This window comes from Diabrotica virgifera, chromosome 9 (genome assembly GCF_917563875.1).
Source record: "Diabrotica virgifera virgifera chromosome 9, PGI_DIABVI_V3a".
Taxonomy (NCBI): domain Eukaryota; kingdom Metazoa; phylum Arthropoda; class Insecta; order Coleoptera; family Chrysomelidae; genus Diabrotica; species Diabrotica virgifera.
The window spans coordinates 158,543,537-158,604,484 of NC_065451.1; the positions used below are offsets into that span (position 1 = coordinate 158,543,537).

Here is a 60,948-nt window from a genome sequence, read left to right on the forward strand (position 1 = left end):
CACTGTGACAGTGGTAGTTTCCAAACTCGTCTGATACGTCTGAAGGTGGTACACAATCAATACAATCTAAATGTATAAGTTAATATCGCTAAATTTCCCAGCTCGACTAGTTTCATGTCTTTTTATCTCACTACTTAATACATCTTTTGTGCTATTTTGCCGGTTATTAGAGCGCTCATCACTGTATTTCTGGTATATCCAGGGAATGTCTACAAAATATATTTTGAATGTCCAGAGAACATTCGTGGACATTCATGGAATGTTCCAATAAGACATTCAGGTAATGTTTAAAATGCTGACACAGGATTTTCCTGGGATGTTCTCAGGGAACATGTTTTCGGGGATATTCCAGGAATTTTTCAATGTCTGTGTACCTTCTATGGACCTATATGGAATATTTTGGTGTTATTACGGCCGCACTCCACTTGCGATTTGTAATCAGGAAGATTGAACACATTGTTTCAAATACAAGTCAATCCATTTGTGACTAAATAATCATGGATTGACTTCTATTTGAAAGAATGTGTTCAATCTTCACAACTACAAATCGCAAGTGGAGTCCGGCGCTTAGGGCTACTTCCTCTTCGGTATTATGTATTATACTACAGAAATCAGGAACTTTCCTTCTAAATATATGTATGCATCTTGGCCATCAAACATATTCTTCCAAACATTTTTTTAAGGGGTCTTGTGGGTAAAAAAAGTGACTTTTTAAAAAAATTATATCTCGAAAACTAAAATTTATTTTTATTTATAATTGGAACATGTAAAAGTATAGTACTTAAGGTAGTCTCAAAAAAAGTTTCAGCCAAAAATATTCATTTTTGTAGAGTTTAAGTTTTTTTGCGTTGGCAGCATAACTAAGTCCAGTCTCATCTGAAATCAAAAAGTTTCTTGTAGTTTATACCTCTGGCTAGAATATGAACGAAGGAATTAAAAAAAAATGAAATTTGAAGATTTTACATAAGTTTAAACACATTTTTGACCCCAATTTTTCTCATTTTTAAAGTAGTTTTTTTTATAAAACAAAAATGACCTCATCTAATAAAAAATCCTTTGTTGATTCACTAGCCAGAGGTATAAACTACAAGAAACTTTGATTTCAGATGAGACTGGACTTGTTATGCTGCTCACGGCAAAAAAGGGCTGTTGTCGAAAAATTGCAGTCAACTCTACAAAAATGAATATTTTTGGCTGAAATTTTTTTGAGAGTACTATACTTTTACATGTTTCAATTATAAATAAAAATAATTTTTAGTTTCCAAGATATAATTTTTTAAAAAGTCACTTTTTTTACCTGCAAGCATTGATTATAAATATTCCTCTGCAAGACAACAACTTAACAAATTGTTGATTTCAAATTGTAATAGTTGTTTTGCAAAGTATGCTGCCCTCTTGTATTTTCTGTGTTATCTTCATCATACAATTACTTCATCTAAAAACTTTCTGCGATATATTCGCAACAACAAAAACAAACAAAACAAAAAAAAATAAAACAAAAGTTTAACCACCTTCACACCACAGAATCAAGCAATCAAGTTACACAAATTTTCAAACACCTCACCTGACACAGCGTCTCAAGTACGATTGCGCGAATTGGTAAATATAACTCTGCACGACCACGCAACTCGAAACACAAGTACGCAAACACGGTTGCGTGAAGCGTGGCTCGCAATCGTGAAATTTACGAGACTTGCTCGACCTGTAGATTCTTGTTAACGAAAATGAAATATATGAAATGTGATGACCAATGACCACGCGACGCTACATAGATATTCGCGCGGCAAATTTGAAAATGAACGCAAATTGAACAGTAAATGGCCTCTCTTAAAATCTTGTAATGGAAAATTTTACCCCTCCAGGAAGACATTTATATCTTGTGGTAACTTTCCACCCATAATTTAATCAGATAGATGTTCACGGAATAGAACGGTAGTACCTACATTCCTGGAATGTTTTGTGTTGTTAGGATTAAACTTTTATTTTATTTATTCTTGAATATTTCCTATTGTTAAACATTGTAACCAATAATTTACAAATAAGATTTTCATTACATTACATAAAATCAAAAACATGTTTTGGATATTAAACTATAGTTTATAATTGTAATAATTGTATATACAATTTTGAATTAAGATTTAATCTTTTCGATTTAAACTACAGTAAAACCTGTGTTACCGGCCCCCTGCAAACACCGGCCACCTGTACTAACGGCCAGTTTAAAAATTCCCCAAACCAATTACAGTAAAACTTGTCAGTAACGGCCACTAAAAATGAAAAAGCTATTGGCCGATATAGAAAGGTGACCGGTATTGCCAGTTTTTGTAGTCTAGATATAATTGGTTTGGGGAATTTTTAAACTGGCCGTTAGTACAGGTGGCCAGTAACACAAGTTTTACTGTATATCTAGACTACAAAAACTGGCAATAACGGCCACCTTTCTATATCGGCCAATAGTTCTTTCATTTTAGTGGCCGTTACTGACAGGTTTGACTGTATTTCATTAACGTAAAGTTAACGCCCAAGTTAATATTTTATTGAATTATTTTGCTATTTGATCCCGTAATTGGTATAATGTGTCCAATATAATATATAAGCGTTCATAAAATGTCCGTATTTCGTCGAGTATGGACGTCCAAAGGACGTTCAACGTCGGACGTACAAAGGACGTCCATATTTATTCCGTCCGAAGGACGTCCAACGTCGGACGTCCAAAGGACGTCCATATTTATTCCTTCCGAAGGACGTCCAACATGGGACGTCCAAAGGACGTCCATATTTATTCCTTCCGAAGGACGTCCAACATGGGACGTCCAAAGGACGTCCGTTTATAGTCCATGGACGTAAGGACCAAAAATGGACCTATTTTGGACGTCCAAAGGACGTCGTGTGCTATTAGGGTAATGATTCCTTTTTTAACTCGCTTATCGTGTATTTCTCACCGATCTTAACGTGTATTCGTTTTCACGCATCGTAAACATCATTTCGATTTTTATGATTTAAAAGATTCGCATTCCATATTATAGGTACATTTTCATATACATACATCCAAAAATTGCAAAATACTTTCATTGGTCTACTCCACATTTACTATTTTCAGTATTTTTTACATTCTCTAGCAATAACTAAAGTACAGTGGAACCCCGATAAGTCGGCCCCCGATAACCCGGAAGTCCGGCTAACCCGGACCGATTTTCATCAGACAAAACAAAAAAATGTTCACTTCGACTGAGTTTTTACCAAGAAATAAACAATACTCTATACAACTGTACGTAATTTAGATGTACTGTGCATATGGATTTCATGTTTTGGCATTTATAATGGAGTTTATCTCTAAGTATACCGTATTTTATTAATTTTTACCATATTCTCCGGCTAACCCGGATCGGCCGCGGTACCGATTAATCAGACTTATCGAGGTTCCACTGTACTTTAATACACGATTAAATAAATTAAATTAGATATAAACTTTAACCCAACATTTAAAAATTTGCTTATGCTTGCACGAATATGTAAATGAGAATAAAAATATTCAAACGGCGAATATTTGTTTACTTTGAAGTTTTGAAAAGATCGACAACGTACGGGAACACGACAAATATTCGACAAGCACTAAAATTGGTCAATGCCAAGTGGCCAAATAGCAAGCAACCCCTCCACACTAATAGGCAAATAGCGAGCACTCGTTCAGTATTTGCCAAATATATGGCGCCGCCTTTACAAGTGTGAGATTTGATGGTGTGTGTGTGTGTGTGTTCACAAAGAGGGGATGGCATTAGATAAACTTTTTGCCACAGATATTTGAAAGTTGAAGATTGAAGATGTCATATTAAATTTTTATTTTAGAATCTTTAAGAAATTGTATGATAATATCATTAATAGTTTTGGTATTGAAGCTTAGTAGATGTGAAATATTCAGCGGTAAACTTACATTCCGCTCCTGAAGTCTAGCAATTAGTGCTTTCGTATGGTTTTTATTAAGTTCACAATTAAAGATTATATGATTTAAATCTGCAGTAGAGTAGTTATCACATGAACAGAGAGAGTTGATACGCATTCCTATTTTAGCTAAATGTGCAGGAAAATTTCCATGGTTTAATCTTAAGCGACTTAGGGATGTGGAATAAAACCGAGTAACGTGATAATTAAAGACTGGATTATATGCAAAATGCATATGCATATATATGCTGCATATTTCTCATGTTTTTCATAAATGCATATGCCTTGCATATTTGGAGATTTAAGAGCATATAAATGCATATTTTGATGGGAATTTACTCTACCCCATTTAAAAATAAGGTATATATTAGTAACATCAACATCCATTAAAATAAAATGTGAAAGTAAATATTTTGCTGTTAAGCTCCTTTGTTGTTGTACCCATAAACATAATGGGCGTTATTTATAGCTGCAGGTATCATTATCCGGATATTTAAGATTTATAGACTTCTCAGAATTTACAAATTACCTAAGTAAATACCGATTATATTTTGAATAACATTACAAATATTACCTGTATACTTTCTGCTGGTGTCGGCCAACTATGAATTATTCTGGGAAAACCAACCAAAACGAAATTTTAAGCATTTTAAGGGTAGGATAGATTATTTTATTTTATGAATGGTTAGTCTTAAATCAATCGCCGATTATTCAACTTTTGTGATTGCAAGTTATTGACTATACTGTGTAAAAAAATCATTTTATTATTATTGTGAAAATGCCTAAAGTAGCAAGGGAAAAATCAAGTCTTCTCAGAAGTTGGATTGGAAGTAACAATCATCTAAAAGTTATCGACAGTGAAAGTATGTTTTGCACCATTTGTGATAAAAAGGTAAGTTCTCCACTTCAATAGATTTTTAAACTTATCAAACTTCTTTGCACATCTATGTGTCTGTCTATTCTAAAATGACAAACCGTCCCATTTCTTCAAAAACTGTTTTTTAAAGTTCGCAACGGTTTGGCTTATACAGAGCGAGGTGTTGAGAGTGGCCCACCCTGTATACTACGGTACACTGACTGTACTTTATTGTTTGACGATTTCAATTTCACTTTGAGAAATAAAAAAAAATTGGGGGAGGTTTAAAAAGTTTGATCATTTTAATGTAGGTATCTATTTACGAAAACATCTAAAACATCATTATCATTATATTCCAGATTCCATGTCAAAAGAAATTCCAAGTAGTTCAACACATAAAAACTTCACTTCACCAAACTAAGCTATCAAAAAATGATAATAAACCTCGCCAGCAGATTCTACAGAACAGTTTGCAGATTCAGAATACGTCAGTTGGGCAAGAAACCTTTGCAAAGGATTTATGCCATTTTTTTTTGAACTGCAATATCCCTCTGCACAAGTTAGAACATAAATCGTGTCAAAACTTTTTAAAAACTTATTGCAAGATTAAAGATAAACCAGCTCAAATACCAAGTTCTTCAATACTCCAGGGAAATAAGGTTTTTGTCGGGACACTTGAGCAGCCAGGTTGCAAATGGATTTTTTGGCTACTATATACCTAATACATTATAAATACAAAAATGCCCATCACAGTTCGGACGAGAAATTTAGTTATTAACAAATAAGGGTAAAAAATTTCAGTTTTTTCATTTAAATCGCTACAGGTAAAAATAGGGTAATTATATATATTATTTAGAATAATCTTATTTTAGTAGATCAGCCAAGGTTTAAAATACCCCTTTTTGAAATTTAGTCTACTCATTTTTTGCGTCGGAAAATGACAATATAAAACTAAAATTTTAAAAATAAAAAATGTGCTATAACTTTTGCGAAAATTGCCTTAAGACTTTCATATTGCAATAAAAGTTGTGTCAAACATTCCATATAACGCACAAAAATTTTTAAGACGATTCGTCAATTAGTTTAAATTTTATTTAATTTGTTTATCGCAAAGAGCTTTTTTTTCGCAATGTTATTGTTCAGAAAATAATATTGATATAGCAATTCTGTGGAAATCACATGCAAGAAGAATAGTTATGTTTTCAAAGTGTTGAAAAAAATCATTAAAAAGTCGTTTTTATCACTCCGAAAAAAGTTTAGTAAAATAGAGTCATTTTTGGCTTATAAATAATATGAATAGCTTTGTTAATATTGACTATATAGTAAATATACTTTAGGATTTAAAAAGCTGGTATTTTTACACGAATTTTCAGAAAAAACTTTTTGCCTAGGTTAATTCGGGTCAAAGTTAGCAACTTTTATTATTTAATTCGCAGTTACTTTTATATACATCAAATTCTTCTGTAACAGTGTTAGTTGCCATACTACTCCGAAACGGCTTGGCCGATTTTTATGAAATTTTACACGTATATCCTATAGGAGGAGAGGAGGTTTTAATCTATTTTTATACCCATAAGTTATAAGGAGGGTTGCACCCCTGACATTTTTTTAAATTTTTTTTTTTGACAAAATTATCTACCTTAATTTTATATGATGTAGAAATAAAAAATACATACAACCCTTAATTTTCACTCTTTTATCACCAACCCCTATTTGTTAACAGCCATCTATATATTTACATCTATAAAATTCTCCTGTCATAGTGTTACTTTCCATACTCCTTCGAGACAGCTTGACCGATTTTTATGTAATTATATATGTATATTCGGTAGGTCTTAGAATCGGTTGTAATCTACTTTTCATATCCCTAAGTGATAAGGGGAGTTCCCCCTAACATTTTGTATTGTTAGGTGGGGATGTGTGTACATAACGTACTCTATAATACTACGAGTATATACAAATTAAAAAAATTATGATCAAAATCCATCAACAAGTTCCGGCGATTTAAATCGCAGCATATGTTTGCAGAATCAGTTTCATTTTTTCAGTGCACGGATTTTAATAATTCCTCTCCACCGACCACGAATTAATTCCGTTCGGACGCCATTTTTAAAACTTTATTAACCACTCTGTTGTGGTTCAAAGTTTACTCAAACTTTTACACATAAACTATATATCTTCACCTTCAAAATGGCTCTAGTTAGGTTGCTTAATTGTTATAAACAAAGTAGCCGTCATTTAAATAAAAAAAACTAGCTAACTTTGACCGTAATTAACCTAGGTGAAAAATTTTTATTTGAAAATTCGTATAAAAATACCAGTTTTTCAAATCCCAGTGTAGTTTTAGCCTGCAGTCAATATTAACAAAGTTATTCAAATTGTTTATAAGCCAAAAATGACTCTATTTTAGTAAAATGTTTTCCGATTGACAAAAATAAATTTTTAATGATTTTTTTAAATACTTTGAAAATACCACTATTTTACTTCCATGCTGTTTTCACAGAATTTCTGTATTATTATTATTTTCTGAACAATAACATTGCGAAAAAAAAGCTGTTTGCGATAAACAAATTGAATAAAATTTAAAATAATTGACCAATCGTCCTAAAATTTTTTGTGCGTTGTGTGAACTGTTTGACTTAACTTTTCGTGCAATACGAAAGTCTTAAATTCATTTTCGCAAAAGTTATAGCAAATTTTTTATTTTCGAAATTTTAGTTTTATTTTGCAATATTCGAAGCAACAAATGATCGGACCAAAATTCAAAAAGCGCTATTTTAAACCTTGGCTCATCTACTAAAAGAAAAATATTATAAATTAGATACTTAATAACCATATTTTTACCTGCAGCGATTTAAACGAAAAAACTTCAATTTTTGACACTTATTTGTTAATAATTAAATTTCTCGTCCAAACTGTGACGGGCATTTTTGTATTTATAATGTATTAGGTATATAGTACCCAAAAAACCCATTTGCAACCTGGCTGCTTAAGTGTCCCAAACATGATATATTTTTGCCTTATTTCCCTGGTGTACAACTCTTCGGAAAAAATATGTCAGTGCATGTTACAAAGATGTGATGACGAGTATTAAAAATCAGTTAAAAGCCGAATATCTTTGGATTTCCGTCGACGAAACAACGGATACAAAGGGTCGACAAATTGCGAATCTAATTGTTGGAGTTCTTAACGACTCTGGCGATTTTAAAAACTCATACTTAATTAGTGTAAAATGTTTGGAAAAAACAAACTATGCTACAATAGCTAGATTTGTTAACGAATCCCTAACAAATTTTTTTTTACCTGATCAAGTACCATTTGAAAAAATATTATTAATGCTTAGTGATGCCGCCTCATATATGATGAAAGCTGCATCCAATCTTAAAATCTTTTTCCCTAATTTAATTCACTGTACATGTTTGGCGCACGGCCTAAACAGAGTTGCAGAGAAAGTTAGAATTGAATTTCCCAATGTAAACACCTTAATAAATAATGTAAAAAAAGTATTTCTGAAAGCACCACTACGTGTACAGGTATATAGGGAGATGCTTCCCGATATTCCTTTACCACCAGAACCAGTATTAACCAGATGGGGAACTTGGCTTAAAAGTGCTATATTTTTATCTGAACACTACGACGACATCAAAAGCGTTATTTCAAGTTTTGATCCGACTTGTACCGCTATTGATAACTGTCAAAATATTTTTAAAGAAAAGTCTATTAAAAATCAATTGTTGTATATAAAATCGAATTTCGATATCATTGAAAGTTCAATTACAAAATTAGAGGCTCAAAATTTATGTCTTCACAATAGTATGTCTATTGTTGATTCGGTTAAACAGAAAATAACAAATCTGAATGGGGAAATTGGAGTAAAAATTAAAGATAAACTTGATGACGTTTTAAACAAAAATGAGGGTTTCACTTTATTGCGTTCAATAAATAATATAATCAATTTTGGAAACTTCGATGAAAATATTAATATGGATCCGTCTCTAATAGCAAAGTTTAAATATGCCCCAATTACATCTTGTGACGTTGAGAGATCTTTTTCTGCCTATAAACAAATATTAACAGATAGAAGACATAATATTAGTTTAGAAAATATGAATCAATATATGATTATTTATTGTAACAATAAAAATATGTAAATTTGTTTTATTGTACTCTTTTTATAATATTAGTTTAGAAAATATGAATCAATATTGTAACAATAAAAATATGTACATTTATTTTATTGTACTCTTATTTATCTTGTGGTCAAAATAAAATATTTTGCCGTTTTATTTGTCACAAAACCTGAAGTTAAAAAAATATATTAAGAAATAATAATACAATTTGGTTTAAATTCAAACCTATTTATTTATTTTTATTATTTTTTATTTATTTATGTATTTAACGTAAACCATAAAATTATTCATATAAAAATAAGTGCATATATAAATGCATATTTGCATGTTAATTGTGCATATTCAGCTTGTTTTAAAATGCATATTGCATGCATATTTTAGACATTTTTTAGTGCATATTTTCCAGTCTCTAGTGATAATCAAATATATGTGGGATATTTTGCGGAAGTTGTGGGTATATGTAAGTGTATGGATTCCTCGAAGTTTGTACAAACTTAAGCCAAATAGTTTCCCATTTCTTTCTTAATTTTTTATGCAATTCTGGAATGTAATCGCTGGAGATTGTTAAATCTACTATTTCATTTAAAGTTGCCGAATTCTTTGCCATTTCATCCACTATCTCATTTTCTTTGATTCCAGCATGTCCTTTTACCCAGATAAAGACCAAGTCACTACTATTATTTTTAAATCGAGCGATTGTCTTTCTAATATGGCATAACAACTCATTGTTGTGTTTTTTGGTTATTGGTTGTGATATTGCCTCAAGAGCAGATAAAGAATCTGATAGTATAACCGTGTCTCCAAAGTTCTGTTCAACCGCGTAAGTTAGGGCTCTTTCAATAGCATAAAGTTCGGCAGTGAAGATAGATGTACATTTAGGCAGTCTAAAAGAATTACCACTTTTTATATTAGAAACATAATAAGCGCTACCTACACTATTACATGTTTTTGAACCATCTGTATAGATGTATTTATAATTAGAAAATTCAGATAAGATTAATTTTATAATTTTATTGTTTTGGCATGGTAAGTTTCTATATGTAGGTTTTATGATCTTTGGAAAGATTGCGATTTCCTCAATAGAAAGGTTATATATGGGTAATATTTGTTTAGTGTTAATGCTAAAGTTGTTAGTTTCTAGATAAGCATCTGTAAGAGGGGGAGAAGTTTTAATTCTCCAATAAGAATTTGTTAAGTTATATTCAGTGAGACTGTTAATTTTACTTAATAATTTATGTGAATCTAAAGTCCTGGTCTTTAATAGAAACTTATTAGACAAGAATTCTCTTCTAAGGTTTAGAGGAGGTTCCTGCACTTCTGCTAGAATTGCAGCACATGGCGTTGACTTAAACGCACTAATACATATACGTATTGCCTTATACTGAATATGATCGATTTTTGATAAATTAGATTTTGACGATGAACCATATAAAAAGCATCCATAATCAATGATTGACCGAATATACGATTTATAGAACATTAATGCTATCTTTGGGTCGGCACCCCATCTAGCTTTACATATGCAACGAAGCATGTTTAAACCTTTCTCGCATTTGTTGATAATGTGATTCACATGGAGTGTCCAGGTTAGTTTTTTGTCCAAAACCACGCCCAGATACTTATGGTGAGAGGATACATTAATATCAACATTACTTAAATTTATACTGGCAGGGGAACTTAACCTATGTCTAGTGAAAAAGGTGATGCTAGATTTTTCAGGGGATAACGTGAAATTAAAAGCCATAGACCATCTTTTTACACATTGCATTATCAGTTCCAAATCGCATAAACACTCATTATATGATTTACGGCTGCTGTATATACAGAAATTGTCTGCATACTGAATAATTTTAATTGTATTATTTGTTTCATTTAACATGTCATGCAATTCTGCAGTATAGATATTAAAAAGTACTGGACTTAGGACTGAACCTTGCGGAATTCCGACTGATAATAATCGAGGGCCGTAAATGTGATTTTCTGAATCTCGAATGAAAACTTCTCTGTCCCTATACAAATCTGTGATTCTTTGTGCGAATTTATAATTTAGACCGTATTTTATGAGCTGAACAGTTAAAATATCAATATCCAGAGTATCATAAGCCCCTTTAATATCTAAAAACAAGCATGCCGTTATAAGATTAACGGAAAGTGCATTCTGAATGTCGGAAACTAATTGAGCTAATGCTTCAGAGGTGCCTTTGCCTCTGCGATATCCAAACTGATTAATAGGTAATAAACAATTACTTTCAAAATGCAATTCAATTCTTAATTTGATAATTCTCTCAAATGTTTTTGTAATGCATGATATTAATGAAATTGGTCTGTAAGAGTTAGGTAGACTTAAATTTTTGTTGGGTTTAGCAAGTAAGCAAATTACAGTTTTTTTTAAACTTTGGTCATATAATACTTGCAACCACCAACTATTAAAAATATTTAAAAGAATTCCTTTAGCAATTTCAGGCAAGTATTCAATCATTTTATATGTAATGCTATCAAATCCCGGTGCTGTACTTTTAGATTGTTTGATTGCTAATCGTAATTCCTCCAAACTGATAGGCATATAAAATGATTCATTGCATGCTACATTACTATTGAATTTACTGAAGTCGATTTTATTTGATGCAAATTTGGGAATAAAAAACTCAAAAAAATCGTCCACCATATCAGCTGATATACTGCCCGATCCCGTTGAGTCTTTGTTTGATATTTTTTTTATAAATTGCCAAATTTTAGTAGGGTGCGTGTTTTTATTAATATTGCTTATGAAAGATATCCAGCTATCTCGAGCTTTTTTAGAAAATAGTAATTTAGTTTGACTAGCTACATTTTGATATTGACAATAGTTTGTATAGTTTGAGACACGTTTATACTGGTTCAGGGCTTCTTTTCTGCGACGAAACATATCATAGCATTCGGTATCCCACCATATTGGACGTTGAGTTACTTGTTGTCTTGCTCTTTTTAGGGGAATAGTTGCGGATGCTGCATCTGAGACCTTTTCCATAAAAATAGAGAAGCTTAGTAGATTGGAGTTTAGATTTTGGTTTGTCCTAATTAACGAATTTTCCAGTATAGTGGAGTATGCAGACCAATCAGCTAATTTATCATTCCATTTAGATGCTGGATTTTTATTTATTATAACTCTATCCCTAATAATTTCAAATTTGATTAAGCAATGATCTGAACCTAACGCATCTGGTACGACATCCCATACACAACAATCACTAGCCAAACCAGCAGAGCAAAATGTAATGTCTACCGCCGAAGGTAGCTCTTCTGGACGAGAAATTCTAGTTGGTTTACCATTATTGAGAACAACATAGTTATTGTCATCTAAGGCTTCTACTAATTGATTACCACAAGCTTTATTAATATGAGATCCCCAAAGTGTATGATGGCTGTTAAAATCGCCACAGAAGATAACAGGAGAATTAAATTGCCGAAAGATATTTGACCAATCTGATTTAGAAACATTTAATTTAGGTGGTTTATACACCGATACTAGTATGATATTTAAGGACGGAAATTTAACTGCGCAAAGTTCTAAATCTTTTTTATATGCAAAAGTAATAGGAAAATTTATAAATTTAATGTCTTGGCGAACTGCAATGGCAACACCGCCAAAGCCATTTGCACGATCCTGTCGGATAATCTTATACCCTTTTAGTTTAAAAGAATGGTTTGGTTTTTTGAAGGTTTCTGATAAAGCTATAATATCTACAGGATTATCGTGTAAAAAATTTAATAAACTTGGATGGTTTTTAGAGAAAGAACGAATATTCCATTGGATAACTTTAATGTTTTTACTATTGGGTGTACTTATCTTATTAGTGGATTGAATCATCAGAACAAGATTCAATATCGATTTCTGGAATTAGATTTGAAGGACTTAATATAGAGGAGATCATATTTCTAATATTTTCTTCTAAATTGTAATTTGTTTCGGATGAATCTGAATTAACTACTTGTTTAACTACGGTTATTATCTGACTTGTTAGTTTTTCCTTATATTGGATAAAGTCATCTCTGTGAGGATTTGGTATGATGGGATTATGTGAAGATTTTGTTTTTTTTTGATTGAAAATGGGAAAAAGTAGGCAGAGACGGAGAAATAGGTGGAGACTCCGGAGCAGATGGCTTACGTTTTTTCACTTGTCTTTTGGGTGAAGTATTTCGAACAATGGGTTTACGTAGCAAAAAGCTAGAATTTGGAGTTTGGGACGTACTGGGGAGTGGCAGAGAGGGAAAATTAGTGGAATTATTAAGAACTGAAAATCTATTATTTGTAGAAATCTTGGCATAAGATGGATTATCATGCAATCTTTCAGCTTCTTTAAATGTAATATTTTCCCTGGCCATGAGTTGTTTGATATTTTTTTGTTTCTTATATACTGGACAATCTCTGGATGTAGAGCAGTGTTCATTATTTTGGCAATAAATGCAGAATTTTTCGCAAGAAGAGTCTGACGTATGATTTAGGCTAGAACAGTTTCGACAGTGAGAAGATTTGGTTTTACATTGCTTGGCAGAATGCCCATATCGCAAACAATTAAAACATTGAACAACGGGGAATATATATGGTTCTACAGAGAAATTGCATAAATTAATTGTTATATTTTGAGGAAGTTCATTTCCTACAAATTGAACAATAACCATTTGTCTGTTTACATATGAAATATTACCGTCTTTATCTGTTACCTTTCGTTTCGTGCGTTGGACTTGAACCACCTCTTTATGAGATATTATGGCATTTTTTAAATATTCCTCAGAAAAGTATGTATCAATATTCCTCAACACACCCTTCTTGTGTGTAAAAAATTTGGGTATATACGCTACTAAGTTATTATTAGACATAATTTTATTATTAACTAGATAATTAGCTTTTTCATAAGACTTAAAAATAACTTTAACGCGATTAAGACCAATCGATTTGATATCAAGAACATCGGATTTTATATAATTGTCAGTCAACAAAACGTGACCAATCCGGATTGGGAAAATTCTTCCCAAATGCTTATCAGTACTCTCAATATATACAAAATATGGACCTTTATCCTCAGTTCTATATCTATTATTTAAATCTATAAAATTATTTACATACCTATCCTCCTCTGCGTCCTTATTTTCGGGTGGCGAAGTGCCACCCGAGGTCTCATCCATTATATATTTTTTTAATCACTTACCTAACCTACCTATTATAAACAATAAAGAAAATTAACAAAATGAACACTAATTAACACAATAACACACAATACACCGAGAACTGCTCGTTTGTATCGTTAAAATCAAACTATTAAAATGCGGAGAATAAAAATTCGTGTCCACACTTTGACAATTATTTGACGTGAGATTTGATGGTGAGCTTAAAACATGTTATTATCTAATGTACGATATCTTCAACTTTTTTTGTTGGAATATCTTCTACAACTCAAAAGTAAACAATACGAGACAAAATTTAAATCCGCTAAGCATGATATCCGTGACGTTGACGTTCCGTAAAATGCGAATTGATCGCTCTAATTACGCGGCTAATAGTCCATTCTTTGACGGTTTTTGCGGTAAATTTTAAAGAACCGCTTGGATTAACTTGAAATTTGGCATACATATAGATAATATGTCAAAGAAAAAAGTGATATTGTGCCGATGTGTGCTTTTGCTCTGGGGGTGGGTACCACCCCTTCTCGGGGGGTGGAAATATGTAACCTCAAAATAACCTCGGAAATTAATAGATATTTCAATTCTGAGTAAAAAATCTTATATACGACTTTTTCGGTAAATTGATATTTAGCAAGTTATTCACGATCGAAATTGATGATTTCCTACATGAAAAATGAATGTTTTTGAGTGGATTTTCAAAAATATCTCTAAAATTATGCATTTTTACGAAAAAGTCATTATAACCAAAAAAACCTATTAAACGAGTGAATAGAGTGGTGTTTTTTAAATTATTATAGCAATAACGCAACCTAAGTTACAGCCTACTTAAAATCGTGGTTTATTCGAATTAACCTTGAATCAAACATTTTATCATTAAATAACGCAAGAAATAGACTTTTAGAAAGAAATTATGGAGACATCTTTTAAATATTTTACTGATGCCTTTAAAAGGTGCTATGATAAAAGTGATTTGGATAAAAAATGGCTGAGTTATTACAAAAACAAAACGATTATGTCGTTGAAAAATTAAAAGAGTAATTACTTAAATTGGTGAATTTTTCACAAAAATAAAAATTAACATTATTCCATACACAATTAGGTTTATTTATAGCCTGACTACGCGTTCTGAGATTTTAACCAGTTTAAAGTACTTAGGTTTGAAAAAAATTTCAATTTCGTATTAAATTATTTTTTGATATTTTATAAATGTTTTCAATTTTCCAAAATTACTTGAAAACTAAAAGAAATCTGAAAAATATATATCAATACTAAAATGTAGTATTTTTTATACTAAAACTTATTTAGTTTTTTCAATGTCTCTATGGTAAACACTGAGTGAGATATTTATATTTTAAATTTGCACGTAAGTGTAAGAAGCAGTTTTCTAAGCTCTTTGAATCGCATGCTTTAAAAATCAAAGACATCCAGAAAGTCCAGCTTCTGCATACTTTTAGCACTTACAATTCCCCACAAAATAAGCTTTGGAACAATGAAATATCTTGAAAATTACAGAAGTTATCGTTAAAAAACCACATTGAAACTTATGTCGAATACTTTTTAAGCGTTGATATAAGTATTTTATTTTTTTTCATGAAAAAGGCGCATCGTATGAAAAAAAGGGAAGATATATTTTCTGTCATAAATTAAATAAGTAACTCAAAAATGCTTTTTGATTTGAAATACCTCAGTGGCGTAGTATTTTTGTTTAAATCAGAGTAGTACCCGTATGCGCGCCAATGATGAATATAAAATTCTTAATAGTAAGCCTGTCAATATAAAACCCACCAAATTTCATTTGCATATCTCAACCGGTTTTAGAGCAATCAATAAATTTTCACTTTGTAAGAGAAATCTCAACGACCCGTATCTTATAACTTCATTAGCTACAACACTGGTTCTACTAAGTCTCCAAACTTCATACATACACAAATTTTTTCAGTTTTTCATAGTCTATATTTCTGCTCGGAATATTTTTTCGATAAAATACTTACTTTTTAAGTTATTTGCGAAAAACCGTCTAACAACGTGGTTCTTTTGTTGAAAAATGAACATATTCACTCGCAAATAACTCGAAAAGTATTGACTTCGTGAAAAAACTTTATAAAACAAAAGTTGCTTAGAATTAGTCAGTTTATCCATTTTCGGACTTATTTTGGACCTATATTTGTTCACCCCCGATAAGGGGTGAAACTCACCCCCAGGACAAAAGTACATATCGGTACTATATCACTTTTTTTCTTTAACTTATTAGCTATGTGAATGCCAAATTTCATGTCAACCCAAGCGGTTGTTTAAAATTCACAGGTTTTGCAATATTTTAACGTGAGTGAATGATCTAATAAATCTATTTGTAGGGGTAATTTATAAGGGTTGAAAATATTAAATATTTAATAAACTAAATTGCAAACATAAAATAAAGTTTAGATCACTACAAAATACATTATTACTTAATTTAAAGTTACAAAATATTTTTAAACAAATTCTTGTTTAGAGGGTAGTGTTTAAGGGTTTAAAAATAGTTATAAACAATAAAATACATTTCAATATGAGAAACAATCAAATTCCTATATTTAACATACTATTTTTTTATATACATAAAACATACTAGTTTTCACCCCTTAAAAATAAAAAGCACATATTGTAGTCATATCACTTTTGAAGAGAAGGATAAGATGAGCTTATTTGCAAAATTTCTTCTAAATTGTAGCGGTTCTTTAGAATTTAGAGGTCTTGCAATATTTTACCGTTAACGAATGGACTATAAAGGTTTCAAACGATAGCCAAAAAAATTTTCATTATGTATTTATTAACAAAACAATTGTAACAAATTTCATATGTTAATAATTTACGGTTTTTCTCCAACGTGTGTTAGATGTACTACTTTTAAATGAGATGTTATATTAAATTGCTTTATACCCGCTTTACATCAAAATAAATTGAACAAGAAATTGAAACTTCTTCAAGGTCAAATTTGACTTATACAAAACAGAATTCTACATCCAATTTTGCCGTGAATAAAAAGAAAATAAAGAAATTTGACAAAATAAAACATAGCCAATTGTTATCTTCTTCTTGATGTGCGTATCCGTGACGAATGTTGGCGATCATCATGGCAATCTTCACTTTATCTGCAGCAACACGGAAAAGCTGCACAGATGTTGTGTTGAACCAGCTTCTGAGGTTCTTTAACCAGGATGTTCTTCCAGTGGCGGCTCGTGACCTCAGTATGCGGGTAGGCTACACATATACTTCGGGTAGGCGACTAAAAATATACTACAATTTATAATACATTTTGAGCCGCCTTGCCATACTAAATGTAATCTATGAGCGCAACAATGTGTAAAAATTGCTTTTGGAGCATCTACTTTAATTTTTGATTGTAATCCGTTTAAAGAGCCAGCCATTACACTTGCACCATCGTAAAATTGAGCAATTTATTTATTTTTGTAATCATATGGCTCAAGCACGTTTGAAATTAAACTATATAGAGCGTCTGCAGATCTATTCTCGCTAACATCAAAAAACCCTAAAAATCTTTCTGTTACCTGACCAACTTTGTTGTTAACAAAACGGATTGTTAAAGTACACTGTGATTTTTCGGTTATATCAGTAGTATCGTCCGCTAGTATAGAAAAAAATTGCATTTCATTAATTTCTGTTGAAATTTCATTTTTTACGTAATCGGCAAGGCAATCTATTAAATCATTTTGTATTGTTTTTGACAAACCCGTGAACACCCCTTCTATTTTTTAACATGATCTTGGATTTCCTGGTCGCGTTTAACTACTAAATTAAAAATTTCTTTAAAATTACCCATGTTTGAAGAATTCTTGCTCTCATCACGACCGCGAAATGCAAGTTCTTGTTTTCATAACAGAATTGTAACATCAATTTCTTCAACTTCTTCATTATATATCTTATTAGATAGAGAAATTTGTCCAGCTAAAGCACTGTCAATAGTTTGTTTATTTTTTTCTAACCGTTTTAAACCTAAGCAATTATTGTTTAAATGTTCTTTCGAAGATTCATATTTTTTTAAAGTAGCTGATAAATTTTTCAAATCTGAATATCCCTGACTCACCCAAACATTTTGCTTCAAATTTGGGAGCAACAGACAAGGCCAACAGAAAAGTGAATTTTTAAAATAACTTCCGCTTAGCCATTTATGATTTTCATACCATATTGTTTTAAACGATCTCGAAAATGGTCGATTGTCTTTTGTCTTATCTGTGGATAAAATTGTTAAATTTGGTAAAGGCCGGCCCATTGAAATAATTTCTGATCTTTCTTGATTTTGGCGGCTTGAAAAAGGCGTCTCGATCACACTGTATATTACATCGTTTAAAATATTCATATTCGATGACTAAAGTTTTTCCACCAATAAAACTAACACACCTACGTTTCAACAACGTCAAATATTACTTATTTTATTTATGTATCAAATAATAATTTACTCTTCGAATAAATTGATAAGTTAACAATTAACCTCGCTTTAAATTTTTAATTATCTATATAATCTAATAGCACAATTCGTCAGTTTAACTTTAAATTATCCAAATTGTATTGAAACACAATAAAAATATAATGGACGACTGACAAAAAATAACTATTCACAGATTTATTTGTCGTTAGTGAATTATTACTAAATTAATATAAAATTAAAATGCCATTCAATAGACCGATCTCAAATTTACCTGTTTATTATTCAGTTTTCATAAACAAATTTAAATTATCCTACCTAGTTTTATTCAATACTTAACCTACTAATAACAGCCAAAATCAAAAAACAATTGTAAAACAGTTTCACAAGACACAAGAGAAGCAACTGATAAAATTTTGTAGGTCCGGCTATAAGACTCTGTGCCTATTCGCCCCCTTTCAAAATCGTAGAATACGGTCGTTACCAGCAGACCTGTAGCAGGCCTGCTCGCGTAAACAGAGAGATCGCACGTCAATTCGGTGTTGGCGTCGTTCTATTTCAGGCTACGTTTTCAAGTGCCTGACCAAGGAAGAATATAGAATCTTATACAGTACTACTGATACTACAAGGGGCGTACAATAATTATAACTACGGAGAAAATTTTTTGGATATTTTTAAAAATAATTTGGATAATTTTTGCTATTTTATTGTAGGTATTGTGTCAAAATTTATAAATTACAATTTTGAAATAAGTAATTTATATTAATAATTTATATTATTGTACTACATTTGAAGAGGGTAGGCGGCGCCTACCTTGCCTACCCCGACGGGCCGCCCCTGTGTTCTTCTTCTTCCTGGACCTCGCTTTCCAAATATTTTTCCTTGCATGATGGCTTGTAGGAGGGCATATCTGGATTCATTTCGCATAATATGTCCAAAATATTCCAACTTTCGAGATTTGATGGTGGTTAGAGTACTTCTCGGTTCTTCCCCATTTTTCTAAGAACCTCCTCATTTGTGATCCGATCAGTCCATGGGATTTTAAGAATTCTCCGATATAGCCATATCTCAAATGCTTCCAATTTTCGGCACATATCCTCGTTCAAGGTCCATGACTCAACACCATAAAAAAGGACAGAGAAGACGTAACATCTCAGCATTCTTACTTTTATACCAAGAGAAAGGTTGTGGCTCTTGAAGAACGCCCCCACACGGTTGAAGATTGATCTAGCTTTTCCGATTGTTATATTTCATCAAATTCCTTCATTTTCTTTTGATCCACATTAAAGTTACAGAACACTTTAGGTGATCTGTGGGTAAAATTGGATGTCAAATTGTGTTTTGTACCACAAACCATACATTTTGTACACGTCAAATTTGGCCTTGAATAACTTTGTCAATTTCTTGTTGATATAAAGCGGGTATTAAACAAATTTCACACTCTTAAAGTTTAACTCCAGTGTCAGTGTGGACCCTTAAATGAATTTTCAAACTACGTACTGTAGAAAACTGGTTTAAACAAATTTCACATTTAAGCGGTTTTTCTTCCGTGTGCACTTTCAAATGTGTTTTCAAAGAACTTGTTTGACTAAATTGCTCAAGACAAATTTCACACTTGTGAGGTTTTTCTCCAGTGTGCACTCTTAAGTGTACTTTCAAATTCCTCTTTGCAGTAAATTGCTTTAAACAAATAGCGCACTGGTGAGGTTTTTCCCCACTGTGCAATCTCAAATGTATTTTTAAATTATCTGCTGTACTTAAACATTTAAAACAAACCGCACACTTGTAAGGTTGCTCTCCAGTGTGTACTCTCCGATGTGTATTCAAAGCACCTGCTTGACCAAACTGTTTAAAACAAGTTTGACACTTGTAAGGTTTTTCTCTACTGTGCAATCTCAAATGTGTTTTCAAACTACTGGCTTCGCTAAACTGTTTAAAACAAATTTCACACTTGTGAGGTTTTTCTCCAGTGTGCGTTTTCAAATGTCTTTTCAAATCACTTGTTGTAATAAATTGCTTTGAACAAATTTCACATTTGTGCGGTTTTTCTCCAGTGTGTACTCTCAAATGTTTTCCGAGATTACCTGCTTCACTAAACCGTTTAAAACAAGTTTCACATCTGTAAGGTTTTTCGCTAGTGTGGACTCTCAAATGATTTTTCAAACTACCTGCTGTAGAAAACTGTTTAAAACAAATTTCACATTTGGGCGGTTTTTCTCCAGTGTGCACTCTCAAATGTCTTTTGAACGAACTTGTCGTAGTAAACTGCTTTAAACAAGTTTCACACTTGTACGGTTTTTCTCTACTGTGCAATCTCAAATGTGTTTTCAAACTACCGGCTTCGCTAAACTGTTTAAAACAAATTTCACACTTGTAAGGTTTTTCTCCAGTGTGCGTTTTCAAATGTTTTTTCAAATCACTCGTTGTAATAAATCGCTTTGAACAAATTTCACACTTATGCGGTTTTTCTCCAGTGTGCACTCTCAAATGTGTTTTCAAACTACTTTTTGCAGTAAATTGCTTGAAACAAATTTCACATTTATAAGGTCTCTGTCCAGTCTCAACATTCACATTTTTATTTAATATTTTTCCTTCAATGTGATGACCTGTATACTTTCCTTTATGAGACGAACGTAATGGTTCAATTATTTTCAATATGTTCTCTTCCTCGGCACAACCTAAAATGAAAACCAACTATAAACATTTTACTGAAACAGAAAACAAAGGAATATAATATTCTTGGGATAGCCTTGGTTACGGTTACAACTTTTAATGAACAAAGTAGCACAGGTTAGTAGCAAATTTGGACTAAAAATTATCACTTCTAAATCTAAAGTCATGATAATCAGCAAAGAAAAATTGAGAGGGTACAGTTTACCATCAATCAAAAAGTATAGTATGGTATAGTTAGACCTAAACCCAGACATCCAAAGTGAAAGTTATCCTCCAACACCAAATTGTTCTATATGGTCCACATAATGTTCAGAAAAAAGTCACACCATTTTGAGCGTCGGGTTTGAGGGGGGGGGGGAGAGGGGGGAGAAATCTGCAAATTCGTAGTTTTTTAAGTTTTTCGTCAATATTTCTAAAACTAAGCGATTTAGCATGAACAACCCTCTACACAAAATTGTTCTACATTAAATTTGAAATAAAAAAGGCCCAATGCATAACCCTTCTAAAATGAACGGTTCCAAAGTTACGGAGGTAGTATAGTATAATTAGTCCAAAAAAAGGCCTAACCCAGACATCCAAAGTAAAAGTTTTCCTTCAACACCAAATTGTTTTATATGGTCCACATATTGTTCAGTAAAAAGTTACACCATTTTGAGCGTCCGGTTTGGGGGGGAGATGGGGGAGAAGTCGGTAAATTAGTAGTTTTTTTACGTTTTTCGTCAATATTTCTAAAACTATGCTTAAGCGTAAGGAATGTTCTATAGAAGAATGTTCTACATAAAATTTAAAACAAAAAAGGTTCTATACATAATTGTTATAAAATCAACGGTTCCAGAGTTACGGAGGGTGAAAAATGGAGGTTATCGATACTTTTTATATTTACCGATTTCTACCCCCTCTCCCCCCCAAACCCGACGCTCAAAATTGTGTGACTTTTTTCTGAACATTATGTGGACCATATAGAACAATTTGGTGTTGGAGGATAACTTTCACTTTGGATGTCTGGGTTTTTGGTATAGTTATATCATAAATATTGTCCAAAAAATATAAAAAGTATCGAAAACCTCGGCTTTCACCCTCCGTAACTCTGGAACCGTTGATTTTATAACAATTATGTATAGAACATTTTTTGTTTTAAATTTCATGTAGAACATTTTTGTATATAGCATTGTTTACGCTAAAGCATAGTTTTAGAAATATTGACGAAAAACGTAAAAATACGACTAATTTACCGGCTTCTCTCCCATCTCCCTCCCAAACCGGACGCTCAAAATGGTGTAACTTTTTACTGAACAATATGTGGACCATATAGAACATTTTTGTGTTGGATGAAAACTTTTATGTTGGATGTTTGGGTTAGGCCTTTTTTTGGACCAGTCAGGGCCGTCTTAAACACACACGGCGCCGGGGTGCAATACTCTTCTTTGCGCCCCCTTTGGTAAGAAGTATTTATAGGTTATAGTTATGGTAAAATTAAAACTAATTAAACTATATTAAAAAAAACGTTGTTTCAGTATTCAAACAAGATCAATTTTATAACACATATCAGAGTCAATTTTTCTAGTTTTTAATTTGGCAAAAGTTTTTATTATTTCGGTGGTATCTATTTTTACTTGCATTTCTATACTTAATTATTTAAACCGGGTTTGTTAATCTGTCTTGGGCCATTGTTGAGTGCAGATAAGTTTTGATCAATTTAAGTTTAGAAAAAGACCTTTTATCTTCAGCTACTGTTACTGGAAGTGTTAAATATATCCTTACACACCTAGAAAATTTGGGAAAACACAGAGTAAATTATTAGAATATACATATAACTGATAATACTTATATTGTGTTGCAGACATATTGTGAACACAATATGTCTGCAACGAATTCTGCAATTCTTTGGTCACGTGGTTCGCAGAGGTGACGACAGTTTGGGAGATTAATTGTTTCTGGAAACGTTCCGGCGAGAAGATCAAGAGGACGATCACCAACTAGAGGGTCTGACCAAATAAAGCATTCAGCTGGAAACTCATTCTGCGAAGCTCTTAGAGCAGCTGTAGATTGAGACCAATGGAGAAACATTGTTAGGAATATTGGAAGAAATCACGATCCTCAGTAATGGGGAAACGACAGGAGAGAGAGAGAGAGATAACTGATAATATCGAGTGGGCTTATGTCTTTATTTATAAGAAATATTGGTAAGAAATTCTAATTCATTTTCATTTCATGCGCTAGTTTTTTTTCAATTTAAACGTTGCGTTGTTTTTAAGTTTTTTTTTTAGTTTCTTCTACTCAATACATTTTCCAGGAAAGAAACCTTATAATTATGTTTGCTCAACATTTCAAACCTTACACCTAATTTTGCAATGACAATGTCCAATAAATAATAATAAGTTAACTTTAAAATTTTGTTCTGAGTCTAAAAATATCTTGTGAGATCTATGCTTATCTCCCTAATTCAAGAAAGGTCTCGAATTCATTCTTTATAAAACCAGTCGATAAATCTGAACTGATCCAAACAATCAATAGTATCAAAAGCAAATCCTCCTGTAGTACCGATGGTCTATCGATAAAAATTTTTTCTAATCTCCCAGAAAATGTGTTAGAAGTCCTCATCTCACTAATTAATGATTCCTTTGAGAAAGGTAAATTTCCAGAGTGCCTGAAGACAGCCATCATTATTCCTCTTCATAAGGGTGGTGAAATATCTAATACCTGCAATTATAGACCTATTGCACTACTACCGGTACTCTCCAAAATTATTGAGAGACTCATAAAAGCCCGACTTATATCCTTTCTAGTTGAAAACAACATTTTATCACAAAATCAGTTCGGCTTTTTAAATAATAAATGCACCACTGATGCCATCTTTTCTGTACTACATGAGGTTTATCAAGCACTGAACAATAATCTTCACACTGCCACCGTTTTTTGTGACTACGCCAAAGCTTTTGATTGTGTAAATCATAACATTTTGATAAGAAAACTAAATTTCTACGGAATTCGAGGTATTTCTTTAGATTGGTTCCAATCTTACTTGGATGATAGGAAACAAATGGTTAGAGCAAATGATACAGACTCTAGTCTCAAAAACATTGTATGTGGGGTACCTCAAGGTTCAGTATTGGGTCCTCTACTTTTCCTTATCTTTATTAATGACATCACTAGTTTAAAAATCGATGGAAAAATCTTTCTTTTTGCTGATGATACCAGTATCACTTGGAGCAACTCAAATATTGCAACTCTTCATGCTACTATAACTTCTGATCTACTTACAATAAAAACCTGGTCTGACTCTAATTTACTCTCGTTTAACGTAGATAAAACAGTGGCATTGTCTTATAAAGGAGTCCTTCAACCCTTACCTCTTAATAACAGCCAGATCAGTACCGTTGATTCTGTGAAATTTCTTGGTATTTTTTTAGACAGCAACCTTAAATGGTCCCACCATATCGATTTGTTAAGGAAGAAACTATCCTCAGCTTGCTATGCTATAAGATCTGTTTCGAATGAACTCAATTTAGCATCTTCCAAAATAACATATTTTTCTTTGTTCGAGTCACATCTTCGTTATGGTCTTCCTTTTTGGGGTTCTGGTACAGCTGCCCAATTCGATGTTATTTTCAAATTACAAAAAAGAGCAATTAGATATCTGTTTGGCCTCAGAAGAACAACACATTGCAGAAGTTACTTCAAAGATCACAGAATTTTAACCCTTCCATCTTTGTATATTTTAGAAACTGTTTGCTTAATTCGTAAACATCTACATGTCTTTCCACCAAGACCTAATCATGACTACTTCACGAGAAATTCTACGTTTGACGTCTATATGCCGACCCCGTCCTCTGAGTTAGTAAAGAAATCTATATTATATTCCGCAAAAAAACTTTACAACTATCTCCCTCTACAACTTAAATCTGCAGCATCTTTCCCCAAATTCCGTAAACTGACAAAAGCCTACCTATCTGAAAGACCATATTATTCAGTAGAAGATTTTCTTAATCAATAACTAAGAAATTACAGTACCCTTTGCACAAGTAGTATTTTTATTATCATTTTTTTTTGTCTATATTTGGGTGTCATATGCAGCAGCTTAACTTTTAAACTTATTAATTACTAGGTAGACTATGCATTTGCAATTTACTTAAATTTTGCAATTGACTACTTCTGTTTAACTTCATTATTATTGTTATTATTGTAAATATATTGACGATTTATGTAATTTTAGTAAATTGGATTGTTATTGTTTTGTTGTCTTGACTTTTTATAAGCTTTGTCGATAAAATTGTACAATTTTTCATGACAATAAAGCATATTTCTATTCTATTCTATTCTATAAAAGGGACTCGTCTGCAGCCTCGTAATTGAGATTGAGATATATTTTTCGGGGACATGGACGAACAGTTTCAGAAAATTTAGTTTCGCAATCTAGTGTTCTTTAGCAATTGATACTGAGTCAATTAATATCTGCTCAAACGCAGTGTCAGTGTGGTTATTGACAGGGCTAGATTTACATATGGTCTGAATAGGCTATAGCACAGGGCGGCAGAATTTAGGGGGCGCCAAATTTTGGTAAAAAAGGAAAACCTGAGGAGGGGAGGACGGCAAATCGTGGATAGCCCAAGGACAGCAAATCTTCAAATCCTCCTGTGGTTATTGGCTAAATCTTTATTGACTTGATCAAGCATCTTGACAACTTCGGAAATAATAATATCGCTCGTTTGCAAAGTTTTGTTGATAATAATATTAAATATTTGCTAAAATATTGTACCATGTCACGACAGAGCCGATAAACTTAAAGTTCTTTAATTTTGTCATCAATAAGCTTGCTTCTTGTGTCATTGTCGTAGTTGTTGTCAACAATTGAGGATAATAGGTACATCGTAAATTTTCCCCATATTAAAACGAAGTATTTTTAGTGAGTCAATTCTACTCTTACATCGCGTATTTGAAAGCGCTTTTAATGTAAAAGTGGGTATCTTATTCATTATGACATTCAACCGTAATGTTGATGAGGAAAAAACATAAATTTCTTGAACAATTGGAAAAACAAATTGTTATTTCCAATGAGCATTTAACAGCATAATTTTAGCACTAAATTAAGGTTGTGAGCTGCACAAGGAACATAAGAGCACCAGGAATAATCTAACTAAGGCTAAACATTTTTTTTTCAAGGCCCATATTTTTTCCTCTGATATTTATCCCATTATCATACCCTTGGCGTCGTAAATCATCTAAATCAATATTCATTAATTCCAAACATTCTAATAATTTGCTAATCCTTGCTCGGTAGTATCAATAACCGGTAAAAAACTGACTAACTTCGGCCATCATAAAAGATTCTACCGCCACCTTTAAAAAATACCAACACATAGCAATGCGGAGCTTTTACATACATAGCTCCGCAAAACAGCAATAATTATACTTTTGTCAGCAGAATGGGAACATGGCTCCTAATCTAAATGGGTTTCATATTTCATTTTCATATCGTAGTTGTAGTAAGCATTAATGCCTTTGTAAAAAATACCGAAAGTGCACTTGTATAATTTTGTTAAAATTTGTAGTTTTTTTAAGGACAAGAAACGCAAATTTGGGCCTAGCAAGAGTTCGGCTTGCGCCCTTTGGACTTGGCGCCCGGGTGCTCCGCACCCCTTGCACCCCCGGGTTAAGACGGCCCTGGGACCAGTTATACTATACTACCTCCGTAACTTTGGAACCATTCATTTTAGAAAGATTATGGATAGGGCCTTTTTTATTTCAAATTTAATGTAGAACAATTTTGTATAGAAGGTTGTTCATGTTAAACCGCATAGTTTTAGAAATATTGGCGAAAAACTTAAAAAACTACGAATTTACCGATTTCTCCCCCTCTCCCACCCAAACCCGACGCTCAAAATGGTGTGACTTTTTTCTGGACATTGTGTGGACCATATAGAACAAATTGGTGTTAAAGGATAACTTTCACTTTGGATGTCTGGGTTATGGCATCTTTTGGATCAACTATACTATACTAGTAGTAGAACGTGTGCCAAAATGCACGTACCTTGGCACTACATTAAATGAGCAGTAACACCACTCCCAAGGAATAAAAGCTAGAATAGAAAAAGCAGGGACAGCGTTCATCCAAATGTCCAAGCTGTTCAAATCACACAATTTGAATTTAGAACTGAAACTCAGACTCCTCCGATGTTATATATTCTCCATCTTATTATATGGAGTAGAGTCTTGGACTTTAACGGAAGCAACGAATGCGGAAGCGTTCGAAATGTGGACATATAGAAGAATTCTTAAGATACCGTGGATGGACAAAATATCAAATGCCAAAATACTCCAAAAACTCAACAACGAGAAGGATAATGTGCACGGCGAAAAGAAAATTAGAATATTTCGGTCACATCACAAAAACGAAACAATATATACCTATATAATATAAGGTTAATTCGAAAAACATATAAAATGTACTATACTAAAATCACAATAAAGATACACTAGAAGCGTTGATTGATGAATATACTGTTTATGTATGTTTATGTACATCACTGGTTTTAGAAATAGATGGCGCTACCAGTTTTTTAGGTGCCGAGATTGAATTTACCTGATCCGTATTCAGGTAAATTTGGTGTTGATTTTTAGTCACTGGTAGCCGGTGAGTTTGAGATTGGAATTTGGATATGCGCACAGATCCAAGGGTATTTACAGACTTTATTAAAGTACGTTCGTTTTGATGAACATATAGTAAGTATATTATGATGTCCTTATTCTTTCAGTATAGATAATAATAACACTTATCTAAGAACTATTTTAAGTTCATATAATTATTGTTTATAGATTTGATTCTATAATTAAATACAAATATTTATAGTAATTATAACAAAAAATATTTATTTCTTTTCATGCATTTAAAGCAGTGGCGCACCCAGACTTTTCCTCTAGGGGGGGTTGGCTTGGGCGGGGTTCGGACAAATAATCCCTAACAGAAAATCCCCACAAATTATCCCTGGACAAAAAATCCCTAGTCAAAAATCCCCGGGCAAAAAAGGCCCACAAAAAATTCCGGACAAATAATACCCACAAATTTTTTTCGACAAAATATCCCCACAAAAAACCCCCATAAAATATTTGTTTCCAGATAATTCTCTAAAAGTTTTCCCGTGAACGCAATCGACTCAAATGTTTTTCAACCTCAGTGCATAAGAGTTATAGCAATGGCAATGAATCCGCTTTTCGGTACCACAATAATGATTAGTAATTAAGATTAAGCATGAATTAATGTAATTTCGATTACCAAATTTCTAATTCCCAAAACTTCAAATTTTACATGACCAACGAGTGTGAGTTTTATCAAAAATCGTGGAAGATATGGTGAATGAGCTAAGGCTGTGGGAATCATGTTGTAATTATTCGCTTAAATCTTTTGCTCACTCTGCCTTGAATAACTAAGTTTTAAACATTGCCTATTATCTGTGTGCGTCCATGAAAAAATTTTGCGCTATTGACAATGTTTAGCTTTGTTATGAAAACGCAGAAGACAGGTTTTTGACATAGCATTTCAAAGCTTTTGAAGCAGGTTTCTGAAATTTTGCTTGCAGTGAATTGAAGCTGATGACTAAATATTTTTGATATGTATTACTAAAAAGATTACTACCATACGTCGAAGAAATACTTGGTGACTACCAGTGTTATTTCAGGCCTGGAAGATCGATTGTTGATCAAATATTTACTATTAGACAAATAAATGCTTGAAAGGATTGGGAGTATAATCAAGATGTGCATCAGATCTTTATAGATTTCAAACAGGCTTATGATTCAATTAATCATCCTACACTATGGAATACAATGGTCGAACTGGGCGTACCCAAGAAACTAATTGTGGTAACGCAAATGTGTGTAAGTAACTTCTTTGCACAAGTTAGAAGAGGTGGGGAAATATCAAATGCTTTTTGCGTAAATTCTGGACTGAGACAGGGAGATCCGTTGTCCCCGTTGTTGTTTAACCTGGCCTTAGAATATGCCATGCGAAAAATTTATCCAAAAATCAAACCAGACATAGCTGCTACGGGAGAGGCCAGATGGGAGAAAGTCTGTAGGACGGCCTAGAAAAAGGTGGAAAGATGCAATCAGAGAAGTTCTGGAGAAAATGGGAGTGAGACAATGGAAATAGTGGCACACGACCGACACATGAAAGGCAATAGTAAACCACTCACAAGGACACTCGAAAAGTTATAACGCCGTTAATATGATAATAACTAAATATTTTTGACGTTAAATTTACAATAAGTAACAGGTTTTTTGGATTACAATCAATATTATCGTTTTCAGGACCAGTAGTTTTCATCACGAATAGGCAATGTTTTGAACATAGTAATTCAAAGCAGAGTAAGTAAAATATTTAAGCGAATAATTACAACATGGTTCCCACAGCCTTAGCGCATTCCCCATATCTTCCACGATTTTTGAAAAAACTCACACTCGTTTGTCATGTAAAATTTGAAGTTTTCGACATGGAATTGAAATTCGAAATTTGGTAATTGAAATTATTTGGTAATTGAAATTACAATTCATGCTAAATCTTAATTGCTAATCATTATTTTCGTGCCGAAAAGCGGTTTCATGGCGATTGCTATAGCTCTCACGCACTGAGGCTGAAAAACATTTGAGTCGATTGCATTCACGGGAAAATTTTTAGAGAACTATTCGGCAGCAAATATTTTGTGGAGATTATTTGTCCGGGGATTATTTGTCAGGGGATTTTTTGTCTGGGGATTTTTTGTCCGGGATTATTAGTCAAGGGATTATTTGTCCTATCTTAGCTTGGGCACCGAAATTTTTTTGTATTGTTTCTGAAAGACAAGTTACATTTTCCTATTACTCTTTATATTTTGTATATCAGGAGCTTGGAGGAGTAAGGGCGAACTGCAAAAACGATGTTTCGGGAAAACTGAGTTAAAGTTTACAAACATGTTAGAATAGTAAGGGCGAACAAGTGATGCTACTAGATTATGCGGTTTATCGTCGCATCTCTACTACAGCGTGCGGTCTACCGAGGGATACGGTGTATAATCTGTATTATTACAATGCCGACAAAAAATCTTCACAGTGAATAAAACGTGTAAATCTTATGAATTATTATTTTAGTTTTACGGCTTGTTCCCAACTAAAATAGTAAATTGATGTAATAAAGTATTAACTTGTAAAATTACTATAATAATCCTTATTTATGCCTTATATTCACTTTCTAAATAGTTTTTGTCGGTGTCACGTTCGATCGGTACATCGGCTCATCACTACAATATTGCTTTGAATAGAATAATGAAAGGCGCCTTTGAAAGCGGAAAGTTTATCTCCAAGTACTAATAAAAGTTACAATATACAATAAACTTTATGCAAATTTAGTTTCTCTACTGTTATGCACATTACACCCTAATCTTTTCCTAGGGTATGGTAATCCTTCAGGTAGATCTTAAAAACTTAAGGATTTTGCAAGATTTTTATGAAATAAAAAAAATGAGGTTTAATACTTTTTATTCTATAAAAGTAAACATCCCTAGTGTTTTTAATAAAATTCACAAAGAAAGCTTTAATTGAATTCAATTTGATTTTCATCGTCTACGGTTTCTTCGTCTTCATTTATACCAATTCCTCCACTTATAGCTTCTTGTAAAGTACACTTGTGTGGCATGGGTACATAATCAAGAAGATCTAGTAAGTCATTTTTCTTTTCTTCTGTAAGCTTGAGAGCACCCTGGTATTTGAGAGGAAGTTCTATATTATCTAAATTAAAATTTGTGGTATCATAAAGTCTCTTTCGCCCCTTTTGGAGTATCACACTTGTAGAAATATCCGTGTTGTATGCGATTTGAATTTTAAAGCCCATCTTAAAATCTGTTGAAAATTCGAATATTCTGCCATACTTGAAGTTAGCTCCCAATATTTGAGATTTAGTTGCTGCTTTTTGAAGAACGCTGAAATCCTTAACCATTTCCCTCGTCACATTAACAACTTGGAATTTGTTCTTCTTTTTCGTGTGTTCAATGAAATGGATATAGTGTTGTTTTGAAAATACCTCACAGTCCTTGATCTTTAATTTAATTGAACCAAAATCTCGATCACAACCCATCATTGAATGCCCCGACATTAAAAAAACGTGCTTAATAAGATCAAAGCGATTTGCATGAATGTGGCGGAGGTTAGACAAAACAACGTTTATGTTCTTATTTTGACCGGCACAGTTATCACTAAAAATTATAACTTTTCGCACTTGCTCGTTAACAAAGTTCTCCAAATAGTGACTGAGGAAACTGGCTATTTCACACGATCCGCGCTTGGCGATGGTTTCATCCCATACATACATCATGGCTGTTCCTGTTTTAATGTTGTGGATTCCTAAGTTGTAAGTCCACATTTTTCTTTTGTAATATTGCACGTTGCAGGTAAGTTTAGGCGTGGGTAATGCTTGTTGTAAATCAACACATACAACTTCAATATTTTCATCCTGGTTGTTTTCGTAGCTTTTCATCATTTGCTGAGCAGCTTTCTGCTTTGCTAAGTGAACCTTCAGGTCCGTATCCAATTTAATTATTCTGGGAGAATTCAAGTTACTAGTTTTTAACCCATCAAGTTCAATTTTAATCTTAGAGCAAGTATTACACTCATCAACAGAAGGAGGCTGAACACCTATATTGAATTCGTTTACAAAAATATTTCGATAGTAGGACTCTGTCACAGGCAGTGCTTCAGGAGATGTGTTTCTTAGCCATTCCGTGTAAGCTCCATATGCCCCAGTAATTGATGAGCCCGGTGGCATATATTTTCTAAAGGGACTTTTGGCTTTGTTGTAGTGACTGGAAACAGTAACAAGAGAATCAATGTGATCTCTGACCAACTGAGTTCTATACCCACCCATTTTATTGCCTGGACTTAACTTCCCTCTGTTATCACTCAGCACAGTTCCTGTTGTGGTCTGCTTGTTTAAAACAACGCGAACTCTTTTTTCACTTATGCCATGGATGCTGATAAAAGTATGACGACAAACACATTTTCTTTCACCATTGATTGAAACACTATATCCGATGGTCCGAAGCTTCCTACTTGCTCTGCCAGTAATTAAAGAATTTTTACAGTTACTGAAACTTAGCTCTTTTGAAAGATATTGGTTTTGACTATCGTAGTTGCCGATTTGACAAAAATTATTGAAAATCATATTGATATTGTCCATGCCCAACATTTCAAAACACGTTTTACGACACTTACAAGGCAGTCCGATTGTGCGCGCAGATACAGGTTTCTTTGTATTTCTTGAAACGTATGCTTCACCACAGTTTCGTTTGGCTTTACATACGTTAACGACCCATTGTTCCGTGTTTTTTTGCTTCCGCCTTGTCGTATTCTCGGCGTTCATTTTGAAAATAAATCAGAAAAAACTAAGCAAGTTAAACGCTAATGCACCTTGGTTTTTCCTTAAAATACGATTAAAAACTACAAGCACACGATCGTAAAGAAAAACTCAAGAACAATGCATCTGCATACAATGCAATCTGCATACAATGGAAGACTGTATCTCACCAACTAAAGCCACTAAGCTACAGAATTACAGAAACACCGGCGCCTTATACACGATCGTACAGGAAAACTCAAGAACAATGCATCTGCATTCAACGCAATCTGCATACAATTCAATCTGCATACAACGCAATCTGCATACAATGCAATCTGCATACAACACAAGACTGTATCTCACCAATTAAAGCTACTAAGCTACAGAATTGCAGAAACACCGGCGCGTTAACAGAGGAGAAGGGCGAACGAAACGCAACGAAAGCCTGTGGATTCGCCCTTACTCTTCTAGACGATTATGCAGTTCAGCTTCTGACAGAAATGGATAGGAATATTATTTCTTACGAAATTTTAGGAGTATGAAGGGCGAAACATGCTGTTATAATATACAGACGCATTCTTTAAAAGTATGTGAAAAATATAAGACTGTTTTTGAAATGACCATTTTTCGGGTTCGCCCTTACTCCTCCAAGCTCCTGATATGTCCTGGGGGGGGGGGGTTTAACCCCCCAAACCCCCCCTGGGCGCGCCACTGATTTAAAGGTCATGTTTCTCATAAATCAAAAATACAGCCGTTGTTACAATGAAATCTTTTTTTGATAATTTTTTTTATTTAGAATTTACTTCAACCTCGGGGTTATTAGCATTAAACTGTATTTACATGAAATGTGAAAGCGAATCAAAAAGTTAAGGGGATGGGTACGAACTTTCGACTTCAATGCTATTTAAATGGGATTAATTTTTTTCGAATCCTGAGTAAACTAGTAAGTTTAACAAATTTAAACGCAGAATGAAAGATTACGTTATTACCGAGGGCCGAAAGTCCATTTCCACAATTTATTTGCCATGTTCTTGTTCTCGTTTTATTTTTAATTGGAAACTTAAAATAGCTTGTTTTCTGTTTTTTGGTCACTATTATGGCAATTGATATATATGTTACAGTTCAAGTTGATTCTTAGTTAGAGTTGACTCCAACTATGGTTTGTTTTTTAATCAAGAGGAGTAATTCAAATTTACCGCGCTGTATTGCTTGTTTGTAATTGGTCCAACCGCAGGCAAGTTTACTCCACTGTTATAAAATTTTGACACTAATGACATTTACCAAATTTTGACACTAGTGACATTTCAGAGGTTAATTTAGTTATATCGGCGTTTTTGCTGTTTTCTGTGTTATTCCTTTAATTTTTAGATTGTTAGTCTGCTTTTACATAAAAAGCAGTTGTTTTTGGAACTCTTTAGTGACGTATTAATTTAATATAATATTTATGGATTACCGTTGAGGGCCGACTAGATCAACCAAAAAAGAAGATGTATTTGGTTATTATTCTAGTGACTTTCTTGGGTGTGAATCTGTCTTTTTAGTTTACTCCTCCTGGTTAAAAAATAAACTATAGTTGAACTCCAACTGAAACGAGCAGTAAAAGTTGATTTTAAAAATTTAAATAAACTTTTACTAGTTGGAGTTGACTCTTCCTGGATCGATTCAGTAAATGTTGATTATACGAGAATCTCAAGCGCATTTTTGATGAGTGTGCGTTTCTTTGTTTTGACCGTTTCAACTACTTATTAGTATAGTCTGTAACGTCGCCCCCGTTATGTAAATTATTCTGATTCGATTTTTTGCACAAACTTACACAGGGTGTCACGCGGTACCGCCGTCGAAAAATTGTTTAACCAATTTCAGTAAAGTCAGTCAGTAAAGGGACTCTTTATCGAACGAGTCTGATATTACGAGCAGAGGAACAGACGCGTTCGAGAAAGAGTATTGAGGTGGTGCGTAAAAAATTGTATCGTCAATCATAAAAAACATTAACACTTACTTACAACTTTGAGGAAATTTTTTAAATTTTAGTCGAAATAAAAAATTCGTATGACAGTAATGACAGATGACTTTTGCTTGATGGCCGGTTTTGATGTTTAATCGATAGTTATCAATATTGTATACCTACCTAATTACTAAATCTGTAAAGTTTTGATTTATTTTGTATGAATATAATTGCGAAACACTACAGAATTTTACTTTTTGACATAAATTTTATTAATACATAATAAGATAAATTTTGTACAATATTTTTAATAATTAAAGTAAATAAATTTTAATTTCACTCAAATAAATAATCGATTGCTGCCACTGACCACTTACATTCAATCTCGGTTAATTTGATTAATTATCGCGGCAGGTAAAGTAACATTCTTCTTTCAGTACAACAAAGTGTTACTTTACTGCCGAAAATGAGGGCAAATGAGTAAAATAATGAATGATTTTAGTGACGTTTGGCGATAAACAATGATTTTAAACAAATTCGCAAAAATACACACACCGGCAAAATTAGCCGAACACCTTAAAAATGGGACATGTTTGATGTCTCGAGTTTCCTAAATCACTGATCCGATTTGAGTGATTCTTTTAGTAGGTTATAGCCTTATTATTTAAGAATATCGTTGTAATAATATTGTTGCTAGACAGGTAAATATAATTTTATACCGGGTGTACAAATCATGCTGTGTTTTTTTCTTAAAGTTTGGAACACCCTGTGGAATATTCTAGCACATGTAAAATATTAAAATTAATACTCGATTGTAGATTTAGGCCTTCTTAACATTTTTCTTTTTGATTCATTTACTTATGTGAGATAATAAAAAAGTTATGTGCGTTAACAACTATCCATGTTTTTCATCAATAAATCCTCATAGTAGGGGAGGAAACTATACTAAATTTGCAGTTACTCGAGCTTTATGGGAACCTATTGGATTGTGAAGAGTATGTGCTAAAATCAGAATAAGTTAAATTTTCCATAAAGTGGGGGACTGTTCACTTTTTAATTTAATTTTCCATTTGAAACAACCATTTTTCTCCGATTATAGCGCTATCTATCCATAATTAGAAAAAATGTGTCGAATAAAAGTTGCTTATTTTTACGTAAAGAATCCAAATCTGCAATAAAAATTGGGGCTCCTATTTAGGATTTTAAATTAAATCCCCCACCCCACCTCCGTAAAGGTTCGTGACAACCCACGGGAGGGGAGGGGGGTAAATTAAAAATTTTAAATACGAACCCTGCGATATTTCGCGAAATGAACATCAGATCGTAAAACTGCAAAATACACCTATTCAATATTTTTCAAAAATCTACCGAATGGCACCAAACACGACCCCGACGGAGGTGGGCTGGGGGGTTACTTTAAAATCTTAAATAGGAGACATCTTTACAAACTGCAAATTTAGCATACTTTCCTCCCCTACTATGAGGATTTATTGATAAAAAGCATGGCTAGTTGTTAAAGCACTAACTTTTTTATATTCCAACATAAGCAAATGAATCAAAAAAGAAAATGTTAAGAAAGCCTAAGTATACAATCGACTTTTCAAGCAAGCAAGCAATTTGATTTAACCCGACCTGTGGGAATGTTCACCCTCTCGAAAGAGTACATTCGGGTGTAACAATTCATTGGGGCGAGGTGTTTTGACCCGAGAATAACAGGGATCACCCCACCTCGCTCCAATGCCCCAGGCCATCCCTTTCCCCCCCCCCATAGCACGCTGATGCGCGATGAGGGCACAACTATCGTAGCCAAATGCTCTTCACAATGGAATCCTGGGTAATAAGATTCCATGTGGTACCCTAATCGAATGCAAAAATCTTAGGCTCAGCGTGATGCGCTCTATGCCTTTATCGTCTTACTTACTTAACCGCGGTACTAAAAATTGCTTGCTTGGGCCCCAAGTCATCGTGCTGAGCCCTATTGGGCTCCGCCCAATGACTTGTTGCTCGAGTTTTTATGTGTTTTTTATGGTTTTTTATATTTTTTTGGGGGCTTACGCCTTTTTATTTTTTATATATATTTTTTTGGGGGCCTGTGCCCTTCTATAATTTTCTATAATGTTTTACCTTGAAGGTGATCGTGGTGATGGATCTCCGTGTGTAACGCTATCTTCGGCACTTGTTTTTGAGCTACGAACTGACTACTATCACTTTTCACTTTTGTACACTTTATTCCACAATTTGCTGTTTCGGTCTTCTGTGCTTCCATCGGTGGAACTCATCATACCTTAGCATCTCTCGCAGTATATGACTTGGGTGGTGCTCCAGTTCCGCGAATTTGACCCTTGCCTTGTCTGTCATGATTTCGGTGACTCTCACCTGTTGGAGTTCTCTGAACAGGAATCTTTCTGCTACGTATCTTGGGACTCTGGCGGCTTCTCTCAAGCTGCTGTTGTGGACCGCTTGAATCTTCTTTTTGTGAGTGTTACATGCTTGTCCCCATGCGAGAGATGCGTATGTTAATACCGGTAGTATAATACTGTTTATCAATCTTAACCTTGTTTTTAGTCTTAGTTTGCTTTTTCTGCCTGTAAGTCCTCTTAATGTTGCTTTCGCTATGTTGGCCTTATGGACTGTAGCTTCTATATGTTTTTGGAAGGTTAATCCTTTGTCCATGATGACTCCTAGGTATTTAGCTTCGTTTTTCCACTCGATGGGGGTGTTCTGTACCGTCAGCTGTTCCTCTGGTTGTTGTCTTCCTTTCTTGTATAGAACCGCTTGTGTCTTTTCCGAGTTTATGGCTATCTTCCATTTTATACTCCATTCCTCTATTTCTTGTAGTGCTGTTTGCAGGTTGGTCACTGCTATATCTACATTTCTGTGTTTGGCCGCTATCGCTGTGTCGTCGGCGTATAGGCTCATAAGGGTACCTGGTGTTCTAGGTACGTCAGCGGTGTATATCGTGTACAGCAGGGGTGACAGGACCGCTCCCTGGGGTACTCCGGCCTCCGGGTTCCCGAGTTCGGACAGGACTTGTCCTATCCGAACCCTGAAACTCCGGCCGCCCAAGTACGACGAGATTAGCCTCGTCATCGCCCCGCTGTACCCGTAACCTCTCATTTTGTATAGAAGCCCCTTATGCCATACTCTGTCGAACGCTTTGCTTACGTCCAGGAACGCTGCTCCAGTGTACTGCCTGTCATTGAATCCAGCTGCTATGTACTCGGTTAATCTGAGTACTTGTAGCTCGCTGGAGTGCTCTGCTCTGAATCCGAATTGAGCTTCTGGGATAATGTTTAATCTATTTATTTCCGCTTGCAGTCTGCTAAGAATGATTCTTTCCACTATCTTGCTGATCGCTGGAAGTAAGCTGATTGGCCTGTAGTTCTGCGGGAATGTGTGGTTCTTACCAGGTTTTGGGATCATAATGACATGGGCCATTTTCCACCTGTTCGGGAATATCTTATATCTGAGTATCGCGTTCACTATGTTTGTGAAGTATACTATAGCTTTTCTGGGCAAATACTTTAGGGCTCTGTTTGTTATTTCGTCTGGACCAGGCGCTTTTCTCGGTGAACTCTTACGGATTCGTAACGGTGTTCGTTGATTTCTTCCGGTGATGTTGGGGGAATGATGTCCTCTGGGTCTTCTGGTCCTTCTTCTTGTTCTTCGACCTCTTCCAGGAAGTCGTCGTCTTCGTCTTGATGGTAGTTTAGGTCGCATTCTCTTTCGAGTGTAGCCCTCATTGCCTCTACTTTATCCTCTATGGTGTATACCATGCCGTATCTTCCATGTAATGGGGGGATGGGTTTTCTATCGCTTCTCAACATTTTTTGGAGCTTCCAAACGTTTTTTATGTTTGAGTCTAGTTCTTCCATCTCTTGTACGAAGTTGTCCCATTTTCTGCTGCGGTGGAGTTGTAGGGTCGTTTTGACCTCTCTGTTTAATGTATTTGCCCAGGTTTTGTCTACTCGATTTCTTGTTCTTCTGGCTATTTTTTTCGCTCTATTTTTTTTCCCTTATCAGCTCTTGAGTTTCTTGTGGTATGTCTTTGAACCTTCCCGTATGGATCTCGACTTCTTCCTCTGTTGTGCTGTTTCTGATTGCCTCTTGGATGATGTTTTCGAGCTCTAGGACTTTTACTTCTATTTCTTCAGGGTTATTTATAACTGGCACTATATTTATTCTTTCACTCACTAATCTTTTATAGTTCGTCCACTTTGTTTTCTTTTTTGTTCTCTTCGGTGGGTTTGTCTCTTCCCATGTTCCAATTTCTAGTAGAATGGCGTTGTGGTCTGTTGATCCTTCGTCCAGCGTGATTAGTTCTGATTGTAGTCCTAGGTTTTTGGCCACAACTATGTCGATATGGGTGGGAAGTCCATTTCCTGGGAAGTGTGTTGGTTCTTCTGGGCCCATTGCCACTGTATCTTCGTTATTTTTACAATCGACTTTTAATTTATTTTAAAATATTATATATACTAGAATATTCCACAGGGTGTTCCGAACTTTAAGAAAAAAACACAGTATGATTGTAACACCCGGTATAAAATGACATGTACCTGTCTAGCAACAATATTATTACACCGATATTCTTAACTAATAAGGCTATAACTTACTAAAAGAATCACTCAAATCGGACAACAGGTTTAGGAAATTCGAGACATCAAACATGTTCCATTTTTAAGGTGTTCGGCTAATTTTGCCGGTGTGTGTAATTTTTTCACTTCGTACAATTTTTTTTTAGATCCGTTGGGCCTTTTTTGGGCCAAAATAACCATTTTCAAGGTTTGATAACTCGGTTAAAGATAATTATTGTGAAAGTCGAGCGAGCGGCCGTGGAGTAACGGGATAATCGCTGGCCTGCTGAACAGCCACGTGGGTTCGAGCCCTGCTAAAGTCAAACCATTTTCAGTTCCAATAATGACACGAGCCGTCTCACCGTGCCTCGGAGAGCACGTTAAGCCGTCGGTCCCCCTGGGCTAGTATACATCGACACTAGTTACTTGAAACAGGGTTAAAGATGTAATTGGCGCCGGAACTGTCCGAAAGGCAAAAATGCCATACGATTCTATATATTATGAAAATCAGAAACTAAAAAAAAATCAAAGATTAAAGCTACCTCTATAAGATCCTGAAGAAATTTTTGTCATTATTTCATTAATAAGATATTATTTTTAATTATCAACAATGAGCGCTAACCGTGTATTGAGTTGGCCGTCAATGTGAGTGCGAGTGAGATTCACCATTGGACGGCTAGAATGGTGCATCTCTTTAGCACTCACCATTGACGGCCGCCTAATACGCACTTAGCGCTCATTGTTAATAATTAAAGATAAAGCTTAGTAATAAAATAGTGACAAAAATTTCTGCTGGATCTTGTAGAATGGGCTACAAACTTTGATTTGGTCACTTTCTGACTTTCATAATAATGGATTTTAACCGAGTTATTAAGCCTTGAAAATGGCTATTTTCGCATTTTTCAAATTTTAAATCGCGTATAACTCGACAACAATCAGTTTTAGAGAAAAATCACAAAATACCTTTTTTTGCTCAGAATAACCCAAATGATCTAAAAAAAAAATTGTTCGAAGTTAAAAAATTATTTTTGTGAATTTGTCTAAAAAAATTGTTTAAAAAACAATTTACCGATCAAGGTACTGCGAGGCACCCAGTAGATTTGTTAAGGACCTCTTTTTGAGTAAGTTTGTGCAAAAAATTCGAATCGGAGTAATTTACCTAATGGGGGCGACGATACAGTCTAGACTAATTTGAACATATTCAGTAACATTTAATTTCTAGAATCGGCTGTTTGTGTGAATCAGAATCAACTTTTACTAAATGGCATTGGGAAGAGTATACTTTTCCTAGTTGGAGTCTACTTTTACTAGTAAATGTTGAATATAAATCTTCATTTTATATTTATAACCAACTTTTACTGAAACCAGCCGTTAGAGTTGACTCCAACTAGTTGGAGTCAACTCCAACTGGATAATCAACTTGAACTGTAACATATACACAATTATGCCGAGCAGTAAACATTTCGGCAAAACAGTGACAATCACTTTAATAAGGTTAAATGAAATATGTTAAGATTTCCCTAGAAAATAAAAATATTACTTTATACAGTATTCACCGCTAAAAATAACATAAAAATGGCTATTAGTCCAGTAAATGAACAAGAATTAAGGCGATACCGTGTAATTTTCAGGGACAACTGCGAATTGCTTGAAAATTTGGATTTAGGTTCTACACTTTTGCTAAGAAAATTTTTTTCGATAAAATATTTACTTGTCGAGTTATTTGCGAAAAACCGCCTGAAAACGTAATTTTTTGTCGAAAAACATTTTTAATTGCGAATAACTCGAAAGTATTGCCCTAAAACACTCTACAGAACGAAAGTTGCTTATAATCAGTCAATTTATCCATTACAGGACTTATTTTAAACACGCGTTTTTCACCCCCGAAAAGGGGTGACTGTCACCCCCCAAGTAAAAGCAACCAACAGCACAAATTCAACTTTGAAGTGGAGGGTAAGTAGAACCTAAATCCATAAGTTTCATGCAATTCGGGGATGCCCCTGAAAATTACACTCCAAAACGGCCATTCACTAGACTATATGCAAATTTAATTGAAATTAACCCATATTTAGCCGAAAATTATCAAAATCCTGATTTTGGAATATCTGTCTAATTATCTAGAGAAGGGGATTGAATAAATTCGGAGAATTGGGTAGTAAAATTTCACACGAATTTGAAAGGACTTAATTAGATGAAGGTTTCGAAGTATTTATTTTTCCATGCATCATTTAAAGATTTATTTGTTTATCTTTGACAAAAGATTCATCCTTGGTTGGTTTAATTGTAAATTTCAGGAAAATATCTTCTTCTTTTGCCTTTTATTTCGTAAAATTTTGAACATAGGCTTCCCCCAGTTTCCTCCATTCGCTTCTGTTTAGTGCTTTATGTTTCCAGTGCGTTCCTCCTATCTTTTTAATGTCGTCTCCCCATCCCATCTGGGGTCGTCCTCTTGCTCTCTTTCCTGTCCATGGTCTCCATTGTTGTATCGTGCTATTCCACCTATTGTCCGTTTGTCTAGCGTTATGACCTGCGAAGCTGTTGTCCTGCGTCTTTGACTTTTGTTTTATTTCTTACCCAGTTGTTTTGCTTTTTGTCTGTCAATTTTACTCCTAACATTGCTCTCTCCATGGCTCTTTGTGTCTTCATTATTTTATCCATGTTTGCCTTGGTCAAGGTCCATGTTTGGCATGCGTATGTGAGAATTGGGAGTATACACTGGTCAAACACTCTTGTTTTTAAGTATTGTTGTATTTTTTTATTCTTTAGGACCCATTTTAATTTTCCAAATCCTGCCCAGGCTAATCTAACCCTTCTTTTTACCTCCGCTGTTTGGTTTTCCTTATTTATTTTTATCATCTGTCCCAAATATACAAATATTGTATATAATCATTAACCGCTTCTATTGTGGTGCCGTTTAGTATTACGTTTCTATTATCTTGTGTGTTTGTCATTGTTTTTGTTTTGGCAAAATTCATTTTTAGACCTATTTGTTCGGATTCATTTGCTAGTTCGGTTAGCATGGTTTGTAGTTCTTCAAAACTTGATGCTATGACTACTACATCGTCTGCATATCTTAGGTGGTTTAGTTTCTTTCCATTTATGTTTATTCCCATGTTTGTCCATTCCATTGTTTTGAAAACATCTTCCAGTACTAATGTAAATAGTTTAGGAGAAATAACATCTCCTTGTCGCACTCCTCTTTTAATTGGTATGGGTTTTGTGGTTTCTTCCAATTGTACTGTCATTGTTGCTTTCTTATATATATATTATGTATTAGCATTCTGTATCTGGAATCTATTCTACAGTTGTTTATAGCTCTTTGTATTGCCCACATTTCCACGCTGTCAAATGCTTTTTCGTAGTCAACGAACGCTAAGTGCAGATCTATATAGGGCATTATAGGGTGTCAATTTAAAAAGTTGCCATCCCTATAATTTGTTCCCTATAGAAAATCTAAAAATATATAAAAACACGTCAAATTTATTTGTGAGGGGGACATTTTATAGACCAGTTTTCAACTAAATTACACTAACCCTCTAGCGGGGGCAGACACAACCCCCAAAATCTTTAATGGAAAGGGGGTTGAGTGGTACCTCATTTTAAAGGTCGTTCGATTACCTTTTCAAAAATACCACATACATTATATTTCTTTTCAGTAATTTTAATTTTTTTATAATTAATTTTAATAACTAAATATCGAGTTCAGAACTCCAAAAATTTTTTTGGAGTATTGAACTCCAAATTGAAAAAATTTTTTGGGGTGTTGAAGTATTTAGAGTATTTTTTTGAAGATTCTTGGAAAAATCAAGTAAACCCGTAAAGATATTAAGTATCGAGTTCAGAACTCCAAAATTTTTTAGAGTATTGAGTCCAAGATTTTTCCAAAAGTACTGAAAAGAAATATAAGGCATGTGGTATTTTTGAAAAGATAATTTAATGACCTTCAAAATGAGGTATCACTCAACCCCCCTTTCCATTAATGATTTTGGGGGTTGTCCCCCTCACAAATAAATTTGACGTGTTTTTGCATATTTTTAGATTTTCTATAGGGACCAAATTATAGAGGGTGACACCTTTTCAAATTGATACACTGTATGGTATTCGTTAGCTTTTTCTATTAGCGTCCTAATTGTTAGAAGATGGTCAGTGGTGCTATATCCCTTTCGGAATCCTGCCTGCTCTACTGGTTGATACGAGTCCACTTTGTGTGTTAGCCTGTTGTTGATAATCCTCATGAATAGTTTATACGTTTGCGACAGCAGTGAGATGGGTCTGTAATTTTTTATGTCCTTTCTGTCGCCTTTCTTAAATAGCAGGATTGTAAGACTTTCGTTCCATTCGTCGGGTATTTCTCCTTTATGTAGATACTGATTAAATAGATTTCTTAATGTTTGAAGATTTCTTCTTTCCCTTCTTTCAACATTTCAGCAAGGATTCCATCTGGTCCTGGTACTTTGTTGTTCTTTAATTGTGATAGTGCTGCTTCTATTTCATAATTTTCTATTTTTGGTAATGCTCCTGAGTTTACATTCGTGATTGTTTTCTTGATATATTCCTGAGTGTTAAAGTTTGCGTCTTTCTTTGAGGTGTATAGTTCTTTATAAAACCTTTCTACTTCTTCTGATATCTTATCTTTTCTTATCTCTCCCCGTCCTGTTTCATCCTTTATTGAAATGAGTAGTGATTTCCCTAAATGTGGTCATAAGCATTTTAGTCTCTTATTTCTCTCAATTACTTTCTCGATTTCATTTTCAGTGTGTTTTCTTAGATCCTCTCTGGTTTTTCTCCTAATAAGTTTGTTTAGTTCTACGTATTCTACTGTGTTTCTTTTGTTTTCGCTTATTAGTTTTCGTCTACTTTCCATTAATTTAACTGTCCCGCTACTTAATCTAATTTCTTTTGTTCTTAGTTTTTTGGCAGTTTTCATTCCCGCTTTCCAAGAGTTTTTCTTTCATTTCTGACTCTTATTCTTCAATCTTATTAATTTCTGACTCTTCGTTTGCTACTTGTTGTTTATAGTTTTCCCTATAAAGTCTCTATATTCTTCTGCGTTTTGTCTTATTCTGCTATGGTCAATAGCCTTTGGTTTTCTTCTAGATTTCTGCGTCTCTAGTTTGCTTATTTCTATTTTGGCTCGTAGTATGCGGTGGTCGCTGCCAGTTGAGAATTTATTAAGTGTAGTTACGTCTTCGAAGATTTGTTTATTTTGGCAGAGGAAGTAGTCTATTTCATTTTTTGTGACCCCATTTGGGGAGACCCATGTCCATTTTCAGTTTGGCTTCTTATTAAAGTACGTATTTATTGCATGAAGGTTTTGTTGTTCCAAATATTCTAGTAGTCTTTCACCCCTAATATTCCTTGATCCAAGTCCGTAGTTTCCTATTTTGTTTTCTGAATCTTCCATTTTCTTTCCGATTTTTGCGTTAAAATCTCCCATAACGATTGTTGTTTTTATATTTTTGTCTCCCATTGCTGTGGTGATGTCATCATAAAAGTTATCAATTTCTTCTTCCTCATGTGTTGTTGTTGGAGCATATACTTGTCTTAGTTTTATAGCGATACACTTTGATTACTATTTTTGCTAATTTTAATTTTAATATTTTTTCTCAAAAACGAAACAACGTTAGTCATTCGAAATGCACATTTTAATACAAAAATGTTAAGAGTGACATGGCTTTACTCTGTCAACATCTGTTTTCTCACCCACATAAATTAGTTATCATATCAGACCATTATGTCAACAACTCACTTAATGCATCGAAATTGTTTTCTTAAAACTGTAAAACTGTACGCCAGACCTAGTGATTTATTGACAGCTGGTCAAAGTAAAAGAAACACAAACATATTTATCGTTTGTGGTTTTTTCTTCAGTCACAGCTCGGCAGGTATACGTATCGGGTCACACCCCTTGGCCGTCGCTAACAATCAACCTTTCGTCCGAGAGACCTAAACGAAACACATTTTTGTTACAACAATAAATAAAGTATTTATCGTTCTTTATTACATTCATTTCAATTAAATTCCGGCAACTCACACACCGGAATATTGGTGACCCCGCGAGTATTTAAAACGCCGCGAAAATTTAAAAAAAGTTAGTGTTAATAATATATTTTTGCCGGTTAATAATATACAGTGAACATCAACAATGGCGACCAGTGCCAACAATAGTGTTTCAGATCGGATTGCAGTGGCCATCGGGAAATTGACAGCTGAATTAGCTGACATGAAAAGCTTGTCGCATGCTCGAGCACAAGCTAACACATACCGTCGAAACAGCAGCACCTCAAGACGAAGACCTTATCCTAGAGACAGTAGCTACAGTAAGGAACATAATAGTGACATAATATGTTGGTATCACTACAGTTTTGGTGACCAAGCTCAAAAGTGCTCTCCTCCGTGCAAGCATCAGGGAAACGTCGCGGGCAGTCGGTAAATTCGGCATCCGATCGAAGCCCAAAGTCTCGCCGCCTTTTCGTAACAGACTATGATACAAAGAAACAGTTTTTAATCGACACCGGAGCCGATCTGTGCGTTTTCCCGCGAAAATATGTACGGGGTGCACGCGAAAAGACTTCATACGAACTGTACGCGGCCAATGACACTAAAATCGCGACATACGGCTATGTGAACTTGACATTAAACATCGGACTACGGCGTGATTTTACGTGGCGATTCGTAATGGCGGACATTTCAAAGCCCATTATCGGAGTTGATTTTCTTTCCCATTTCGCGCTCCTTGTGGACATTGCTAACCAGTGCTTAGTAGACAGTACGACAACCCTTCGAACAAAGGGACTCGTTAAAGAGTGTTTCGACGGCAGCGTAAAGACTATCGCGGAAGCGTCGCGTTACCATGAACTGCTGCTACAATTTCCGGAAATCACGCGACCCGCCGGTATCGTGAAAGACATTCAACATCAAACCAAGCACCACATCGATACACCAGGTCCACCCGTTTTTTCGAAGCCTCGACGATTAGCACCTGACAAACTGCAATGGGCTAAAAAAGAGTTCGAAAATCTTCTACGACTAGGCATCATAAGACCATCGAAAAGCAACTGGTCTACTCCACTGCACATGGTCCCGAAAAAGGGTGAGGAATGGAGACCCTGCGGAGATTATCGACGTCTCAACCAAAAAACAGTTCCAGATCGATATCCAATTCCGCACATCGAAGATTTCGGTCAGGCGCTAGCTGGTAAGACAATTTTTTCTACAATAGATTTAGTGAGAGCATACAACCAGATACCAGTAGCCACCGAAGACATACCAAAAACCGCCGTTACCACACCATTTGGGCTGTACGAATACTTATATATGCCTTTTGGTTTACGAAACGCAGGACAGACATTCCAGCGTTTCATAGACGAGATTTTACGTGGTCTAGACTTCGCCTACGCCTACATCGATGACATTATCATTGCATCAGAATCCGAAGAGCAGCATATGTCGCATTTGGAAGAGATTTTCAAAAGGCTCAAGCAGTTTGGCGTTGTGATAAATCCAGCGAAGTGTCAATTCGGCAAAAACGAGATTACCTTTTTGGGATACACAGTATCAGACGGAGGACTCACACCTCCACAAGAAAAAGTAGCAGCTGTACAAAATTTCACTCAGCCAAAAACAGTGAAAGACCTACGCAGATTTCTAGGTATGTTAAACTTCTACCGAAGGTTCATACACAATGCAGCTGAGCTACAAGCACCACTACATGATGCCCTAAAAGGTAATGTCAAAGGAAAAGCACCAATCGAATGGACACCACAGCGAATCCAAGCCTTTGACGACTGCAAAAAGTTTAGCTAACGCTGCTTTACTGAGCCACCCTGTAAACGATGTTGATATCTCCATCACTTGTGACGCTTCTGATTTTTGTGCGGGAGCTGTACTACAACAAAAAACGGATACAGGTATGAAACCTTTAGCTTTCTTTTCTAAGAAATTCTCACCTAGCGAAAAGAAATATAGTGCATACGACAGAGAACTATTAGCTATATATCTGGCCATAAAACACTTCAGACATATGATCGAAGGCAAGGACATAACGATATACACAGACCAGAAACCAATCACCTTCGCCTTTACTCAGAAGCTAGATAAATGTAGTCCTAGACAGTTTAGATATTTAGACTATATAGGACAGTTTTGCACTAACATTCAGCACATTTCTGGATTAACAAATATTGTGGCAGACGCACTATCTCGAGTCGATAGCATCAAGAAAGATATCGACATCACTGACTTAGCTCTCGCACATGAAACTGATCCAGAACTGCAAACTTTTTTAAGGGAGAAAACATCACTTCAAATGAAGAAAATACGCTTTTCCGAACAAAACGTGAGTTTGTACTGTGACATATCAACATCTACAGTCAGACCATTTGTACCGAAACCACTTCGAATGGCAATTTTTCGCACCATGCATAACCTAGCACATCCCGGAATCAACAGTTCTGTGAAGATGATCACACAGCGATATGTTTGGCCATCCATTAAATCAGATGTGAGGAAATGGACTCGAGCGTGTCTACAGTGCCAAAAATCGAAAATATCGCGCCACATTGTTTCACCTACTGGAAGTTTTCTACCACCTTCCAGCCGATTCGAACATGTCCACATAGACATTATAGTGATGCCGGTTTCAGAAGGAAACAGATACTGTTAACATGTGTCGATCGTTTCACACGTTGGCCAGAAGCTTTCCCGATGCCTAATCCAGAAGCAGACACAGTAGCCAGAACATTTTTTTCTGGTTGGATAGCTCGTTTCGGCACTCCCAAGCGCATCACAACAGATCAAGGCCGACAATTCGAATCGCATCTCTTCAAGTCAATATGCAAATTAACTGGAACTACCCATTTAAGGACAACCGCCTATCATCCGCAAGCAAATGGTATGGTAGAAAGATTTCATCGACAGTTAAAAGCAGCAATTCAATGTCATGAAAACATCCGATGGACCGAAAGCCTACCTTCAGTGTTACTGGGCATACGAGCAGCATGGAGAGAAGATTTAGGTACTTCAGCCGCCGAACTCGTGTACGGAGAACCATTGTGTTTGCCAGGTGAACTATTGTTTTCGTCACAAAGAAACACCGACGACAATGCTCACATTTATTTAAAAACGCTTCGAAACCATTTCGAAAACCTCCGTCCTACGCAACCGTCGCATCATGGATCCAAAAGTACCTTCATTTTCAAAGACATGAAAACCACCTCTCACATTTTTATCCGCCGTGATACAATCAAAAGCAGCTTAGAAAACCCATATCACGGGCCTTTTCCAGTTGTTAAGCGAGGTGACAAGACTTTTGTCGTCCGGGTAAATGGAAAAGAATCAACAATTTCCATAGACAGATTGAAACCAGCGTACGAGCTTCACGACTCTACCCATCACGAAACAAAAGAAATGCCAGTGTCCAGCAAAAGAAACAACACAAGAGCAAGATTTACCGGAAGCTACGAAGAAAGTGTTAGTTCACAGTGATTCTTTGGTTCACAGTAATTCACAGTGATTTTTTTTTCTCCTCATATAAACTTTGCATTATTATTATTTTTTTTTTCTTCCTATTTTCAATTTTCATTATATGTAATTTGTATATTATGTATTATCTATCGTCTTAGTCTCTCAGAGGGGGGTGTATAGCGATACGCTTTAATTACTATTTTTGCTAATTTTAATTTTAATATTTTTTCTCAAAAACGAAACAACGTTAGTCTTTCGAAATGCACATTTAAATACAAAAATGTTAAGAGTGACATGGCTTTACTCTGTCAACATCTGTTTTCTCACCCACATAAATTAGTTATCATATCAGACCATTATGTCAACAACTCACTTAATGCATCGAAATTGTTTTCTTAAAACTGTAAAACTGTACGCCAGACCTAGTGATTTATTGACAGCTGGTCAAAGTAAAAGAAACACAAACATATTTATCGTTTGTGGTTTTTTTCTTCAGTCACAGCTCGGCAGGCATACGTATCGGGTCACACCCCTTGGCCGTCGCTAACAATCAACCTTTCGTCCGAGAGACCTAAACGAAACACATTTTTGTTACAACAATAAATAAAATATTTATCGTTCTTTATTACTCATTTCAATTAAATTCCGGCAACTCACACACCGGAATAGTTTCATTCTTGTATTCCTCTTAATTTCTAGTATGATATATCCTACTCTATCTGATATGCTCTTATACTCGATTACGTTTTGTTTAATTTTCTCTTTGATGTTTCGTCCTCCTTTGCTTTGTAATAGAGGCGATTTCCTGATTCTAGGTCTATACACATTTCTCCTCTTCTTTTGACCTCTGACAATCCTACAATGTCCCGTTTGATTTTAGTTAATTCCTCTTCGAATTCGTACAGCTTTTCATCTTGAGCCATGGATCTGATATTATATGTCGCTATATGTATTCTGTTGCATTCCTTCTTTTTCCGTTTTCTCTGATTCGTTCTTGTCGAGCTTTTGCCTCCCCCAGAATCCATGAGGCTGATCGGTTTCCCGATGTGGGACTCCGGATTTCTCCTACCCAGCTGGGGTCCATTTCCGCTTAGTTGTAAGTTCGACATTGTTAGTTTGGGGAAAATAGCCTTAAAACACCACGCTGGCCAGGCGGGTTGGTGAGTTGTAGGGATCACATTTCCTTGATTCCCTGTAACTGTTGTATGGTTATCCCGCTCATACTAGGTCTCCAGAGCCTCGTCTGGTATGTAGCAGGACGCACCGGGTAATTTTAGACTACCACTCGTGCAGGTGAGGTTGACTTTTGGGTTGATTGATTTATTGTTGTTTAGTCTGATCCCTTATATCCAAAAATATCTAGGTACCCAAAATTCCAGAACCAAGAAGTCTATAATAGAACAAAAATCAAATTAAAGATTATTGTTTCGAAAAATAAAGAGATTACAGATATCGTGTAAACCCGTATCAAATACCTAACTGGTTTTTCCCAGCGATGCAAAAAGACACCAGTAAATTGAAATTGTAATTAAAGAAACCCGAAAGTAATTTAAAAAGCATTTTATATACCTGTATAAAATGTGTCATTATTTTAGATTATAATAATTGTCACAAAATAGTAAAGACTCATTCCTCTGCTCGTTTTGAAATTGCCATGAAATTATGACTTATTTTTTTCATTTTCATTAAGGCTCTTCTAATGAGGCTGCAATTTTTTTATTGTTAAAAGACTATACCAATAATTCAAATATGCAGTCAAAATGTGTGTGTGTACTTTGTACGCACGTAAGAAGTTATACTTCTATTATATGATTTCAACGAAATCTATATACTTTATACAGTTTCTCTACTACTTTCCAAAAATTTTTATTAAAACAATACCAAAAATTAAAAAAAAAAAAGAATAAAACACACACAAACACATTGAAAAATGCCACAAATGATTTCTGAACAATAATTGTTGCCAAAAATTTTAATTAAATACGTATTTTCTGAAAAAAATTATATAATAATATACTTACAATCATAAAATCTATAAAAAAAATAAAAAATGATATAACTTGCATTGGGCTTGAACCTACTTCCCGTGTATCCCGCCATACGAGAGTCGAAGTGATTTCAAACTGCACCACCTTCGCGTATACGTCATGTGGGAATATACACAAACTGAACAACTTTTTGACATTTTGTTTATATGAATTTTTATCAGTTTGATTTTTGTCGAATTAAAATACAACAATATATAGAGTAAGAAAACGATACATTAGATGAAAATTTGTAGAAAGTTTGTTCGTAATTAGATTATGTAAATTAAAGCATTGCCTACTAGGGGTATAGCATAGCAAGTACTAGGTAAGTACATTATTTTTTTTACATTTTCCAAATAGGTATGAAGATAATTTTTTATTGGAATACAACTGAAACATTTAGAATTACGTACGTGTGGCTTTTCAAAACTATTTAAAAAGTCACTATAATTATAAATTTGATTTTATTTCTGTCCTCACAACAATAAAAACTAATAATATATTATACAACATTTTTGTTTACCAATAACCTCCATATTGAACAATTATTGACAGATCATTTCAACACCCAATCAGAGCCCGTATAAAGACTAATACCAAACTGTCGGTGTGCGCATGCGCGCAGATCAATATAAATTCACCCTCAATCTCAATCGCGCCTAAAGAAGTATAACTTCAAAAATGTAAAGTAAGTGGTAAAACGCACCACTGCAAAGATATGGGTTAGTTTAAACACAAAACAAAATTTGTAATAATTATAAAATAAATATACCTATAATTGATTGTCTAGTTAAAACTGTACAGTTTGTCTACGAAAGTTGGCTGCATATGGAAAACTTTTTTTTATTATTAATTTTACAGAAAAAGGTTGATGTTTATAAAAAGTTCTGTACAGTCCAAATAGTCCATTTACTCACAGTTTTTGCTCCGAATTCTAAACATGGATTGACATGCAATTTGTCATACAGATAGCTAACATGTCATAGAAATAAAGTGATATTGTACCGATGTGTACCTTTGCCCTGGTGTGTGAGTACCACCCCTTCCCGTGGGGGTCAATCAATACTTACAAAATAATTCCGGAAGTGTATAAACTGACTAATTGTAAGCAACTTGTGTTCTATAAAGTTCTTTCACTAAGTCAAAATTTTTCAAGTTATTTGTGAGTGAATATGTTCATTTTTCATAAAAAAAAAACATATTTTTAGACAGTTTTTCGCAATTAACATACATACTCAAAAAGTTTTTAGTTTATCGAAAAAAGTTAAAAAATATATAATATTATATAAGGTTTCATTTTATGTTTTGATTTAATTTATTTGAAAATGAATCATGACGCATGGGCAAAAATAAGAAGGAACAACTATAATAAAGTTTATCCCTTTTTTTGGTAAACAAATCGTGAAAATCGCCTCAAATGAAATTAATCGTTACCGCTTCACAAATATGTAAGTTTCATCGGTTCAAAGCGCTTATTTTTGAAAGGGTTGTAGTTAAAAGGGATTGAACGAGTCAATATAATCACGAGAGTATGAACATTTTGTCAGCCATATCTATTTTTGTCTTTTGAAAGAAAAACAAAACAGCCAGAGTAAGTATTCATAAAACTGAAACCTACATTTTTTACTGTTTAATATTTTTGGTATCACTAATAATTTTTAAGTTATTTTGAAATAATTATATTTTTCAAAATTGAAAAATAAAAAAAAATTACTTCATTCCAATTTATTGTTTCAAAAATAAGCACTTTGAGCCGATGAAGCAGATCATATAAACAATACACAAGTAAAGTGACTTGTGAAGCACCAACGATTAATTTTATTTGAGTGCTAATTAGGGGGTGATTTTCACGATTTTTTTTACCAAAAAAAAGGACCAACTTTATTTTGAGTGTAAGTTGCTTACTTTTGATGCTAGAAACTTTTTTAAAAAACAAAAATAAATGTTTTTTTTAACACTTTAAAAACGTTGTGATGAGTTTTCCCTGAAAAGTGCTTCATTTTTTGGTTATTTCACGTTGAAATACTCAATTTGGAATTTGGCTTATAAGAACCCACTTTTCATTAGCTGCAACTCTGCTTCTACTGTGTTTACAGACTTTATATAATGTACACCATTTTTTCACTTTTTTTTTTTATAAATTATCGATATTTTTGCTAAGAATATTTTTTTTCGATCAAATACTTACTTTTTAAGTTATTTGCGAAAAACCGTCTAAAACATACTTTTTCTTGTTGAAAAATGAAAGTTTCATTCGCAAATACCTCGAAAACTATTGAATTAATGAAAAAACTCTTTAGAACAAAAGTTACTTATAATTAGTCAGATCATCGATTTCCGGATTTATTTTAAACGTAAATTTTTTTCACCCTCGAGAAGGGTTAAACTCACTCCCAGGGCGAAAGCACACGTCAGCACAATATCCCTTTTTTTCTTTGACATCTTAGCTATATGTGTGCCAAATTTCATGTCAATTAACACTAGAAAGCCGGAGGGGCCAATGTGGCCCCTGTTGCGATTTAAAGTTATTGTAGTTTTTGAAGTTATACTTCTTTACCGGCGATAGAGGGTGATTTTTTTATATGTTAAAACCTATCAGCCCGGCGCATGCGCATTATAACTTTGTTCTGATTGGATGTTCAAATGACATGTCAAAAATTATCCGATATGGCAGCTGTGGTTTGGAGGTAAAGGTAAACAAATGTATAATATATTAGTTTTATTGTTGTGAGGACAGAAACAAAAAAGTTTATAATATTGTAGTGACTTTTAAATAGTTTTTAAAGGCAACAGGTACGTAATAATTGTTAATGTATCATGGGTATAAACCTACCTATTTGATCTGCCAAAATACATAGTATGTAATACTTTTATTTATATAATTTGATTACCATCAAAATTTCTATCAATATTCACCTAATATATTGTTTTTTTACTATATGTTTTGTTGTATTTTTTCAATTCTAAATCATTTCAATTCAAAATTAAAATAATTTGATCAATTTTCAAAATATCAAAATATCACAAGTTTAATCCGTTTAGTTAGTCGATCTTCGTAAATAATGACACATAGTGTCCGTGGCTAAGCGGAGAAGGCGAATGAATTCCAATACCAACCGCTCTTATCAGCGCTGGTTCTAGTCCCAATAGAAACTTTCTTTTTTGTTTTTTTTAATACATTTTATGATTGTAAGTATATTTATTATATAATTGTATTTTCAGAAAATACGTAGTTAGTTAAAAAAATTTTCGACGATTAATGTTCAGACATCATTTGTGGCTTGTTTAATGTGTTTGTGTGTGTTTTATTCTTTTATTATTTTAATTTTTGGCACTGTTCTAATAAAAATGTTTGAGAAGTAGTAAGTATAAATTAGTTTAATATTTAAACAAAATATAAATAAAAAGTATATTAATTTCGTTTAAATCATATAATAGAAGTATAACTTCTTACGTGCGTACAAAGTACACACACATTCTTTTTTTATTTGAGGCAATAATATTTTCATATTTTATGACTTTTAATATTTTGATACAAAGCCTTATTTAAAAAAAAATATTGTTTACTAAATTTATTTAATGGTTTTTTAACAAATCTACCATAGAAGTTTAAAGGGGCCAAATTGGCCCCGTGTATGTTATTATCATTTTCTGGTAAATTCGACGATCCTTTCTTTCAAATTCCTGTCGAATGGGTAAAATTATATTTATGTATGTTTATTGTAAATGGTTACCTTTATACTGGTACTGATCATCTACGTAATAAGGATACAATTGTTGGCGAACACAAGTGAACACAAAGATACAATTGTTGGTGTAGAGGACCAAATGATGCGTCTTTATACTACAAAAGCAACTTCAAGACGATGGCATATGTACATGTTTTATCATACTCTTGACTTGGAAGCAATAAATGAATGGATTATTTATAAAGAAATAACTGGAAGTAGACTCAGTTTCTGTAAGTTTATTCTTCGGCTGTGTGAAGAATTATGGGCCCCATACCTTGTCTCCCGAAATCTGTAACTACATCTAGCAACACCAGGTCTACCAACAACTATCACTGTTACTATCCAAAAACGAAAAACATATCAGTTGAAAATATTTTGTAAATGAAATCTTACTTCAAATCATTGCCACGGTTGTAACAAGGCAATGTGTGGCAAATATCAAAAACTGCAAATTGTATGGTGTTCCGAATGTTTTTGATGGGCAGCGAATGTGTTAAACAATAAAAGTAAAAAATAAAATTAGCTTCTACCATCTAGAGTTGATTTAATTTCTTTAAACTGAGTTTTAATTGATTAAAGAACGTGGGGCCAAAATGATCCCTTCCGGCTTTCTAGGTAGGTATGCTAAGCCAGACATTCTAGTGTTTTTTATTTATTTATTTATTTTCTTTTAAAAGGGGTTCTTTAAAATTTTCAAGGTTTTGCAATATTTTAGCGTTAATGAATGGACTATAGTGAAAAAAGCTCTATAGTAAATTTATTTTTTATTAACATTTTTGCCGAAAAAATAAAAAAAATTAAGACAGACAATCAATATGACTGTTTTCTGTTAAATTAATAATAAAAAAAGTTTCCAATATGCCGCTGACTTTCGTAGACACACTGTATATAAAATAAATTTATACGTACCTTTATAAGATAATGATTCCCATGTATTGTTCAAAGTGTATAGTTTATGTGAACCGATAATTAATAAAGCACAAAACACTAACTATATATTTTTATCAATAATATCACCCACAGGAAAAGACCTAAGAAATGACGACAATTTAAAATTGAATTTTCTACAATTGAAACTGCCTACAAAATTACCTCTCACTGAGGAAATAGGTCTGTGACTGAATACTATGCTATTTCTTTGGAGTTGAAAATTCTACCCTACTCTCCAATCTAACTTCTCCTCGCCCACTTTGGTGCTCAAATAATGCTAAGTTGCACCCCGCTGCTTAACTTATAAACATTTAAAATGTAGGAATACTGCATCCCAAATCAATATATTTCTCCAAGATAAAATATGCGCCATTTTATTTTATATTAGTTTTCATGATCACAGTAAATAATTTAGTACCTAGGTTAGTTAATAGTATTCAGATACAAAATACCAATTACTTCACTTTTTATATTTAAGTTTGTATATTGACCATCATTTAAAATGATCAGCAATACGCTAGCGACTGCTGCGTTATAATTTTGAATACAGGCCACGTAAGATAAATGTCAGTTCTCAGCTAGTTCCAACAGATTTACGCTAGGCTCTCCACTATACGGGCAGATTTTAAAGCGAACAAAATAATACATAGGCTTTCGTATCTTCCCCTCTATATTTATCAATCAACGCTAGAAGTAAACAAACCAAGACATATTGAATGTTATGAGGAGCACTCCCGAATCATGATATACAATGTACATATACACTTTGTAAATCATGATTTGAGATTTACAATGTATATACAAGCCAGAGCTGGTATGTGACCTTGAGCAAAAATGCACAGCGGTAAATATACAATAGGAGAAGATCAGCCGGCAGTTCTAGCTTGTCAGATTGTACATTGTGAATCATAATTTGAGAGTGCTCCTTTTAATATTCAACGTGTCTTGGTTTGTTTAAAAAAGTATACATCCAAAAAGTTTGAAACCAAGGAAGGATTACGACAAGGAGACCCACTATCAACAATGGCATTCAATCTAACATTGGAAGGAATAATCACGAAAAGCAGAATAAACATGCAAGAAACGATATTTAAAAACGGCCACCAATGCATAGCATTTGCAGATGATCTGACGCTATTAGCAATAAGCAAAAAAGAACTACAAAAGTTAATGAAAAACATAATAACGGAAGCCAAAAAATTCGGACTTAAAATAAATGAAAAAAAGACAAAGTATATGATAATGGGAGAGATCCAAAAAGAAAAAGAGAATAACATCATAGTACAAATAGATGGAGAAAAAACATACTCGTACAAAAGAGCCAAAGAAATTATTTACCAGGGAGCCAAAATAGATGAAAATGGTCATGAAGAAGGGGAGATAAAGGCAAGAATAGCTAAAGGAAATAAAAAATATGGAGCATTACGCACATTATTGAAATCCAAATATGTATCAAGAAAAACAAAAATAAGAATTTATAAGACTGTTATCAGACCTACAGTAACATACGCAAGTGAAACATGGGTGCTCAAAAAGTCAGAAACAGACCTATTAGAAAGATGGGAGAGAAAAATGCAAAGAGCAATATATGGAGGTGTGAAAATAGAAGGTCAGTGGAGAAGAAGAACCAATAAAGAATTGGAAGAACTATATCAAGAGCCAACGATTACGACGACGATCAAAGCTCAGAGAATACGGTATTTGGGACACATCGAGAGAATGGGAAGTAAACGAATGCCAAAAATGGTACTCTCACGAAGACCAATACAAAAGAGGAGGAAAGGCAGGCCAAGGAAAAGATGGAAGGACAGTGTATATGAAGACTTGAAGAAAAGTAACATTGAGAGATGGAAAGAACTAGCATTGGACAGAAGGAGATGGAGAGAGGTGGTGAAGGAGTGTATAAAAAGACTGAAGTGTATTTAAATAAAATTTACAAGTTTTATAAGTTATGTAAGTTATACTAAGTTATTTATTATATTATTTATGTAATCAGAAATGTAAACATTTTAGCCCTAGGCCTACAAGGCCTTTTGCGCTTAATAAATAAATATTGGTTTGTTTATTTCTAGTGCATCTTCATTATGATTTCAGTATAGAGTAGTTAGAACTTGTATAATATATTCTGTAACATAAATTTTCTCAACATAATGAATTATTTGTTTTCAAGTTAAGTATTGTAATGTTGTATAATATTTACTTACTTTCTTCATCTGTTCTTTGCTTTTCTTGAAATGGTGCAAATTTATATTCGTCTTGTTTTACTTCAGTGTTTAACAGAAATTTATTTGAGTCTAAAGAACCAAATGCCTCGTATGCGGGTTCTCTGGGTTCTCTCTTGGGTTCTTCTGTAATTTCAATTTTGAAAGCATCCAAGGGACCAACACAGGTGTCTTCGTTTTCTACTTTTATTTCAACAGTTTTTTCACTAGCTTCTCGATTTATTTCCATATTTGATTTTTAAAATAAATTTATGTATAAATAGATCGTTATTGTAGAGGTATTTCAGTTTTACGTTTACATCCAAAAAGCAAAATCAAATAATATGATTTTTATGTTTATGGTTCCTACCTACAGAAAACTACATTCTAAATTCGTTGTTTTTATAAATTTATAAACTACAAAACGGGTAAGAAATAGAAATAAGGAAATAGAAATAATCAGCTGACGTCGCCACCACGTCGCTGACGACTCGCTGTCAGCGAGTCGCTGACGCGACACTGCGCTGCGCTACTTCTTGCGGCTTGCATCTTGCAGGTATAATTGCAAGCTGTAAAACGGGCAAAGCAACATGTGGTAAAATGGTAAAAAATAGAGAGTTATCAAGTAACCCTAGGAGAATACGGTAACGCTATTTTACTGTATAGGAGTATAGGGCTTTTCATTCACAGTCATTTGTTTCGAGCTTCTGTCATGTGTCACATAATATTAATATATCTACGTCATACGTTATTGATATAATATAACCCTTAGAATATAAAATAAATCCTATAAATATTATTATATTATAAATATTATATTATAAATAAATCCTAAATATATTCTAAGATATAACCAATGATACAAACCAAAGACGTATGACGTAGAATATTATGTGACACATGACAGAAGCTCGAAACAAATGACAATCGATGAAAAGCCCTATACTTTACATGTTATTTACTTAGAATATAAAAAAACTTTATTTATTTTATATTCTAAGGTTATTTATAACGTTACCGTATTCTCATAGAGTTACTTGATAACTCTCGATTAATAAACAAACACTGTTTGATAGTGATGTTGATTATAGTTACTTTCGAGTATTCGTTACAAATCGTTACTTTTGTATAAAGTAATCCAGCGTTTCTCAACGTTTTACCATTTGCGTCCCAATTTTCCATAATTATTTTCACCGCGCCCCCCCCCCCCTCGTTCAATAACAATATATCTATGCAATAATAATATACCTTGAGCAGCATGAAACCTAATAAACTAAAAAGACATTGGGAAACGCTTCACAGTGAGTAGGTACATTAATTAACAAACCCCGAGAATTCTTCGAGTTAAAATTAAAATGGCGTGAAAAGCAAAAATTAGTTTTAATAAAAACTTTGACTGTGAATGAAATAACTTTACTTGCCTCTTATAAAGTCTGATATTAAATAGCCAGATCTAAAAAGCCTAGCACTTTTGGTGAAGATCTTATATTACCAATTGCAATCAAAATTGGAGAAACTGTGTTTGGAGATAATTTTGCTAAAAAATTGGAGTTTATACCTCTATCAAATGATACTGTTGCCCGCCGAATTGGTGATATAGCTGAATATGTACAGGATCACCTAATCAGGAAGTTGCGTGAAAAGCTGTTTTCGATTCAGCTTGATGAGGCATGAGGCAACAGCAGCAATAAATATGCTCATTTTATTGCCTACGTTCGATTTTGTGATGGCAGATCAGTAGTAGAACTACTTTTCTGCAAACCAATAGAATTGATAGCAAAGTCGTTTGCATTATTTGCTATGTTAAATGATTATATAAATGAAGCAAAAATAGAGACACTGTATCATCAACAGAGAAGCTCTGGCTTGAATATTGTGCTAACTACGGTTGTAACAATAGTTAATTATCTACATAAAAATGAGACCTTTGAAAACTAGAATCTTTTCTGTACTTTGCAAAGACGTTGATGCGGTACATTCGGCATTATTATTTTATTGTGAGGCAAGCTGGTTATTACGTTGGAAATTTTTACAACGTGTTTTGAATTAAGACATGAAATTGCCATTTTTCTAGAAGAAGAAAAGAGGCCGCAAGCCAAGATGTTTCACGATAGTTTATTTTTGATGAAATTGAGTTACTTGGTTGATATATTCGAGAAACTTGGAAACTATTCGAGATATTTTGAACTTACAACTTCTTCAAGGGGCCAAGACGAATATATTTGATACGAATGATAAAGTTAACGCTTTCTGTAGAAAATTGAAATTGTGGAGATGAAATTTAAAGCAAAAAACCTAGAAATATTTGAAAATGTGGATGAACGTTTTAAAACTTACCAGGTTGAAGAACAACACGTGAAAGTTGTTTTTGTAACCATTGAAAATCATTTAGGAATGCTGACAAAAAATTTTAAAAGATACTTTTTTGCCGACGACCAATTAATACGTACCTAATAGTTATGAGTGGGTCTGGAATCCGTTTCAAATTACACCCGAAGAGCTCTCTATTGCAGAAGAAGAAACCTTCATAGACTTCACAGCAAATGCTGAAATCAAGAAACAGTTTAATACCAGATCCCTCTTTGAATTTTGGGCAGGGGTAAATGATTAGTTTTCTGCACTGAAAACCAGAGCGTTCCGTATACTATTACCGTTTTCACCATCCTACCTTTGCGAAACAGGATTTTCCGCGATGGCTGCTTTAAAGACCAAATATAGATCGCAGCTAAATATAGATAAAGAACTGAGAGCGTCTATTTCTAATATTACACCCTGTTTCGATAAGCTTTGCTCTGCAAAAGAGGCCCAAGGAAGTCACTAATTTACATTAAACTTGTTGATTTAGTATTCAGTGCTCATAACTATGTATAGCTCCTTGTTCATGGGTATTTTATTTTTTTGTTAGTCAGAATTTTGTTTTGCTTTGATTTTAGTAAATTAGTCAATGTTTTACTTTTTTTTTATTTTCACGCCCCCCCATTGCTAAAAATGCGCCCCTAGGGGGCGCGCCCCACAGGTTGAGAATCACTGAAGTAATCATTTGCAGTATTCGTTACTTTGATTACTATGATTACTTTTGTTAGTTTTGCATTTGAGTACCGGTAATCATATCGAGAATCATATTTCTCAGTAGGTAGGTATTTTGTAAATGTATTCCGATATAACAACGACCTTCACCGATCTGTTTAAGGAATAAATCGTTACTTTTGTATAAAGTAATCATTTACAGTATTCGTTACTTTGATTACCATGATTACTTTTGTAACTTTTGTTTTTGAGTACCGGTAATCATATCGAGAATCGTATTTCTCAGTAGGTAGGCATTTTGTATAGGTATTCCGATATAAGAACGACCCTCACCGATCTGTTTAAGGGATAAATCGTTACTTTTGTATAAACTAATCATTTATAGTATTCGTTACTTTGATTACTATTTACTATGAAGTATGATTAGGTACTTTTGTATTTGAGTACCGGTAATCATATCGAGAATCGTATTTCTCAGAAGGTAGGTATTTTATATAGGTATTCCGATATA

The 60,948-nt window shown here is 33.9% G+C and overlaps 1 protein-coding gene across 1 annotated transcript; it reads right to left on the minus strand.

Annotated features, from left to right (window-relative positions):
• Window positions 1–19,195: 19,195 nt before the first annotated feature.
• LOC126891749 (zinc finger protein 664-like) lies at window positions 19,196–57,913 on the minus strand. Its single transcript, XM_050661038.1, has 2 exons — window positions 57,414–57,913; window positions 19,196–21,183 (listed from the first exon to the last, which is right to left on the minus strand). Exons 1-2 carry the CDS (start codon window positions 57,658–57,660, stop codon window positions 19,949–19,951), a joined length of 1,482 nt encoding a protein of 493 aa, XP_050516995.1. The 5' UTR covers window positions 57,661–57,913; the 3' UTR covers window positions 19,196–19,948.
• Window positions 57,914–60,948: the final 3,035 nt, after the last annotated feature.

Excerpts from the sequence above, each read along its gene's own strand:
- LOC126891749 (XM_050661038.1), bottom strand. The coding sequence starts at position 57,660 with ATGGAAATAAATCGAGAAGCTAGTGAAAAAACTGTTGAAATAAAAGTA. Across the intron at positions 21,184-57,413 it reads GCAAAGAACAGATGAAGAAA|GTTGTGCCGAGGAAGAGAAC; the intron begins GTAAGTAAATAT and ends TTTTCATTTTAG.